The 72,089-nt window shown below is 47.5% G+C and overlaps 1 pseudogene; it reads right to left on the bottom strand.

Annotated features, from left to right (window-relative positions):
- Positions 1-15,008: 15,008 nt before the first annotated feature.
- Positions 15,009-49,241, bottom strand: LOC133075180 (lactoylglutathione lyase-like; annotated as a pseudogene).
- Between the last annotated feature and the right edge of the window lie 22,848 nt (positions 49,242-72,089).

Genomic DNA, 72,089 nt, shown 5'->3' with positions numbered 1-72,089 from the left:
TGTGCCTGTCACTGATGGCACCTTCCTCCCCCTCCTCCTGCCTTGTAGGGGCTAAACCAGTGCATTCTGGTTACCCCACTTACAGGCTGTGTGACCTTGGGCAAGTCACTTAGCCTCTCTGGGCTTCAACTGCCTCATCTGGAAAGTGGAGATAAAAACATGTACTTGTCCCGCAGGTTGTCAAGAGGATTCCAGGGTACATAGGCTTGTAAATTCCTACCACCAGCCAATGTCCAGCCCACAATCATGTGTAATCACATTGTATTCATACCATTATCATGATTAACTCTAGAATCATGCTATTCAAAGTATGGTCCACAGGCCGTGCCAGATTACAAACTATTTATCACCTCTGCACAGTGAGGTATATACAGAGAAAAAGAGTAAATATTAATATTAAGAAACTTTTGTAGTAATTTGACAGTAATTTTATATCTATTGAATCTAATGATAAAAAAGCAGGGGCTTGGATTTTGCAGCTATTTTAAAGTTTCATTTAATTTTTATAAAATTCATTTTTTACTGGATTTTACAAGTGTCATTCTGCAATGAACTGGAAATGTAAAAAGAATACTGGTCCTTCAGCACAGGTAGCTTGAGAAGCAGGGTTCTAGACAAACTCTCACATTACACAAATCCCCTACAGATCTTTTTAAAATACAGATTCTGATTCAGCAGACCTGGGTGGCACCTGAGAGTCTGCGTTTCTAACAAGGGCCCAGAGGATGCTGACGATGCCGGTCCGATGCAGGGACTGCACTGGGGAGGGGCGCGTATGGAGCACCCTGGCTGATGCCTTATCCCCTCCCTGACCCAACTTCATTCCCTCTAGTCCCCCCAACACCCAGAGATGCTGCCTCCTAGTCTTCTCACAGCTAAGTACTCACCAAGGCCTCCAGACACAGAGGCTACAGCTCAGACCCCACTGCTGAATCAGAGGCACTGGTCTGGACTCCCAACAGCAGCAGCAGCCAACAACTAATATGAGTTGAGCAGGTACTATGTGTCAGGCTCTGGGTGTGAGGCACTAGAATGCCCTTTCCCAGGTTCAGCTCTCTCTCTGCAAGTCCTTGAAACAATGCCTGTCAAACCCCGGCAGAATGCCAGACAGTCAGCACACAACCAATGGCAGCTATTATCGCTTTCCTGTTTGATTGCGCTTCCTCCTCATAGCAACTCCTTAAGATACAGGTGTATGTGTTAGCTACTGCTGTGTAACAAATCAACTCAAAATCTAGCAGTTAAAAATAATATCCATGTATCCACTGTTGCCCTTGAGTCTATGACTCAGCTAGCTCTTCTGCTTTCCTGGGTCTGCCTTGGCATATACTGGCTGGCTCACTTATGCATCTGTGGTCACCTGGGTCCCAGGTGTTTTAGAATGGCCTCAGCTGGGACAGCTCATGTCTGCTCCATGTGGCCTCTCATCCTCTAATAGGTTAGCCTGAGACTCTCCTTATGGGGGTCAGAGAACAGAGTGAACAAAGCCTCCTGGGACCTAGGCTCAGGACTGTCATACCATCACTTTCTCTATATCCTATTAGCCAAAATAAGTCACAGGGACAGCTCAAAATCAAAGGATGGGGGGACAAGACTCCACCTTGAGATGGGAGGAGATGTAAAGTCACATGGCAAGGAACATAAACACAAAGAGAGGGGGAGTTTCAGGGCCATTTTTGTAGGCTTATCATTATCCCTCTTTCTAGATGAGGATACTGAGGGTCAGAGAGGTTCAGAGACTTGCCTGAGGTCAGACAGCAGTGAGAAAGGGACAGAGCCGAGCTCTGCCTGACTCAAAACTGTGCTCTGAACCTCTTCCAGACTCTTCTCTGTGCAAAAAAGGGAAAAAAAAAAAATACATTTCGGTAACTCAATTCACCAAAGGGAGAGAATTTTCAAATATTTTGACATCTCCAGTGGAGGTTTTTGCCTGCTTGGGCTCCTGTGCCACCCCCTGCCCTCTAATCACAGGCCTGTTTTCCATCACCTGCTCTCCTCTTTCCTCCTGGGCCTTGCAGCTTCAGGCAATTTATCTTTCCCTCTTTTTTTAATGGTCTCTTTAACACAAGGGTTTTCTAACAAGACAAATTGAAGGGCTTGGGCGTCAAGCAGAGCTCGCATGTGCTCATGGGAGGGGGTGCGGTGAGGAGCCAAAGGGAGCCCAGAGAAGAGACAGGCACAGGCTGAGTGGTCCCCGAATCCCAGAACTGGAGAATTATGTATCTTCAGGCACCTTGTTTGCCCATCCTTGTCCCAAAAGTCTAGTGGCTCTTGTCCTGGCGTCCCCAGATTCCCACGGTCCTGAAAATGTCTACAGAAGCCCTTTGGAGTGGGTTGCAGCAGTACAGCTAGTATAGAAACTCAGGCAGTCTAGAAAACTTTACTTTTTTGCAATGGAGTATAATATCTATACAAGCCTGTGTTCTACCAAGTGGCAGAAATACAATTATAGTTCATTTGGGGTCCTCTGCCTCCTTTGTCCAGGGTTGTGTCTAAATTCTGGAGAGATGACAGTATGCCAACTTGAGTGCATCAGTTATCAATTGCTGCTGCCCCCAAATGTAGTGGCTTAAATGATAATAAGCTTTTATTATGTCATATGGTTTCTGTAGGTCAGAAATTCATGAGTATTTAGCCGGGTGGTCTGGCTGCAGGTCTCCTGTGAAACTGCAGTCAGATATCAGCTAGGGCTGTGGTCTCATCTGAAGTCTTGTTTGGAGATGGAGGCTCCATTTCCAAGGTGGTTCACTCACCTGGTTGTTGGCCAGGAGCCTCCTGTCATTCTATGTGGGCATCTCCAAAACATGTGTCCCCCCAGCATGGCTTCCCTCAGAGCAAGGAACCTAAGAGAATGAGGTGGAAGCTGAAAAGCACTTTATGACCCACCCTCTGAAGTCACACATCACCTCTGCCATACAATACTGATCACAAAGACAGTCCCAATTTAATGAAGGGAGAGACTGCATGAGGGTATGCGTTCCAGGAGGTGAGGCTCCCTGGAGAATGGCCATCCATAGGGTGTCAGGAATAGGAGTCATCTTGTTCTTGGCTTTTGCTAAGATGTCCTTGCTCAGGTGTGGTCCATGGTAATCTACAGACACCCTGATTCAACCTGGACCTCAAGCCCTCCCTGTCCTTTCTCAGGAGGCACCAGCATCTATGTTCCCTTCACTTCCCACTTAACTCTGTTCTGCAGCCCAGGGAATCTTCTCTAGTCTTAGAGACAGGACTGCTTCACTTTTACATCCTTCCAAATCTTTTGTCATATGCCCAGTCCTTGGCTGGCTTTTAAAATTCAAAAGCCAAAATTGGATTCCCTTCTTTATCTGAGTTCTGCTGTGTCATCCTTTCCCTGAGGCAAAGCATGCTGCATGGTCTGGCTGCTGCCTGAGTGAGGAGACTGGCCACAGGACATAAATAAATGCACAGATTTTTTTTTTTTTAAAAGAGGAACTCAGTTAATATTTCAAAATATTTTCCTGCCATGCTGTAAAACACTGAGTTCCTGTAAGTTGCCTTTTTCGTCTCTGTTGATTTTCTCTGTCACTCTACAAGAAATACATCATATGTCCACATTTTACAGATGAAGAAACAGGGTCAGAGAGGTTGGATGGCTTGCTAGACCCATATCCAAGGATGGTGGCATAAGTGGGACACAACCCCATGTTTTCTGACCCCAAGTCAACACTCTGGCCACAACTGCACTACTTCCCTATGTCCTCTGCCTTCTTTCCCCTCTGAAATCTGCTTTCTTCAAGATTTTTCCCCCAGCCACTGAAAAGGTACACTATTGGGACATGATTACCTTTCTTGGGCATCTTGACCAGACATAAGAATTCCCCTACGCTAAAGGGAAGGTTCTTGAATGGTGGGATTTTAGGCACAGGCATAAGTGGGAGAGGACCTGAAGGGTCAGTAGACCAATCAAATATTCCTGAAATTATACACCAAAGCAGTCTCTTGCTTCACCCACAAGTGAGTTTGACTTTCTGGGTGAGGAGGATCAGATATGGAAGGCAAGAGGAACAGATGGACTTACAGACAGAAGAGCAAGAGAAAACAACAACCAGAGTGATCCAACCCATCCTCTTGCAACAAGGATCCTCTCCAAGGAGTGTCAGCTTCTGAATTCAATACCAACTCTAGAAAGTTATTAAGTCTGAACTCCTAATGAAGAACAGATGGGAAATGAAAGAAAAGCAAAGATCAAAATATGCTTTCCATATTTCTTGCTTAAATGAAAAAATTGTCAGGAACCACTGATTGCCTTTTGCAAGGTGTCACATCCACCCAGTGGGATTCCCAAGTCAGCAAAGCGTGTTTTCCCCTCATGGATCCAGGCTTGGCTACCACAAGCAGACACTTGAGGGTGAAAGCAGTCACCCCACCAGCTCCCCTGGAGTCTGAAGGTCCACCACCACATGAGAGGTGAAGGGCACAGACTTCAGAGGCATGCAAACCTGGGTTCAAATTCCGAATCTGCCATTATTTGTGAATTTAGGCAAGTTATTCAACCTCTCTGGGCCTCAATTTCCTCATCCAAAAGGATCTTTAATGATTTAAATAAATTAATGTAGAGTCATGGTCTTATGGTAACTACTAAAATAAGACATGGTGGTTGCAGCAGAAATGGTACTATGTGTTCACCAAATGCTGTTTCATATTCATCTTTCCTGGACACACAGAAAACTACCCCTTCCCAGCCTCCTTCCAGGTTGTTGGGGTCATGTGACTGGTTCTATGAGTGGAGGTGACAAGCATCACTTCCAAACTAAGGAAATTCTCTTGTCCCCTGTTAATACAGGAGGCCTCATGTTGAAATATGGAAACACATATTTAAGGAGCCTGGATCCCTGAGTCACCACATGGAGCACAGCTGCCCAGGCCCACAGTGGACTTTACAGGGGCAAAAAATAAACTTTGCTTATAAGGCATTTTTGTTGCAGCAGCCCAGCTTACGCTGACTAAAATGGAGCCAATCATTTCTCTTCTGCAGAATGGCTGTAATGTGGTTGCTGGCACTTACTAGGTGGTCACATTCTCTCTTCTTGCTCTGTTGGGGGTGGGTGGGGGCTCAGACTTGCCCAAGGTTACATTGCTTTTTAATGGAGCACCTGGGTTTCGAACCCAGAGCCCCCAAGGCCCAGTCCCATGCTCTCTGACCGCAGAAGAATACACTGCCCGGCATTCTTGCCGGGTGTCTCTGGGAAATACTTCCACTGTAATTCCTTGGGTTTGAGGCAAATATTAAAGTTGCTGATGGCCTGCTTGCCGTAGGGCTGATGTGTAATACTGATGAATCAGGAGCCAGGCCCAGCACTGGCTGTTGATCCAAGTGCCCAGAATATTCAAGTACTCTGTTGCCATTCTCTGATGGTATCACTTCCCTTTACAGTGTGATTCTTCTATCGCAGGTCACTGGTTCCGGTGTGAATTTCCGCTGCCGTCCACACATCCCAGCCTGGGCAGACAACCCTCCTGGCTAGAACTAGATTCCAGGCCCCAATGAGGACAACTGGGCTGCCATCATTGCACAGGGACGTCATGGGACAAATAAAGAGCCTGAATGCCCACCAACATCTAGAAGGAGGCAGCCTTCACTCTCCACTCTCCTCCAGTCAGAGGCAAGCAGCTTCTCATTCAAGCCAATTGGAAGAAGCAACATTTTCCTAACCCCCACCCCAAAGACCTGACCCGGACATTTTGGGAACCAGGGACATTTTTCTCAATAAATATCTTCTCCCCACAGCGAGACAGCCTGCCCGTCCTTGTGCCCTTGGAAAAGCTTGCCTGCTAGATGTTCCAAACTGCCGTGTGCTTTTCTGGTTAAACATTTATACTGCAGCTTTTGTGGATAAATAGATCCATACATGTGTCTGCACGATTAGGATTAAATATTAAAAAGATGCACAGGCAGGGATCTGGTCGGCCTGAATGAGATGAAACTCAGGGGGTGGAGGGTACAAATGTGGGATCTGAGTGGGGCTGAAGGAACAGTGATTAAGAGCATCATGGTGGACCCACGGCCTGTCAGGTCCTGGGCTGCCCGGATGGAAAGCAGCCCTAACGCAGCTGAACCTTTTCTCTTCCCCTCTTCTTTTCATCTTTCCTCCTCCTCCCTCCTTCCTTTCTCCTCCCTCCAAGGCATAGAGGAGCTGCCTTCCCTTCCAGCATTCACTGCACCACTCCAAATCTGACTGCCTTTCACAATTTTATTTGATTAGGTTTTACGAGCTGACTTGCGTGCCATGGCACAAGTTGCCGGATATGTCAGAGGCCTGGCAGAGACTGGAATTGAAATGATTCTAATTACATGTGATAATTTTTGCATTCTAACATAAAACAATGTTACCCCCCCAAAAAATCCCATTACAATGGTTAAAAGACAAATCATTTAGCAAGTCTGTTTCTTTATTACTTTATTAGACAATTTACAAGGCAACATTTTGAACATTGGGATCAGGTGATGGCCCAAGGCTATCCAACTGTAAGTTGCACTAAGAAAAGGGAGTTCATCTCTTGTCATTAGTCAGAAAGTCAAATGCAATCATGGGAACTCCATTTGGCTTGTCAAATTAGCCGCTGTTTCAAGGCATTAGCATGGCGGAGCATTGCAGACACAGAGAGGAGGCCCCCAGCTCTGGAAAGAAGCGGTTAGTGGCCACCCAAGACGTTTATGATCACCTCCTCCAAGCAGCCTCCAAATAGCCCAAATCCCTGTCCTGGGGCACCTCTCCTGGAGGAAGGATTCTACCATCCTGCAACACTCCAAGCAGCCTTGGTCATGTGACTTGTTCTAGCCAATGAAATGACAGCAGAAGTGATCCATGTCATGTCCAAGCAGAATCTTTAACAGACAGTGCATGCTTCTCTGGGTGTCTTTTTTCTCTGCCTCCAGACCAGGAATGTGCTAGAGAGAGGCTGCTTCAGTGACCTGAGTCGCAGGTAAAAACCATTTGAAGCAGGGCAGCCGCCAACATGGAATGTGAGGTACATGATGGATGTGTAAATGACGGACATGGAACGCAAGTGAAAGATAAACCTTTATTTTTTTTACAGAGTGATGAACTGTCCTGGTTTCCCAAGAGCCAAGGGGGTTCCAGTTTTAAAACTGAGACAGTCCAAATGAATGGCCTTGATTTATCTGGGACTGAGGGATTTCCTGGGATGCAGGATTTTTAGTGCTAAAACCAAGACAATCCTGGGTGAATCAGGACAAGTCACTCCCCCTATCTTTGGAAGCCACAGAGATTTTTGGAGATGTTTGTACCTCTGCAGAGCCTGAACTAAGCTGACTGTCATGGACTGAACGTCCTCCAAAATTCATATGTTGGAGCCCTAACCCCCTGTGTGTTTGGAGATGAAGCCTCTAAGGAAGTAATTAAGGTTAAAAGAGGTCAAAGGGTGGGATTCTGATCTGATAGGATTAGTGTCCTTTTAAGAAAAGACACCAGGGACTTCCCTGGTGGTGCAGTGGTTAAGAATCCACCTGCCAATGCAGGGGACACGGGTTCAAGCCCTGGTCTGGGAAGATCCCACATGCCGCGGAGCAACTAAGCCTGTGCGCCACAACTACTGAGCCTGCACTCTAGAGCCCATGAGCCACAACTACTGAAGCCCGCAGGCCTAGAGCCCATGCTCCGCAACAAGAGAAGCCACCACAATGAGAAGCCCGCGCACCGCAATGAAGAGTAGCCCCCGCTCGCCACAACTAGAGAAAACCCATGCTCAGCAACAAAGACCCAACAGAGACAAAAACTAATTAATTAATTAATTAATTTTAAAAAAAGAAAAAAAAGAAAAGACACCAGAGGGGTGTGAGTGTGTGTGCGTGTGTGCCTTTCTCTCTCTCTCTCTTCCTCTCTTCACGTGCACACAAAAAAGAGGTCACGTAAGCATGCAGCAAGAAGACAGCTGTCTAAAATCCAAGAGAATAGCCTGCTGGCACCCTGCTGACACCTTGATCTTGGACTTCCAGACTCCACAACTATGAGAAAATGAATGTCTACTGTTTAAGCCCTCAGTCTATGGTATTTTGTTATGGCAGCCTGAGCAGACTAAGACACTGACTGATACACCCTCACTTTACAGACAAGGAAACCAAAGTTCAGAGTCAAAGATTCTTGACGGAGGTAGTGTGGTGACCACAAAATGGAGACCTTATTGACGCCAGATGGGTCAGCATTTGTTTTCTGACTGTGATGCTTAATTTTATGTGTCAACTTGACTAGGCTTAAGGGATGCCCAGACAGTTGGTCAAACATTATTTCTGGGTATATCTGTGAGGGTGTTTCCAGAAGAGATTGGCATTTAAATCAATAGATTGAGTAAAGATCGTCCTCACCAATGTAGGTGGGCATCACCCAATCCATCGAGGGCCCAAATAGAACAAAAAGGAAGAGGAAGGGCAAATTCCCTCTCTCTGCCTGAGCCAGGATGTCCACCTTCTCCTGCCCTTGGACATCAGCCCTCATGGTTCTTGGGCCTTCAGATTTGGACCTGGACTTACATCATTGGCTCCCCTGGTTCTCAGGCCTTTGGGTTTGGACTGGAACCATATCACCGGCTTTCCTGGGCCTCTACCTTACAGACAGCAGACTGGGGGACTTCTCGGCCTCCATAATCATGTGAGCCAATCCTTCATAATAAATCTCTATCTATCTATCTATGTATCTATGTATCTATCTGACCTATTGGTTCTGTTTCTCTGGAGGACCCTGACTAATACATGGGCTCTACTGATTACTGGTTGTATTCTTTTGGGCAAGTGTCATGGGTCTGTCCCCAGCAAGCAGAATTTACCATGCAGGATGTTCAGCAGAAAGTGCTCTTGGGATTAAAACTCAAGGAAGAGGAAGAAGCTGAGCTGTGATGATGGTCCAACAAAGGTCTCAGCGGACCCCACGGGGAGCTCTGGAGCTGGGATGGCCTTTCAGAGCTGTCCTGAGTTGGGACAAGGGGTCAGGCCTTTATCTTCCTGCACCTATCAGTCATTGATTGCTAGCTGCCCCCAGAAGGGAGTAACCTTTGCTGAGTCAGCCTCCAAAGAAGGCACCACTCCTGGAGTGAAGGAATAAATCCTTCCTTCCCTAAAGCGGATCTGGGCTGTGCATCCCAGCATCCAATACAGCAAGTTACTTAAACAGTCTGAACCTCAATCCTCAGCTGCAACATGGGGCAAGGAGTACATACAGATTACTACTACGATGGAGATAATTTGTTGATACTTACGATATGCCAGGCCCCAGGTTACCATGCACTTCAGCTCATAGGGATATTTGAGGATTGAATGAGGTAAAACATGTAAATGCTTAGAATAGTGCCTGGTACACTATTATTGTAATATACGTTGTAATAACTATTATTATATTAAATACCATGCACTTGCACAACTGCAGCCATATTTTCACTGGTCTCACAGTAGCCAGAAGGAGCTCTCAAAAAGGCCAATATTGCTAGGTTACTCCCCAGCTCTGAACCCTTCCATAGATCCCTATTACCTTCTAGATAAAGCCCAAGCTCCTCCCCATGACTTCAGAGGCTTTTGCTAATCTCTCCCCGTCTACTCCCCACACTTCCCCAGCCTCATAGCCAGGTGCATTTAATGACTTTCTATAAAACCTTATACCTCTGAGCCTTCTCACATGCCATTCCACCTGGCCATCCCTGATCCCCTCCCCCATGTGGTGAATTCCAACTCCTTTCTCAAGACTCAGCTCAGGCATCACCTCCTTCAGAAAGCCCTCCCTGTGCTTGAGGCTGGTCAGACGCTTTCCCCCAGATGCCACCACCCCTCTGGGCTTGCTTCAGTCGTGCTACCTGGATTCTGGTTATCCGTGTATGAGACTGTCTACCCCACTGGAGTTCCATGAGGCTGAGGCAGCAAGAGTATTTGTGGATTCCAAAAGAATTTTTCCAAAAAAACAAAAAACAAAAAAAACCTCTCAATTCCCAGTCCTCATCTGGGGAGGGGGAGGGGAAGGTTGGCACACAGTAGGTGGTCAGGAAACACTCACTTGATGAAGGAATCTTCAACCCAGCCCTTTCTAGGATAAGCGTGGGAACTTTTCTCCATGTCTCAATGGAATCTACCTAGAAATCCAATTTGAAACCCCTGAAAATTGGCTGCAAATTTACTAACCCCTAGAGATGCAGATGAGCGAAACCAGGCAAATGGCTTCTATTGTCATCGGTAACGGCTGTTGTGTTTTGAATAAGCATTTTTATAACTTGCAAACTGGGCCACGGGCTCTTAAGACTTGGAAGCAAGAAGGTCTGCCATCCAATGTCACTCCTGGCCCTTGCGGGCTGGGTGACCCTGGGAGAGTCACTTCCCCACTCAGAACCTCAGATTCTTCCCCCGTTAAATGAGAGCTGGAGATGAGCTGCGCTTTAAACACAGACGTCCTGCCCCAAATAAACAAACAAAACAAGCCAACATGGTTTCTACAGCTCTGTAGCTCATCAAGCCTGAGACTCCTGCTTACTCCTGAGAATGTCTTAGTGGTTCAATTCCTAAGTCCTGCACCTGGCACTCAACGCTGGCACCATCGGCCCCACCTTCCTCTCTTGGCCCATCTCCCAGTGTGCCCCCTGCAGGCCCAGAGACATATGCCACCTCCCACTGCCCTCCATCCACACCCCTTCCATGGTCCCCACTTCTAGATATTGTTCCTCCTCCCCACCCCATCCCCATGCTCTGGGCACCATGTGCCAGGTATACAGTTGGTGCTCAAAAAACACTGCACAATGTTTATTTCATTACAGGCCAATTACGGGTTGAACTGTGTCCCCCCCAAAATATGTTGAAATCCTAATCCTTGGTACCTATGAATGGGACCTTATTTGGAAATTGGGTCTTCACAGATGATCAAATGAAGATGAGATCATTAGGGTGGGCCCTAAGCCAATAGGACTGTGTCCTTATAAAAGGGGGAATGTGGACTGACGAGCATATCAGGAAGATGATGTGAAGACACAGGGAGAAGTCTATCTACAAGCCAAGGAATGCCCAAGGCCACCAGAAGCTGGGGGAGAATGATAGGCCATGCCTCACTCTGTAGATGACATCAACCCACCCAGCCATGGGGGAGGAGAGGAAGGAACACTGGATCCAGGTTCTGGGCCTGGCTCTGCATGGACTGAGTGTCCTTGGGTAAGCCACTTCCCCCTCTGGGCCTCAGTGTCCCTACTATAGACTGAATGTATGTTCGTGTCCCCCCAAATTCATAAGTTGAAGCCCTAACCCCTCCCCAATGGGATGGTGTCTGGAGGTGGGCCTTTGGGAGGTGATTACGTCATGAGGGTGGAGCCACCATGAATGGGATTAGTGTCCTTAGAAGACAAGACTTGAGAGAGATGATGACTCTCTCCACCATGTGAGGACACAGCAACAAGGCAGCTGTCTACAAGCCGGGAAGTGGGCCCTCATCAAACACCAAATCTACCAGCACTTTGATCTAGGACTTCCCGGCCTCCAGAACTATGGGAAATACGTGTCTGTTGCTTAAGCTACCCTGTCCATGGTATTAGTTATAACAGCCCAAACTGACTAAGACAGTCACCATCTATAACATGGGCCAGGAGCACTATAGAATTTCAAAAGGCCCTTCCTGCTCTAAGACTGGGCATTTCTACTGCATGAGCACCTACTGTATACAAGACACTTGGCTAGGTTCTGGAGAGAGGAGAAAGGAGAATCAAACACTCATCTACCCATTCAATGTTCCCCCAAGTACCCACTTTGTACCAGGCACCGCACCAGGCGGGGGGAGACGATGATGACCAAGACAGATGCAGCCCCTGTCCTGGTGGCACTCAGTCTAGGGTTTCACAGACATGCAGCCTGTCTCTGCATCACCAAATGCCGGAGGGGCAGGCAGGGATGAGTTCACGGCAAGGTTCTCTGTGAGCCAGATTGCATCAGTGGGACCTCCATGCACAAGTGGGCTATGAGCCCCCCGGGGGCTAAGCACTTGCTTGTGAGGCTGGCTCTGTGATGGTCAAAATGGAAACACGTCCGGCTCCCCCAGCGGAGCAGACATGGGCCTGTCCGCCTGCCTATCAGTCTGTCTGTCTGGAGGGGCGGGTGAGGCCGAGCCCCCACCCCGGGTGCCCCAGCACAGCAGCCCCTGGCTTTAGCACAGGAGGCCCGGCCAGCCAGCCAGCCAGACCGATCCACCGTCTCGTGGGTCAGCTGAGCCGTGACCCGAGGGCTTCTCATCTCCAGCGGCTCTGCAGTCGGTAATTGCCCTGCCACCTGCAGCCTCTGGGCCAGAATCAATTTTATCCACTCCATCCGCCAGCAGACAGTGCCCTCCGCTTCCCACCGCCCTGAAAATACTGCCTCTGGGGGTTCTGGGGACGAGGGAATGGTCTGGTCACCACCTCCCAGTCAGGCCAGTGTGAATCCCCAGTCTGTATCTGTTACAAAACTCTTGTCTGGGTTATTGATAGTCATAGTAAACAGTCGTAATTACCAAGCACTCACAGAGGGCTAGGTCCACACTCAGCTCATACAAGGCTCAGCCTTCATTCCATCCTCACAGCAACCCTAGAGGCAGGAACAAATATCCCCACTGAACAGATGAAGAGAGTGAGGTTCAGAGAGTAAATGGTGTCACTGGATTCCAGCCCAGTTCTGTGTGGCTCCAAAGCCTCTTGTCCTAATGGGGAGCCAGGGAGGTACGCTGCAGGCAGGGGGGCATTCCAAGGTCCTGACTCCACAAGAAGTGGGGCACGTGCCAGGGTGATGCCTGAAGATTCTCGGGCCTGGAGGCAAGAAGCCCTTCTTTGTATTGCTTTTCAAGATGGGGCTGTGTGACCTCCATCAAATGGCTTCACCTCTCTGAGCCTTAGTCGCCTTATCGGTAACAGAGGCTGAAAGGCTATGGGAGCTGGGGCAGGCCTGGGGGAGCAATTTCTAAACTGGAACCTCCACCTCCCTCTGCCTGACAGTTTAATGGTTCCTTCTGGTTCCCTCTGCTGCCCTCACAGATTTCAGCAGGACAAAGGGCAACTATGCTTTGTGTTCAGGCGCCAGAGAAAAGTTCACTGGGACAGAGGCTCAGGGACTCCCAGCCGTGTGCCCTGGTGCCTGGCATCTGAGGGCAAGAGAGGTGCTGTGTGTCTCCGGGTCCAGAGCCCTGCACAGTACTGGGGTGTGGGGAGTTGGGGGGGCTCTTCGTGGTGAACTCAGAGGCCACTGTCAACCCAGCTATGTCTAGGAAGCATCTTCCATGTGCTTGCTCCACCCCCATTTAATCTCACAGCAACCTCGAGGGCAAGTGTGATTATCCCATTGTACAGATGAGCAAACTGAGGTTCAAAGGCATTGAATGACCTGCCCAAGTCACCAAAGAAAGCAATAGCCTGGCTAGGATTAGAACTCAAATCCGTTTGATTCCAGGGTCATTATTCTCCACAGCTCTGCACCCTCACTCAAGCCTAAGACGACTGACTACCAAATCCTGACCACCAATTTCCACATCCCCCATGGAAGGTTGAAGGCAAAAAGAGCACCAACTTCAGAGTCACACAGAGCTGGTTCTTAATTATCAACACTAAAAGCATAAGCAACAAAAGGAAAAATAGAGACTTGGACTTCCGCCAAAATTTTAAACTGCTGCAAACAATACCATAAAGAAAGTGAAAAGACAACTCGCAAAATGGAAGGAAATATCTGCAAATCATATATCAGATAAGGTATTTGTATCCAGAATATATAAAGAACTACAACAACTCAATAATAGACAATCTGATTTTTTTTAAATGGGCAAAGGATCGGAATAGACATTTCTCCAAAGAAGATATACAAATAGCCAATAAGCACATGAAAAAATGCTTGACATCATTAGCCATGAGGGAAATGCAAATCAAAAGCACAATGAGATACCACTTCACACCCACAAGGATGACTAGAATCAAAAAGTCAGATAGTAACAATGGTTGGCTAGAATACGGAAAAACAATCAAAACCCTCATCTACTGTGGGCAGGAATGTAAAATGGTGCAGCCACTTTGAAAACAGTCTAGCAGTTCCTCAAGTGATTAAACATCATGTTCCCATAGGACCCAGCAATTTCACTCTTAGGTATTTACCCAAAGGAACTGAAAACATATATCCACACCAATATTCCACAAATGTACATAGCAGCACTATTCACAAGAGTCAAAAAGTGGAAACGACCCAAACGTCCATCATCAGATGAATGGATACACAAAAAGTGATATATCCATACAATGGAATATTATTCAGCAACGAAAAGGAAGTACTTACACAGGCTACAACAGGGATGAACTTTGAAAACACCATGCTAAGTGAAATAATCCAGTTACAAAAGGTCACATGTTGTAGGATTCCACTTATATGAAATGTCCAGAATAGGCAAACCTATTGAGACAGAAAGTAGATTAGTGGTTACCAGGAGCTAGGGGGACAGAGGAATTGAGTGCTAACAGGTATGTGGTTTCTTGGTGGGAGAGGGAGGGGGTAGTTAAAATGTTCTAATATTGAATTGTGGTGATAATTGCACAACTGTGAAGAGACTAAAAACCACTGAAATGTACACTTTGAACGTGTGAATTTTATAGTAGGTGAGTTATATCTCAATAAAGCTGTAAGGAAAAAAATCCATCTTTAGCAAACCCCAGAGCTTGTGACCTCAGAAAAAAGACTTCCCAGCTCCAAGCCTCTGTTTCCTCCTCTGTGAAATGGGCAAATAATCCAAACACCACCTTACGTGGAAATCAAGAAGAGAGTGGCTGGGGACCAGCACACAGTAGGTGTTCACCCTGCAGGAGCTTCCTTCCCCAGAGTGGGAGGCCACAGGGTCGACCCGGCAGAGTGCACCGCACGAGGTCCAGCCTGGCCCTGGCGGCGGGGCTCCGGACAGAGGAGGATGCTCATTGCTCATGACATAATTTAGATGGATGGCTCAGGCCATCCGTCAGGCTGGGAGCGGGCGGCCCGCGAAGAGGCCGTGGGGGAGCCCATTACCGTACACGTGTTAACAGCGCATCCTTTGTACCGACAGCCCCGCGGGCGCGGGCAAGGGCCGCTCCCCACATTGCGCGCCGCGGCCCCGCCGTGATGATGAATGGGCCGCGCGCTCCCGGCCGCCCCCGCCCGGGTACCGCGGGCCGAGGGTGACACTGCGTGGCCACGCTGGGAACTGCGGGGCCACCTGGCCCGGAGCAGAGGGCACGGAGAGCAGCGCGACTGGCCCCTTCCTTCAGTGCTCAAGAGACACTGTATGCTCAAGAGGCACTTAGGACAGAGCCTGGCACATAATAGGCCCTCAAGAAACCTAGATGATAACTATCATTACCTTTATTTTCAGACACAACCAAGTTCAAAAACTGGATAGATTTGCCAGGTAAAATACAGGATACTCCGTTAAATTTGAATTTCAGAGAAATGGGAAATACTTTTTCAATATAAGTTATTTCCCAAATATTTCACGAGATATACTTAGACTTCAAAAAAATCATTCATTGTTTATCTGAAATTCAAATTTACCTGGGAGCCCAGCTTTGTTTACTTTTGTTTTTGTAAATCCGGCAACCCTATAACTGTGTGACTTTAGACACATTTCACCTCTCTGTGCTTTTGTAAAATAAAGTGATCATCTATTCCTGGACTTATATAATGATACCAACAGGATTGTTGTTCGGATTAAATGAGATGATATTTAAAAGAATGTAAAGAGAATCAAGGTCAAAGCTAGCGGGGTTAAAGTTCTCATGTTCACACACAATTCGTTGAGTTTAGGGAAGAAATGGCCAAACGTTAATGTAGGAGTCTAACAACCACTAAGGTTTAAACGTGAATAAGCAAGACAACTCTTGTGCCTTTGCATGTGCAGTGCAGGCACTTAGGTCACCCTCCGGACCTAACTCCTGTTGGCCCTCCAGGACTCAGCCTACTGAAGGCTCTCTCTGACTCTCTCCTTCCCTGTTCGTAATCCCATTCACAGACTTCCTTGGAGAGGCATAAGACGCTGGAGTAGAGGAGGTACTCAATATTTGTTGAATGGGCGAATATATACATAGTAGCTCAAGGCTCAGAGACTATTATCTTATACCTTGTGACACGGCAATAACCAAAATGTAAGTGCTGAAGGGTGGAGTGGGGTCTGCTCTGCTCCCTTGCTGTAGCCCCAGCAACCAAATCAACAAGATTTGTTGAATTAATCTGGATTGCACTGTACATATGGCCCTCTGCCAAACACTTCAGCTAAACACATTCTCAACAATTAACTTCTCACAAGCCAGTGAAGTAGATGCTTTTATTATGCCCATTCTACAGATGAAGACGCTGAGGCACAGAGAAGTCAAGTAAAGCCCTTTGTCCAAGATGGCACGTGGAGAAACCACACCTAAACCAGGGCACTGCACTGGCTCTAGTACCCACAGTCCACTGTGGCTCCAGTCAGGGGCTTCAGAGTGGGGCAGTCCACTCTGGGCATGAACACCGGTTCTAAACTTCTCCAGAGAGTGACCTCAGCAAATCTCTTCTCTTCTCTGAGTTCCAATTCCTTCCATTCGTAAAGTGGAGTGAATGAATTTACCAACCAAACAGAAACCATTCATGGGAAATGCACACAGCTGGTGCTCAATAATTGATGGTCTCCCCAGTGGTCGCAAAAGCCATGGTAAGGGGATGAGAGAGCAGCCTCTTAGCACTGCCTATTCCCTCCACTTCTGGGACAAAAGAAGATTTTGTGGTTGCTAATTCCTCCTAGAGACAGAAAAATAGCTGGAGAGACTTCCATTAAGATTTTCTCCAGAAATGGGTGTCCTTGGCAGGCAAGAGGGCAGGGGAGTGACTCTAAGAGCCCCAGTGGAGGCTGGGATAGGAGACAGGAGTGAGGCAGGGAATTCTTCAGGACCCAAGGAAGCCTCCTCCCCACACAAAGGTCAAAGGGAGAGGGATGGAATGGGGGGCGCTTTGGGCACTTTGAGGTATAGTGGGGTGACATCCTGTCTGAATCAGGATTCTCTCTGCACCAGATCCTGCCCACCACCAGCCAATTTCTGCCAGTTTGCTTGTCCACCAAAAGTTTCACTGGTTCCCTACCTCATTCATTTATTAAATAAATTCCTAATGGGTATCTGCTATGTGTTGGCATCATTCGCTCTTGGTACTGAGAATTCAGTGATGAACAAATAGACGTGGTTCTTGCCCTCAAGGAGTGCTCACAGACTAAGACAGGGAAAGGAGGACAGATAATCAGAGGAGAGTGATGGGGAAATCCAAGGCGGCTGTGAGCACTCAGAGGAGGCACCAGACCCACCTGGGGGATCAAGGAAGGCTTCCCAGAGGAGATGCCATTTAAGCTGGGACAGGAAGAACGAGTAGAATGAGCCATGCAGTGAAGAGAGGCAGAATTCTCCAGAAAGAAGGAATCATGAGACAAAGGTCCCAGGTGGAGACTGAACGTCTGCAGAGGAGGAGGTGTGCTTGTGTTAGCACAGGGAGATGAGGCTGCTGAGGGGAGCAGGGCCAGGTCATGCATGACGTTGAAGGCTGTGGTGAGAACGTATAGCTTTTGCAAGGGTACTAGAGAGCCATAGAGGGTTTTATGCAAGCAGAGTGGCATGGTCAGATTTTCCCACAGCATTAAATACAAACCCCTCTGCCTTCCCCCTCCCCCCAGGCTAGTATGACCCCACTAGTCCCTGCCACTTCCCTTATCCAGAATCTTCCTGGACCCTCACTCTACACTCTCTCCCTGCCTACAGCTTCCACCTAGACACACTTATCTTGGCCAGTAGTAGAGCAAAATGTCCCAGATCTGGATCAGACAGACTCAGCTTAAAACCTGGCCTCTGCAACCTCTGGACAGGCTAAAACAGGCCCCTGACCTCTCCAAGCCCCAGTTTGCTCATCTGTAAAATGGGGATCATCATAGTGTCCAATTCACCAAGTTACTGTAAGGATTAAATGAGGAGTGTCTTGAAAGTGCCTGGCCCTGACACCTATTGTTTTCTTTCCTCCTTCAGAGAAGCATGCTGCCTCCTCCAGGTAGCCCTCCCTCACATCTCCAGCCCTCTGAACACCAGAAGCATTTCCTGTTTGTGATGCCTCCCAGGTAACACCCATAGTAAGTAGTTAGACACGGAGAAGTGTGTCTCCTCACAGCAGTCGGAAACCACCTGGGATCAGAGACAGAGAGTCTTTCCCAGCAGAGCCTAGGGAGTCTGCCCAGGGACAGGACAGCTCCTCAAGATGGGGAGACATGGACGGACAGACAGACAAAAGGGCTTTGGGGAGCTAAGCGAGGGTCTCGACGAAGGTCAGGACTCCGGGTACCTGTTTTCTGGGAAAACCGCCCTCATTAGAGCCAGGCTGATAAACAGGCTGCCAGTGTGCAGTGTACACGCGGAAGTAGACTCCTTCGCCATAACCACATCTCCCCAAGGCCCCGGCAAATGGACAGGAACGGCACAGCCTCCTTGGTAGGCGAGGCACTGTGCCCGAGGCCACCCCACCCCGGAATATGGCGTTCTAAGTTTCCACCATCCCTGCCCTCAGGAAGCCGGGGTTCCCACCCCACCCCAATATGCCTCCACTCTGACCTCTGCCTACCTTCCGCCGTCTCAGCGGCCCAGAAAGGGAGGCTGGCTCCTGGGCATGCGCAATGCGAGGTGGGTGGGGAAGGACGGAATTTTGCCCGGGGGCGGCGAGAGGGCTGGACCATGAACACACAACGCAGAGAGCTGGGCAACGTTGCTGCCCTGTTGCTGGTCCCCTCGCCCAAGTGTCTCCCTCAAGGGCACCTCAGGCTCACGCCCCTGTCTGGGCCTCAGTCTCTCCATCTACATAATAATGATCCATAAGGCCCAACAGTGATGACTCTCCCACATACCCCCCTCCCAATGTCAAGAATCTGGCAGAAACATCCATAATCATCAATAATCACTAGTTACCGGGAGCTCCCACTTTGCTCACAGCATGTTACCTAGAAATGCCCCATCCTTATTTCAAGGTAGTCACTTGCCTAAATCCATGTAGCCAGTGAGAGGCAATCAAATAAATACCAGCCACCAGGTAGTTCACACTTCACAGGGGCCCAGCACTGTTCCACACTTTACATAAAACAATCTCCTAATCCTCACTGCCACGCTGTGCATTACTATCCTCATTTTATAAGAGAGGAAATTGAGGTTCAGAGAGGGAGAGTAACTTGCACAAGGTCACACGGCAAGTTAGAAGAAGGGCCAGAACTCCGACCCAGTTCTCTCCATGTTCTTAGGCCAGCTGGAAGGATTTCAAGAGAGGCCTGAAGACGAGAAGCAGGGCATCCCACCCAGACCAGCCTCCATCCTGCAGCATGGAGACCCCTTCCTTCAGTTTGTTCAGAAGTCAGAAGCCAAGTCATTCACCTCTTTTAAAGGGGAACTTCCCCTACGGCACCTCCCTCTCCCCCAGCAGCTGCCCCCTTCCCTCAGTTTCCTCCCTCCCCCATCTCTCTCCCACTCTCCAGCACAAAGAGTTGCCAAGGTAACTGCATCACCAATGACTTTCCTCTTTGTCTGGGGCCCTCCAAGGAAATTCATAAGCCAAGTTGCTGCTCACTGACCCCTGATGACCAGCGTAGGGCAGCGCAGCCCTGGACCACCCCTTCAAGGCCCCCTCACCTCACCCCATCCATTTCAGCAAATATACCCTGGTGGCAACATTCGGTCACAAACTCCAGGTCCCAAGATGCAAGAGGCTGGGGGCTGGGAGGAGGTGTTTTGAGGGGTAACCTTCGAAAAATACACTGCTAGAAACACTGCAGGAAGAGACACAAGGAAAGAACACACTATCTGCTTGGCACTGGGCTGGACATTTTAACAGTTCAACTAATAACACCTACTATGTGCCTGACACTGCAAAGCACCTTGCGCGGCCCTGAGAATACCACCTACTAAGTGCTTAGGTCTTTGCTAGACACTGAAGGGGCACAGACTACAGCCCCTACTAGGTGCTTCCCTCTGTGCTAAGATGATGGAAAGGTGTTGGGCAATGAGGTGGGTCTGAGAACTCATCATGGAGGGGCAGGCCTTTGAGCCAAGCTCTGGAAATCCAACTTGGACATACAACATATAAGGGTTGGAGAAATTGGACAAGGGGAAAATTGATACTCTCTGAGCGATAACTATGTACCAAGCAGGTCACTTGCTTTAAGCAGCAAAGTCGGGACTTGAAGTCAGATGCATCTGATTCCACATCCCCTTCCCCCCTGCATGGTATCTGATGATGTCCATGATGGTAGTCGCCACCAGCCTGCATCTCTGAATGAGGGAGATAGGAGCAGAGCCCCCACCAGCCTGAGGAAGACATGGAGCATGAACAAGAAATCAACTTGTGCCACTGTTTTGCTGTTTTGTGCCACTAAGATTTGCACAACCCTAATTAAGATTTAGGGGCTGTGTGTTACTGTAGCATATCCCAACCCTTTCTGACTGTTACACCAACAGTCCGCCAAAATCCTGAGTCTGTCTTTCATTGGCTAGATTGGGTCATGGGTCCCATCCCTGAACCAATCACTGAAGGCAGAGGACAGCAGTGCTCTGATTGGCTCAGGCCTGGTTCACATGCTCGCCTCCAGATGTGGGGGAGGGGCAGTCAACCCCACTAAAACTGGTGGAGTGGGGATGGGAGAGGACTCCTTAAGAAAGTAGGGTGCTGTTGGGAATTCCCTGGCAGTCCAGTGGTTAGGACTCCACGCTTCCACTACAGGGGGCATGGGTCTGATCCCTGGTCAGGGAACTAAGATCCTGCATGCCACACAGTGTGGCCAAAAAAAAAAAAAGTAGGATGCTGTTACCAGAAAAAGGAACAGATGTTAAAGAGACAAAACTGACAAGTGTCCACTTCAGGGGCCTAGGCGCTAGAACACTGTGCAGGTGTCTATGCCGAATGTGAGGCTAGTCCCCACGCTCCTTCTTAGGTGAACACCTTACAAGGCTCTGGAATTTGCCTGGAAAAAGATTCTATTGAGTTCCACTGGGTGATGTGGCTTCTCCCCTAGGTCTCAGGATGTCCTTCAGTTTCTGAGGGGCCTGCAGGGCAGGTGGCCAGTTTTCCCCAAGGAAGGTATAGGGTACTAGGCTGGGGTAGGAGGGTCAGGGGGAGAAGGAATGGTCAGCCAGCTCTCAGCTGCCCAGGAGGATGGAGAGAGCTGGGCCTGCTCAGAGCAGTAGGTGGGGGTAGTGCGGGCACCTATGTCCCTAAAGCCCAGGTCCTTCCCCATCAGGTCTCTCCTTAAGAACCTGGTTTAAAATCAGTGCAAACCAGGCACTGTCCCAGGTGTTCCACAGACATCACTGGGCTTAATCTCCCTGAGACCCTCATGAGCAGGCATGAGAGGGCTACCCCATTATCAAAACAAGCAGTGGATGCTCAGAAACACATGTCCTACCCAAGGTCACACAGCTCAACACAGAGCTCCCAGTCTTTATCCATCCATTCAACACATCTTAAAAAAAAAAAAAAAAAGCTAAAAAATAATTCTGACATTACAAAAACATAAGAAAGAGAAGAGGAAATTCCCCTTTACTTGCCATACCCATTCCAGTCTCCAAAGGAAGCACCGTTAACTCTTTGTTGACTAGCCATCCAGACGTCTTTCTGTGCTCATCTAGTATGTTTGAGTGTTTATCATATGCCAAGAATGTGCAAGGGCGTTAACAGGTAACTATCAGAAAGATGGGTTCTCAAGGGTGTACAAGTTGCCATGCAAATCCATCTGGTTTTTTATAATCTTAACTAGTCAGGATATGGGGATGAGGGACTGACAAGACATTGAAACCCATGTTAGATTAGGTCTCTCCCCAGCTCCAAATTCCCCAACAATCCCCACCGACCCAGAGGAAAGCCAAAGTCCGTACTGCCCAGACGCCCTGCCTGTTCTGGTCCTTGGTCACCTCTCCAACATCAACCCCACCATCTGTCACTATCCCCTCGCTCCCCTCCAGCCACACCCCGTCATTTCTCAAACACCCCTGACACACTGTGCCTCAGGACTTTTGCACCTGCTGCCTGGAACACCTTTCTCCACTTTCTGATAGGCTCACATCCTCACCTGCTTTAAGTCTTTCCTCAGATGTCCCTTTACCTTAAACTTGACTCTTCCCACTCAAAACACCCTACATCCCTTTTAGTTTCTTTGTTTTTCCTTATAACATCTACTACCCTCTGACATACTATGAAAGTCTTAATTATCTTATCTCCCCTGCATCACTAACTAGACTGTAGCTTCAGTGAAGTCAGGAATCTGTGTCTATTTTGTCCATGGCTGAATCCCCAGGGCCTTCGAACAATGCCTGGCACACAGTGGGTGCTTCATGAAAAGTTGTTGAATAGATGCATTTATGAAAGGAGACCACAGGTCAGTCGGCAACGTGGCTCAGACATGCCTGAATATTTTTTAGAACATTTGAGCCTCATACTTTTTGGAGCCAGTGCTCTGCACTGTAAAATCTTATAGGATGGCATGTATGGAAGGATGAAGGGCTGAAGGGGCGGAAGGGGGGGCTTTTCCCCCAAAAGCCATTTTCTGCAGATACCCCTTCCCAACTCTGCCAAGGGTTGTGGGGTGAGGCGGCAAATCAGAAGGACCTCAAATCAGAAATCCCCAGCCCTGCCTCTAGTGGCCTCTCATCCCCTGGATCCACCAGGAACCGGGGTCCAAGAAACTTGGACACCAAAAACAGGGGCCCTGGGGAGCCAGCTTCCTGGGGCAGCTAATTCTCATGCTGTTACTGCTGCCACTGCAGGTTCACTTCCCCAGGTATGATTTATGCTTCTGGCTGAACATTTTTTCTCTGCTTTTTGGATTCTGCTCTGGAATTTTTTTCTCCTTGGCCTTTTCCTGGGTCAATGCAGTCCTGATATTTGATTCACTGTTAACAGTATTGACTGCATAGGATTGAGCCAAGAAATGGAAGAAATTGCTTTTTCTTTCTTTCTATCTCCTGGTTGACAACTCAGTCTCAGCGCTGGGTTGGCCAAGCTTGGCGAATGCGCTACACGGCAAAGGGAGTGGGGTTTGTGCCTCCGTGGCTGGATGGTGACTCAGGGAAGGAAATGAGCAAGGGGTTGCCAGCTAAAGGGGGTCCTGCGCTTGCATTCCATCCAGGTTTTCCCTCCCAGATAGGAGAAAGGTTTGGACAGGAGGTGCTTCAGAGTCAACCAGTCTTGGATTGAAGCTGTGTGACATTGGGGAAGTCACTTAACCTCTCTGAGCCTCTGTTTCCACTTTCATAAGATGGAGGTAATCTGTAAAGTATTCATGTATGAGAAACCCTTTGAATCAAGCCTGTCATCATAAGAGCACAATTTATTGTACCTGCCATGGTCATCCCCATCATCATCATCATCATGACTCTATTCTTGAGTAATCTCTGTTCTGACCAAAAACAGAAACAAGCACTCACTCTATCTCATGAAAATGATGTGGGAAGCCTGGAGTTTTCTGATATTTATTTATTGTGGTTGTAACATTGTTACAAACTGTGTTAAGTGTTATGAAGGGAAAAAAGAGGGGGCTGTGAAAGAAAAGGGGAGGGCATTGCTTGTTCTGAACCAGAAGGATGCTCTTAGAAGGAACCTCCAGGATAAGCTCATTCCCAGTAAAAGAAGAAGAAAGCCCATCAGAACGATGGCAGGTAGTTTCAATTAACATCCAATTATCAGAGAGTACACGGTTACAGTGACTTGTGGCTGTATGCTGTCCCAGCTCATACCATCCCATGACAGCCAACGGCTAAATTTTCAGGAATTTTGTGAGCCGGTTGTAAAATGTGGTCATGATTAAAAATTAAATTATATAAACTTACAGTTAAATAAATGACATTAAAACTACTCAGAACTCATCACTTCCTAATTATTTGACCACATTTTATTATTATCTATACTCTTGAAGTTATTTACGTCCATTACACTTATCTGGTAGAAATACATATCATGGTATCTGTGCGCCTCCCCAACTTCACTTTAATGACATCATGTTGGTAGCTTGAAATCAGCCCCAATAGGAATATTTACAAACCCTAGTAAATGTTCCAAGCCAGGGTTCAATTTATTATTGTTTTGTTAATTCCTTAGAAAGTGACATAAAAAATGTTAATAAAGTAGATTAAACTTAAAGATATGATGTGTCTGTAGCCATTCTATTGTGAAAGCACAATCGAGGAAATATTCTTCCAGTATTTGAAAACCATGATTCAATTCAGAAAGAAGTTGCCCACGTCACTGATGAACAAGTGAAGTCCCAACATATGTCTTTGTTGTTTTGTTTTTGTCTCACTCATTAATGTAAACAAAAATATTAACCAAGATTAATGTCAGAACCACACATGCTAAATGCTAAACATGTACCAGCACACCACTTAGTCATTATAGTGCCTTCCAAACCAAAAATCGAGAGCTATGGCTATAATGGATTTTTCAAATTATTTCTGGACATGGAAAAGCATTTAAGGAAAGGTGGTTTGTCACTTCAAATTAGTGGGCCATTCAGGTGGTCTGTGAGGATACTGGGACGGAGTATCTGAAATTGGGGCTGATCCAGAAAATCCTCAGAATCACCATTCTTGGAATAATAGCTTGACAATATCAGTTGGTTGATAGAAGGAGGGATGGATTAATTGATTCCAGCTCTGCCACTAAATACGCATGAGCTCAGGCAATGTTCTGAGCCCCAGGTTTCTCCTCTATAAAATTAGGATAAGATGCCTTCCTTGACTACATCCTAGAGAGGTATGGGAATCAGGCACGGCATGAGTGAGCTGACTCATTTGGATGTAAGTGATAGACATCCAATGTAAGCTAGCTTAGCCGAGGAAGGGGAGATTAATTTGTTCTCAATATTTGGATATTGGGGTAGTTCAAACATTCGAAGAAAAAGCTCTCGTTTCTCCCTTTTTCCTCATCTCGTGATGGTGGCTTCACTCTCCTTCTCCACACACACCTTCCACTTCCACCTTCTCCACGTGGCTGGTACCTGCCCTACAAACTTAAGTGGAGGAGAAGCTTCCTCCTACCAGGTCCACGTACCAATCCCATGGAAGGGCTCTGATTGGCCCTGCTTGGGTCATGTGCTTGTCTCTTGCACCAATCACTATCACCAGAGGGCTAGGATGCTGTGATTGGTCAGGCCTGGGTCTTGGGACCGCTTCTGCAGCCAGCAGAATCTGTTTCCAGAAGAAGGGTACCGGGAAAGCTTTCTAGGCAGATAAAATTCATAGGTCCTCTCCAGAGGTGAATGTGTGCTGGAAATATTAAAGCAACAAGCATGAAGGATGAGAATAATTATTCTCGAAATAAAGGGACAAGGCTGTCTATAGCTTACACATGGACTTAATTCATTCAACAAACCATCTTTTCACAGTGTAAAATTAATCCCGTAGCTCCAGTCTGGAAACCCTGCAAGGACCTCATGATTCAAGTCCTGCCCACATCTCTGGGCTCATTTTGGACCCCACCTCATCTCTCACAGTGCCCCAGCCCCACCGGGCTTCTGTTTCACACTGTGTCTCTCCCCTTCCTTTCTCAAGATCTTTCACATGTGTTTCCTCTGCCTAGAATGTTCTTCCCCTAACTCCTTACCCCAATCCATCTTTCTAATCTATTTCCCCCATAAGCACGGTAGACAATAGAGACTTATGTCTCGCTCACAGGACACCCAAACGGCTGAGCACAGCACAAGGGACAAAGTAGACAGTCAACAAATACTTCTGAGATTAATAAATAAATGAGCATGTATTATTCCAAGGGTAAAGGAGTCACAAATTCCCTGCCTTTATACACAGATTCATTCATTCTTTAATTCCGGCACTAGTGCACCCTGGGATGGAAGAATTAACAGTAAACGAGAAACTCTTCTTGACTTCAAGGAGATCCTGGTTTGATGGGGGAAGATGGCAGAGAGTCACACACAGAACTGGCACAAAGTGAGTATGGGGAGGGGCTGCCGAGGGAGCAGAGGACACGATTTGGGAAGGCAGCAAACACTTCCTGGAGAAGGTGAAGCCCAAGATAAGTGATAGATTAATAGAAATTTGGTGAGTGAAGGAGGCAAAGTTAAGGGGGTGGTACGGGGCGGGAAGAGGGTAATTACAGGCAGAGGGAAGAGTAATGCAGAGATCTGGAGGCACTGTTGTAGTCAGAAAGGGAGAGAGAGCGTGCACGCTGGGGGAGGAACATCTGTGAGGATTCAGGAGGCTGACTCTGGAGAGACTGAGGCACTAGGCAATCCAGAATGGCCTTGAAGCCGTCCTAAGGAGACTGGACTTGACCCAAATGGTGCCATGAGACCCCACTGAAGTATCTTAAGCAGCAGCATGGACGCCGCCGTGTAGTATATTACAAAGAAATCTTCAGCTGGCCCATCACCTAGGGGACACAAGCTAAGATTAATATCAGTTTAAGGGTTTCAATTTAGACAAATTCATGACTCCGTGGGAGGGGCAGCTGAGCAGTTCTGACAATGTCCCCCCTTTTAAGGTCGATATTATAATCCCTGACTTTTAGAGTCCTCACACTCCAGGACCATAGACTCAGAAATAAGAGAACCCCTGCCTCTTAGACCCAGGGAAAGGGATGCATGGCACCTCAGTCTTGCAGAGAACAGAAGGATATAAGGTGGACCCCTATAATCACAGCATTGCAGAGACCTGTAATCACGGAATTATAAACCAATAACATCACTCTTCGCCAGCACAGGGGGACTCGGTGGGGTTAGGTAGCCCAAGCCCTATGAAATGACACAGGAATCCTTTCGGGAAGGTGGCTTTGGTCTCCCTAAACGTCCTTCATCCAGGGTCCCACTGGGGCATCTGGTCACCCTCCCATGGCTGCCTCCTAGGAGGCCCCCACCCTATACCTGGTCTGCTGTATCCTTGCAGCTGCTCCCTGCACCCTTCTGACCTCGGACCCACTCCTTCCAACCCAGAGCCTGAATATTTTCTTAGCTAGCATCAGTCCTTAAAGATAAATGTTGCTTCATTTCTCCCCCTTCCCCTCCACTCCCATCCCTGCCTCCCAGGGTGCCAGAGTTCAACTCAATTTTCTCAGATTAAATAAAATTTCAAAGTGTCAGTCTCTGGCAAACGACAAGTTAGAAGGTGGTTGATTTTCCTAACCCGATCGCCAGTCCAATTACAATTTTTAATCTATATGTAGATAGTGGTGAACAAAACCCCACAGAAATGTCAAGAGTGAGGAGGTTATTAGCTTAGTTTTAATTACTGTCCATCATTCTTAGCAACTGGAGGGACCCGGCAAATTAGGGGAAGGCAGCATTCCTCTGGAAGGATCAGCCAGGCCCCCCGGGCTACTGGTCCCCAAAACCATCCCCAAGCAGACAGTTCAGGGCACAGACAGTGCACATCCCCCCACCGGGCCCCGCCACGAGTTCCTGCCCAGAGAGGCCTGCGGACCTGAACTTGGGCAGAATCAGTCACACCAGCTGATGTGATGTGACCGCAGACCTCTCTCCTCCAGCATCCCTCAAGGCTGCGCGCCTCCACCGCCCCCGCCACTCTCCCACCCGCTTTGTCTCTAAAACATACCTAGAGGTTATTCTTTTGTCTTGATGATAAAAGTAACTCATGCTCACCGAAGGAGGTTGTTTGGAAAACTGGGAACGATGAAATGGAGGGAAAAAAAAAACTTATCCTAATCTTACCACCTAAAACAACTGTTAATATTTGAGGTTATTCCCAGTCTTGTGAATGTGTGTGTATACATATATACGCATATATATATGTACATACATATACATATAAATAAAATAAAACGTAAAATACAAATACCTATATATAATACATAATAAAATGAATATATTTAATATTAAATTTATGTAAAATGTTTAAATACAATATGTTATTATTTTATAGTATTTATAGATATTTATAATATTTATTAATAATATTTACATTATTATAAATATAACATAATTACAATTAAATTATAATATATGATGTTAGAATTCTATACATACACACACAAACTGGATTATACGGCATGTGGCTTTTTACGTCTTTATCACAAGCAGTTTTTCATATCATGAATATTATTTGCAAACATCATTTTAGTAGCTGCAGAAAATTCTATAGCCTGATATACATTTCACTAATCCACCCTTTATTTTGGCATGTACAAAGCCAATGCATATTTTAATACAGATGTGACAATACTTTATGTTTACTATTGCAGCCTGGTTTCTTCACTTACTAAAAAATGGTTTTTTGTGTTATTATAGATTCTGTGACTATCATTTTAATAAATCATTCAACCTCTAACAAGTATTTTTGAGGGTCTAATCTGTACCAAGCACTGTGCTAAGTGGTAGAGATGTAAAAATTAGAATCCAATAAACATTAGAATCTTATAGGGTTCCTAATCTTTTAAATCACACCTTTCATTAAACTGAATATATATATAAATATATATATTAATTATATATTAAATCAGTCATTCTGTTATTGGAGATTTAGGTGGATTAATGTTTCTCATAGTTGTACAGAACACTGCATTGGACATTTTTGTATATAAACTATTATCTCTCTTCTGAAGTATTTCCTTCTTATAAATGCCCCAGAATGCAATGAATGGGTCTAAGGGTATTAATATTTTTTTAATTCTTAATGAGAAATCTGGTTTCTACTTAAATGAAGTTTTAGGAGTGAAACTGATTTGTGACCTAAAGCAAATACCAAAAAAAAAAAAAGAAAGAAAGAAACTCACACAAAATTAGACCCCCAGGGGGCTCTCTTTTAATTAATTAGAAACAGTGCTATTTTTAATACCTCAAAGGTTGTCAGAAGGATGTAATGAAAGAATAACAATATCTTATTCATGGAGAGAGATGGAGAGTTTTAAAACTGCTCACCCTCATCCTTTTATTTGTGAAACATTTTTGGTAACTATAAAATAGTATTTTCCAAAGAGTAGTATAAGCACAAGTTGTTGGCAAAGTGATTTTAGGTAGTAGAGACATGAACCTATTTTTTCTTTTTCATCATTATATGTTTATGTTTTCATGTGTTCTGAAAAAAATACCAGCAGAATATCAAACCCACACTCTCATGAGATTAGTTTAGAACAGACTAAGGAAAGAATGAGAGAAGTGGGTTAAAATGCAATTTGAAGAAAGATTTTAAGCACAGAATCGTATAGAATATGGCAACCATCGGGTGCATGAAAGGGTCACAGGAGATGCTGTATGTATCAGTGTGACATGGGACGGTGGTGACGGGAGACTGTCATCAAGGCTAATCTGACGGTACCAGAAAGTCTGAGATCTCAGGAAACTTGCTATTCATTAAGCATCTCCATGCGCCAAAGCTGTGATGGCCAAATCTGGGACTTTCCCTCACTCAAGAGATTAAAAATAACATTCCAGCCTTCCTTGGCAGCCCATTAAACTCACCTGGGGGGCTTTTTAAAGCACCAACAGCTGGACCCCTCCCTTAGAGGTTCAGCTTCCAAAGCTCTAGGTGGGGCCTGGGCATCGGTATTTATAAGGCTTCCCCTGTGGATCTGACATGCATCCAGCGATGAAGATTCCTGGCCAGACTGCCTTCCTTCTGGGTGTACACAAATGGGGGGCTGGACACACCCCTCCCCTTGATCTGTCCCCTCTTTGGCATTCTAGAATTTCCCCAGCCCTCTGCTCACAGGATAATGAGGCTAATGGCCAATCAAGTCTTAAGGAGGATTGATTCGTTTATTAAGCTGCCATTACGTGCCAGGTGCTTCCCACTCCCAAGCCCAGGAGACTCAAGGGCAAGCAGGATATGGCCTGGGAAAGGCTGCAGATGTGGGGACAGAGAGAAGACAGAGCATCTTCAGGGCTTGAGGGTGGACTTGGGGTCCAAGCACCAGGGGAATCTCAGTGGCAGATGAAATAAATACCCAGCCTTGAATGAGTCTGGGTAAACTCAAGTGTGGATCACCTGCATGGGTGGGAGTCCCATCGGAGCATGGACAATGAGGTCCTGGTGGAAGATGTGCTGGAAGGTGGGTGGGGCACATGGCTGGCGTTTTGGTCAATAACCAGTAAATGCCACGGCAGGCAGGAGTCAGTCATTCTTGGTCATTTAAGCTCTGAACACAGGCCTCTGGAGACAGCCCCCAACTGCTAGGAGTGTCATAATCAACAGCCTCAGCCCCACCACCAGATATGTACTTGATCCTCCAGTAGCCTAAAGCCAAGCCTAATTCAGCTCCAGGTCACCCACTGTGGAGAGAAGCTGTACTACTCACCGTGACATGCAAAGCCTTGTGGGACTTGCCTCATGCCTGCCTCTCTGACCTCATCCATTTATTCATTCATTCATGCAACACTATGTATAGATGCCAAGTACCGTGCTGGTGCGAATTCAACCATGAGCAAGACAGATACAACTACTGCCTTTACAAGCTCACAGTTTAGAGGGGAAAACAGACATGGCATTGAGAATGCCATAAATAACTTTATAATTACAACTAGTCTCCACGTCAAACTCAGTGCCCCTGCTGGATTGGACTTCCTGCAGTTCCCTGAGTGAGCACGCGCTCACCTCAGGACCTTCGCACATGCTGTTCTCTCTCCCTGGAAGTCTCCCTCCACTCCATTGCCTCCTCCCCTAGCTAGTTCCGCCTGATCCTACAGGTGTCAACTTCGAGGTCACTTCCTTCCAGTGGCCAGCCCCAATGCCCCCAGTGTGGGCTAGGTACTCCCCTACTATTCTCCTATCCACACTGGAGAGTGATTGCCTTTTGCACTTCTAGCTGCTGCACTAGGCTGGGAATTTCACTGTGGCATCAGTTTTATTGAATGGATGAGTCAAATCCTTATCCTCTGTTCAGTCTCATTCATTGCTTGGCAGACCCTGGGGTCCGCTAACCCTCCATAAAAATAAGCGTTTCTCTACTTTTTCCTTATTGTGCTGCCTTTCCTCCTTGATGGAGGCATTGAAAACTGGCCTCCATCAAGAAACTCAAATCAGCTTTCCAGTTGCATTTGCAAAGCTCAGGGTCCCTCTGACCCAGCTCCCACGCAGGCACGGGAGCACAGAGATGACTTGATAACAGAAAGCCAGGAGGGGCACAGGAGTCCTGAGTTCCATCTTCTGCTCTCGTCTCCATCCCAGGCTGCCAACTCGGGACAGCTCCAGTGCATTTTGCTGTGAAAGGCTCACAGTAGCTAGGATTATGGCTTAAATGAGGTCATTTCCACTTCCTTTGTGGTAAACAGAAAAATGGCCCCTCCAAAGACATCCACGTCCTGATCCCAGAACCTGTGAATTATTACCTTACATGGCAAAAAGGACTTTGCAGGTATGATGAAATCAGTGATCTTGGGATGGGGAGCTTATCCTGGATTAGCCAACTGGGTCCAAAGTCACCATAAGAAGGAGGAGGGACAAAGTCAGAGAAAGAGGGAATTCCCTGGAGGTCCAATGGTTAGGACTCCATGCTGTCACCGCCAAGGGCCCAGGTTCAATCCCTGGTCGGGGAACTAAGATCTCACAAGCTGGGCGGTGAGGGCAAAAAAAAAAAAGTCAGAGAAAGAGATGTGAGGATGGAAGCAGAGATCAGAGAGAAGTTTGAAGATGGTACATTGCTAGCTTTGAAAATGGAGGAAGGGGCCGCAAGCCAAAGAATGCAGGTGACTGACCTCTAGAAGCTGGAAAAGGCAAGGAAACTGATTCACTCCTAGAATCTCCAGAAGGAATGTAGCTCTTCTAACACGCTGATTATATCTTTGTAAGACCCATTTTGGACTTCTGACCTCCAGGACTATGAGATAATAAATTTGTATGCTGTTAAGCCAATAAGTTTGTGGTAATTGATTGCAGCAGTAATAGGAAACAGATACACCCTCCCACCACTGAACCTATATCTCCTGAATGCTGTGACTCAGATGAGGTAGCTTTCATGGTGGTTCTAGAACCCTCTAGAGGCAATGATTTTTCGCTTAGAACTGTTATGGAAGGATCTCAGGCATCTGACGGCTTCAACTTCTCTCCAGGTTCTCATAGGCACTTGATTGATTCTCCCTTTTCTAGATAATCTATCTCATAACAAATAGAGACTCTCTGGGATGATACCACCTTTCCTCTTCCACTCATCCTTCCCATGCCCCAACTGCTGTCCTCCATCATTAGTGGAAAAGGAAAGAAGATTTGAGAGTGACCATCATCATAAAAGTGACCATCTAGCTTGGGGGGAACAGATGTTGAATGACAGTGCCCCATAACTGGCTGCAGTGACGTATCTCCCTCCTTTTCCCAAGATGATTTTCCAGACCCAATCCTCAAAATGACATGAGTCACGCACACCATCATGGGATGAGTGATCCTCGTTCTTTCCTGCTCCCCCGCCCCTAGCACTGTCCTCACTGGACAAATGGATGGATTTTGTGGATGGATCACCTTATTAATTCAATCATAGGTCACATGAGATCACCTCCCGCTGCCATCTGTGAGCTACCTCAGACATTCCAAAATTCTATAACTCCAGCATTGTGCCCCAGAGGGAAAAAAAAACCAACAACAACCTCCTGGGCCCTGAACCATCAGCCACTTTTCAAAGAAAGTCAAGACTCAGTCACATTTTTTTCTTCCCTCCCAAAATTAAAATGTGCCTCCAGTATAACTTGTTATCAAAAATAGAAACATTTTATCTATCTTTATTGCAGAACAGAGATTACATGGAGACATTCAATTTGGAGTCAATTTAAATTTCAATTGTCTGTGAAATCTAAATCAATAGGGTATAGTTCAATGACGCTTTAATAAAACAGGACATAACAGAGAAATCATTAGGAATTACATATGATAAGAGATTGGAGCTGAGCCTCTGTAATGGCGGAAGGGACATTAGAAAATTACCCCCAAGCATTCGCAAGTAAACCAACTGCTTCCTTCCCCCATGAGACGCCTGAGAAAGCTTAATTGTGCCATGAGCCCTGGGAATCCATCTCTGTCAGCCCAGTGATTGGGGGACAATTTACAGTAAGTGACAAGGCAGGGGGTTGTCTTGCCTGGAGTGTGCCCATCGTGTTTCTCCATCCGGATGCCTTGAACATATGTTATGCCCTCTCCAGTTCTCGATTTTCCTCTCCTCTCTCCTCTCTCCTCACCGCTGGCCTCCTTTCCCCTGAGATTTGTCCCCCAAGGGACCCTCAGGAGGGTCCACCTCGGGATTTGATGCTCAGAGGCAGGGAGGAGGGGAGACAGCTGGACACAGTAGATAAAAACTCAGGCTTCGGAGAAAGACAATTGAGGAAGGAATCCCAGCCCCTCTCCTGGGTCTTGAGCAAGTGGCTTCACCTCCCTGAGCCTCCCTTTCCTCATTTTATTAATTTATTAATTTATTTATTTATTTGGCTGTGTTGGGTCTTCGTTGCTGCCCGCAGGCTTTCTCTAGTTGCAGCAAGCGGGGGCTACTCTTCGTTGCCATGCACGGGCTTCTCATCGCGGTGGCTTCTCCTGTTGCAGAGCACGGGCTCTAGGCACGCGGGCTTCAGTAGTTGTGGCACACGGGCTCAGTAGTTGTGGTTCACGGGCTCTAGAGCGCAAGCTCAGTAGTTGTGGCGCAAGGGCTTAGTTGCTCTGCGGCATGTGGGATCTTCCCGGACCAGGGCTCAAACCCGTGTCCCTTGCATTGGCAGGCGGATTCTTAACCACTGCACCACCAGGGAAGTCCCCCTTTCCTCATTTCAAAAACGGACATATGACTATCTGCTTCACAGGTGGGTGTGTCATTCATTCAATAAATATTTGTTGGGGGCCTGCTGTGCAGGGAGCAACAAGGCCAGAATGAGGGTGAGGCAAGCGAGGCATTCTCTCTGAGTGTAAAATTTAAGCGGGCACCAAAACACTCAGTCCTCAAGATAAATAACTTCTTAATAATTTTTTTTTTTTGATCGAGCCACGTGGCTTGTGGGATCATAGTTCCCCGACCAGGGATCAAACCCAGGCCCACAGCAGTGAAAGCCCATGTCCTAACCACTGGACAGCCAGGGAATTCCCCAAGATACATAACTTTTTGATGCAATATTTTTTAAGTCAAAATGAATGCCCCAAATCCATAATGAACAAAATATCAAAATTGTATACAAAGACAAGATCCATAAACAGAGCCAAGCCATAGTAGAGCTGGACACCAAGGAAAAGATCAGCAATAGTACTGACCCTGTATTTGTTTAAAATTTTAATACTTTGTTTCTTGTGAATTTTTGTATTAATTTTGATTTCTTAAATTATTGCATTAAAACATTATTCATCTTGATGGCTGAGATTGTATGTGTCCCCCACTCTTAAATGTTGCACCCCAGAGAGTGTCTTGCTTGCTCCACCCCAGTCCTGGTCCTGCAGGGCAGCGTGTAAAGTATGTCAAGTATTAAGGAAAACAGCAAAAACCAGACAGAGCCACACATTACCCCACGGAACTCTTGGTTTAGCAAAACAGGCAGACAGAAGCAAGTAAACCAATAAATAGAATAATTCTAAACTACCGTAAGTCTAATGGTAGGAACATGGCACTGAGAAAGGTAATAACCTGCTCAGGTAATGATCACTGACACCATATCCAAATTTCCAAGTTTGAAAAGCCCTTATTGTTCTCACCTGTAGAATCCTATTGTGCGTTAAAGGGTTAACTCAGCAGGTTTCGCATGTTCAACCCTGAATAATCCAAAGAAGGGACTTGACTGGCTCTTGGGAGATTACCTCTAAGCCCTTGAGATAGTCTCACTAATAGGAGTGTCTTTGTATACCTGGGACACTGGGCCACACCTAGCCAGATAGTCTATGTTAACAATGTGATTTATGGAGGGCCCTTGAACCCTGCTGTATCATCTGACCTCTGCAGGGGCAGGAGACTGAGTTATTAAGGTCAGTTTGTAGGTGCTCCATGCCTATGTGACTGACGCCCAATAAAAATGCTGGAAACCAAGGCTCAGGGGAGCCTCCCTGGTTGGCAATACTCTGTATGTGCTGTCACACACCATTGCTGGGAGAAAGAAGCACCGTCCTCACGACTCCACTGGGAGAGGACAACGGCAAGCTCACGCCAGATCTCTCCTGGACTCTGCCTTATGTGCCTTTTTCCTTTGCTGATTTTAATCTGCATCCTTTCACGTAATAAACCGTAACCATGCGTCCTTTCTAGTAAAGCACTTGCAGGGACTCTATGCAACTCATTCATTGAACTTGAGGGCTGTCTTGGGGATGTTGGACACACTTGTTCTGATCTCTCCCAGAACCCACCACAGTTCATGATTCTGTATTTGTTTGTATGGTCATGTGACCATAGACTAGACCCTGGTCCAGGGAGCCGTGGGTGGGTGAGCAGGGATGAGTAACTATTTCCACAGGTCTGGGCCCCTGGCCCTGCAGGCTCCACATCCATGTTCACACTGCCCTCTACACTACATCCCTTACTTTATATTTGCTTTGAATAATATATATAATCTCCCCACCTTGGCAAGGCTGCAAATTATCACCATCAGGCTCCAAGCAAGATGAAATGTCGCCAACAGTCGGTTTCTCACATAGCTTAGGGGATCCTGTGCCGAGGGGAGATGGATGGAGTCGGATGGGAGCTCTTTGGGAGAGGACTGAGCAGTCGAGCTCTGGAACCCGGCTGCCTACAGTGGGTGCCACCTGTGCCCCCCTCACCTGTGTGACCTCGGGCGGGGGGCCTCACTTCTCTGAGCCTCAAGCTCCTCATCCGCTCCATGAGGTAGTAACAGACCCCGACTTAGAGGGATGCTGTGAGGACCAGGTGAGAGAATTAGCGTGGAGCCTGAACAGTATGAGAGCTTTATACCTGTTAGCATTATAGGAATGCAGGTGGGAGAGGTCATCACTCAGAAACCAGGCACCTAGGCCTAAGCCCCGTGCACACCTGCTCCCAAAGCCCTACGTATCCCTCCAAGGTCACGCACTGGGGAGAGCAGAGGGACAGTTCTAAGTGGTACTCCGGCGGTGCAAGGGTCTCTGGACCGAGATGTTTGGGCTCACCTGGGTCATCCCCTCCCTCTCCTCCTCCCTCCCCATCCCACCACCTTTGAGTCTCTCCAGGTAGGTCCCACTGGTACCCACCTTTGGGGTGTGCTATGGAGCCCTGAGCCCTGCAGGGATAGCCCTCAGTGGAATGGAGTGAATGGTGGTCAGAACCGTCCACTTCCCAACTTTACTGGTGCCTGCCACTGCCTTCGTTAGCAATTCTGATTTTCCTTCACAAACGGTCTTAAAACCTTGCTGGGACTTCCCTGGTGACACAGTAGTTAAGAATCCACCTGCCAATGCAGGGGACATGGGTTTGACCCCGGTCTGGGAAGATCCCACACATCGCGGAGCAACTAAGCCCCCGCGCCACAACTACTGAGCCTGTGCTCTACAGCCCGCGAGCCACAACTACTGAGCCCACGTGCTGCAACTACTGAAGCCCGCGTGCCTAGAGCCCGTGCTCTGAAACAAGAGAAGCCACCGCAATGAGAAGCCCGCACACCACAATGAAGAGTAGCTCCCGCTCGCCGCAACTAGAGAAAGCCTGTGCGCAGCAACGAGGACCCAATGCAGCCAAAAATTAATTAATTAATTAATTTTTTTTAATTAAAAAAAAAAACCTTGCTATCAGGTCTCCTCCGAGCATCTGCAGAGACCACCCCTCCCCCAAATGGAAACGACCCCAAAGGAAAAGGTCCCCCCAAGAGCCTATATTTTCTTCCTCACTCAGTGCTAAACTTCTCTAGATTTCTGAAATTTCCCAGGCATGAGAGACCCTGCAGTTCATCTTCCCTTGACGCACCCACGACCCAGGTGATGAAACCAGCCCGGGCGGGCCATTCATAGCTGAGAACATTTACCGAGCAGTCTCACCCTGTGCCGTGCGCTGAGCTGGCCACTTAAGAGCATCATCTCATCCGAGCCTCATGTTACCTGTGAGGCAGGGCTGCTGCTGACCCCGTGGTCCTGGACAAAATTCAGGCGCAGAGTGGTGGAGCCACTCCCACCTGTGGGGAAGCCCAGAGTTCCATGGCTGCCAGTGGAAGAGCCGGGATCAAGACCAGGCCTGACTGGCTTCAAAACAGGTAGTGAGCTCCCCGTTGCTGGAGGTATCCAAGAGTCTTCATAATCACATAGCAAGAAGGTAGTAGAGGGAACTGAGGAAAAGGGAGACTCCAAGACCAAAGCCACATGAAGAGGCTCCCTCTACAAAAGGGCTTCTCCACTCCAGGACCACTGACATTTTGGACTGGATAATTCTTTGGGCGGGGCGGGGGGGCTGTCTTGTGCATTGAAGGATGTTGAGCAGCATCCCTGGCCTCTACTCCCCAGATGCCAGTAGCAAACCCCTAGTTGTGGCAACCAAAAACGTCTCTAGATAGTGCCATGTGTCCCTCAGGAGAAGGGGATGGGCACAGAATCTCCCTTGTTTGAGAGACTCTGCCCTGCAAGAATTTCTGGAAAAGTCAGTAGACAGCCATGAAGACCAATGCTGACAAAGAAGTGCAGTTTTACACCCAGCAGCGCCTTCGTGGGAGACAGCTGTGCACTGCAGCAGCCCTTATATCATGGCAGAAATGCTGTATATCTGCTCCCACTATCAGCATCCCAGAGCGGCAGGAGGAATATCTGTTCATGTGTGGAAAATACAGAGAGAGAGAGAGAGATGGAAGGAAAAGAGAGGGAGGGAGAAGGAAAGTGGGGAGGGAGGAAGGGAGGAAGGAAGGAAGGAAGGAAGGAAGGAAGGAAGGAAGGAAGGAAGGAGGAAAGGAAGGAAGGAAGGAGGAAGGAAAGAGGAAAAATCCCATGACCCAAAAACCTGACATCTGAATATAGGCATTATTTGACCTAATGTAACAAAATTGTGCCGTTAGTACCAGACCAGCCCCCTCCAACTCTGAGCTGCTACAATAGGACCTTGGTAAGGCTGGACATATTGAAGAGTCTGTGCATGACAGACCTGGAAGGACCCTTAGAAAGTGGCGATCTGGGAGCTAATCCTGGGTTGTGTTTTGCAGGGTCGGGGGTGTTGGCCGTGGGCATCTTCCTTTTTCACCACCCCCATCCCCTCGCTACCCTTCTCCCCCAACTATCTGCCCCAGAGGCTGACGCGTGTGGACTGCAATGCACTGTCTTGCCTTCTGCCTTCTGGTTGGGCTCTGCCAATGGGAGGTCCAGAAGGAAATGAGAAGTGGGTGGTGGAGGGGGGGAATGGAGGTCAGGATACTTATCCCCTCTGCTCCTACCTGCCAGGGTCTCTGAGAGGTGGCTGCATCCCTTCACTGAGAGTCTCAGGCCCTGCCTGGAGACCACATAACCCTTATCCCTCCCTGGTCACATCTTCTGGTCTAGGAATGATGCTGGTACCCTCTGTAACTAGACCCCAGAGATTGTGCTATCCTGTGTGGTTTCCCTATACCCTGCCCACACCTTTGTAAGCAATTCCTTTATTAAACTCTCCTTGAATTATCCCGATTTGTGTGTGCTGTGTGTTTCCTGCTGGGGACTAACTGATGAACCATGTGATTCTTTGTTCAAACAAAATCATATGCAAAAACCCAGTAGATAAAACAGACTAAGGCAGGGCTCCTCCATCCATGCAACATGCATTTGTCTGGTGTCCGTCCTCTGCCAGACGCCGCGTGCTGGGGGCTGAAGAAGCACTGGGGAGGGAGAGAAACAGGGCTCCTGCCAGCTGGAGGGTAGAGTCTTACAGGCGGCAGAGGTGGGGCCAGTGTTCTGAGCTCCTTGGACCCATGTAAACACCTGCCATCTGGTTCCAACTGTCCCACCCCTATTTTTCAGATGCGGAACTTGAGGCCCAGAGAGGGAAAGGGACTTGCCCAATATTTAAGACAGTCCAACCTTCTGGAAGTCAATTCTACAATTGGAATCCTGCCTTCTTTGTTTCTAGGCATGGCTAATATTTAGTGAGCTGTTACTGGGTGCTGGACCCTTGGCTGCATACATCCATCACTGAATCCCCTACCAGTTGTGAGGTGGGAACAATTGTTACCCCTACTTGATAAATAAGGCTTGGAGAGACGGAACATCCTGCCCAAAATCACACAGCAAGAGCCAGGGCTGGGACTGGTACCCGGGATGTGCAGCACTGAATCCAGCACCTCTCCTCCTCTCCCCTTCTCCCCCTCTCCCCCTGCTTCAGAGAAGAGGGGGCCATGAAAACTGTCACCCTTCAGAGAAGTGTCTTAGTGCATGGTTCCTCATCATCCTGTGACCATAAGGAAGATCCTCTGTGGCCAGCTCGTCCACCTGAGACAGAACAAGGAGAGAAGTGCAGGGGGTGGGCACAAGCCTCTTGGATCTGCCAGGTTTGGGCCCCAATTTCAAAACATTTTTGGCTGGAATGAAAACAATGCAGAAGCCAAGGTCAGTCTAGTTCCTGAGAAGGGCTCAGAATTGACAGGAGAGTCTCTCAAAGTGGCCCCCCCACACACCCCCAGCCTGAAACCCCACCATTAGAATTGTTTTTGTACAAAGCATAACACGCGCTCCTCAATGGAACACAGAGAATGGGTGTAAATTACCTGGATGTAGGGACATGTCAAGGGTAAGGAATAAAGGACCAACATTTCTTGAGCATCTACTACAGGCCTTCAATTAGGAGGACTCAGTAAATATTAGTTTAATATCACATAAATCATATCACTTATTCCTCACAACAGGGCCGTGAGGTGGGCATCACTAACTTTATATTTACAAATAAGGGAACCAAGGCTCAGAGAGGGTAAATGACTTGCTCAAGGTCACACAGCCGATGGGTCGCAGGGCCAGGTTGGATCTCTGCCCTAATGCCTAAGCTGTCTTACTTTCCATCACACCTACTAACACCTGAGGTTGGGGAACCTACTTTAAGCCTAGGGGGAAATGTCCAAAGAGGTAGGGACAGAAAGTGGAGATGTTGGAAGGACAGCCCCAATTTTGAGAGGCTCTATGACATGAATTAGCTGTGTGATCTTCCCCGAGCTGGTCCTCAGTTTCTTTTCAAGAAGAAAGTGCTGAACTTGACCACCATCCCCCTTAGTTTCCTCCTAGCTCTGACATTCTGCACACCGCCAATTCACTGATTGAATTCAAGACTAGTCTATCCAAACCCACTTTGGTCGATCGGCAGGTTTCAACCTAACTGAATATTGTTGACAAGGAGCACTTTAAGAAGGAAAGAAAGGTATACGTAATGGGCAGAAAGAGGAGGCACCCTCTGCCCATCTCACCAGTCCTCCATCTGTGCCCCAGAGCAAGGCACTGGGGTTGGGGGGCGGTCTTTTCCCTCAGGATGAAGACATGGGAAAACGGGCAAGACAAATACCCCTCGCAGACTATGATTTGGACCAGCTGTTGCTGGGCTCCGTTTCCAGTTACTTGTTCCATGGAGGGTAGAAGGGGGGACGAGCATCATGAGGGCTAAGCTGGGTCCCAGAGAAGGGGCTTGAAGTCCTCCTGTGGCGACCAGCCCCTACGCAAGTTGAGATCTCAGAACTCCCAGCCTGCCCCCGCTCCTTGCACACGTGGCCAGCTCGCCCTGAGGCTGTTAGAAGCAGAGGCTTACCTCTCTGAACAGATCAATTCTCGATAAGACCCCACTGATGGTCTAATTATCCTGGGCTCACTGTTCTATGTTATGTAAGGAGACCGATTGGTATTTCTGAAGAATTAACACATTCCTCCAGCCAGGTCTCAATGGTGAGTACAACGTTATCCCTCCTTCTACACTTGTAACCAAATCATCCTCACTATCCAAGCCCAAACATGGTCAGTGTAACTTGGAGGTCTCCTATTCTGAGAGTGTCATCAAACAGTGGTTTGTGGGAAATTCCCCACCTGCAGGCTGTTTGTGAGAGAATCACAAAAGGACATTTAAAAAAATTAACCTCCAGTATGGTATGAGTCTACAACATCCAGGAAAGGATAATCAGTGGTACAAAGCTATACAAAGAAAAAAGAAATTTGATCTGACCTTTAAACTGTAGGTAGGATTTGGTAGATAAGTGAAAGAAGGGAGGACATGCCCAGAGGGGAAACAGAGAGCAAAGGTGTGAAGTTAGGAGTGAGTTGGTGATGTGGCAGAATAGTAAGGAAGAGGAACCAGGCCCAGGGAGAAAGGAGATGGCCCCAGGAGTAAAGGGAAACACGTTTTAATAGATGGAATGGGGCTAGATTATTAAAACCCTTGAAAGGCAGGCAGGTGAGGTTTCTATGTATTTGACATAGTAGATGGTAAGGAGCCTCAGAAGATGTTTAAGCAGGGGAGTAATACAAAATACCATCAGTCTTTATTACTCATGGGTTCTGTATTTGCAAATTCGCCTACTTGCTAAAATGTACTTGTAACCCCCAAATCAATTTCCACAGTCCTTTGTGGTCATGTGCAGAGCAGCAAAAATGTTAAGTCACCCGTTGTGAACATTCCGAGCTTGGGCTGAGCGAGGTGGCACTCTGCCTTCCTGTTTCAGCTCTCATACTGTGAACAGGTGTCCTTTTGTGGTCTAAATGGTGCCACATTTTTTGCATTTGTATGCTTTTCGTTGGTGATTTTGCTGCTTTTGTTTGTTTCTTTGTTCATTTCATTTTGCTGTTTAGCTATCTAGTGTTCCTAAGTGCAAGAAGGCTGAGATGTACCTTATGGAGAAAATACATGTGTCAGAGAACCTTTATTCAGGCAGGAACTATAGTGCTATTGGCTGTGAGTTCAATGTTAATGAATCAACAATATATGTTAACTCAGGTGTCTTTAAACAGAAACACACATAAAACAAGTTTATGTATTGATCAGTTGATAAAAATGTTGTGACCAGAGGCTTTCAGGAACCTAACCCTGTATGTCACCTAGGAGCAATGGTTCAATATTCACCAGTTCAGTGTTTGAGACTACTTTATAAAACTTAACTAGCTTGAATAACAAGAATCAACTGTAGCAGTGTTTGGGAACTGGATGGAGGCCACAAGACCATCAAGAGGAAACACCTCTTGAGAGCACGTGCACTAGAGCCAGTTTCTGGGTTTGCATCCCTGCTCTGCCACTTGTTAGCTGTGTGGCCTTGGGCAAGTCGCTTAGCCTCTCTGTGCCATGGTTTCTCATCTGTAAAACTTTGTTATGGGGTTGGTAGGAGAATCTCAAGGTGTCAATATTTGTAAAATATTTAGAACACTACCTGGGACATCATGAACACTCTTTGCATGTTTCGTGTTTGCTAAATAAATGAAGAAAGGAACAAAAGAAAGAGAAACCAACTTATTTCACAGGTGAGGAAACTGAGTCGGGGATAGGAAGAACTTGCCACACCTGGATTATTAGCAGAGCTGCTGGGGTCTTTCCAACGATGGCGTGGGATGAAGCTGGCCCCGGAGAACCCGTTCCCAGACTGTTGTGATGACACTCCGATGCAGAGACGCAAGGGGGAGGTGGCCGCAGCAGGCACAGGAGCAAACCCACAGTGTGACCCAGGGACCCACCAAGTCCCCATCATGGGAGCCACTCCCCATCATCCCTCTGCCCACAAACCCCCACGTGCCACTTCAAGCCACAGGCCAGATGGATTCTAGAGCGCTCTGAAGGTACGCCTCTCTATCTCGCCCTTTAAGAATTACTAGGGATCTCCAGGCTGTGCCGCGGAGGAACAAGAAATACTACCAAGCTCGGCCAGAAACCTAATGAGAAACCGAACATGGCCAGACAGAAGCTTAACAAAAAATACTGGCCCGGGCTCCTGAGAAGAACAGCGGGCACGGCGGCCGAGCAGGTGGCCTGCCATCTCCCCCTACCCCGCGAATCGATCGTGCGCAAGGCTACCTAGTGCGGGGAAGTAGATAAAGGCAAGATATACGACAGGAGGGGCCCAGGGCTGATGAAAGGGGAAGAGAAGGCAGCTTAAATCAAGGGGCAAGTGCTGCGAGAGAGGGGAGATAACAGGATTTGTGTTTATTGTTAACAAGGAGAATCGGCTGAGGTGCTGGGGCCGTGAGATGGGTGCGCACTCGGAGAGGAGGGCGGGGAGGGGCCAGAGGGAGAGAGCCTGGTGCTCCCAGTGAATCACGGAAGCTCTGGGGGGCAGGCAGGGAACCCGAGCCAGAAACAAGCGCCTGAAAGGGCAAAATCCCTCCTGGTCCATTTGGTTATGTCCATAACTGCCTTTCACCTTCTGCCCTTTGTTTCCACACTTTGCTGGGCATCACAGAGCACTCTAAAAGATATCCACAACTGCCACCTCCACCCACCATGGGCTCCATCAGGATAGAATTCAAAGCCCACATTGGAACCATACACACAACAGCAAATGCTTACTGGGAACTTCCTCTGTGCCTGTGGCTGAGCGAAGAGCCTCCTGTGTCTTATTCCATCCAACATTCACTCCAGGACTGAGGCCCTGGGGTTGTTCCCATTGTACAGAGGAGGAAACTGAGGCTCACAGAGGCTAAGGAACTGACCCAACGCCATAGAGTGGCACTGGAATTCCAGCCCAGGCAGTCTGGCTCCAGAGGCCACCTGGATTCTAGACTGACTCAGTTGCCATCCTTATTATCCACATCTAAAGGGAGATTGTGGGCTGCATCACATTCTCTCGGTGTCTCTGTGGCAGACGGTTCCATACACACTGGCCGTGTCCCATCTCAAGGACAAGCCAGGGAATCGCTCCACTGTTTTGCCAATGGGTCTTCCCCAAACTGCAGAAACAGCTCAGTTCTCCAGCAGGTGCAGCCAGGAAGTAGGGGGAGTTCCCCCTCCACCTGGGGGTGGGGTGGACAGGAGTTGGGGGGTGAATGCTGCCCCAGTCCCTCAGAGGGACATTTCTGAAGCATTCTCAGCACACCTCCTCAGAGGGTGTCTCACAGGGTGGAGCCCTGTTGCCCAGAGAGACACCAGCCCCCTACAGCCCGCCATGCTGGCTCCTCCTCCTTCCCACTTCCCCGCCCCCTCGCTCCTGCTTCCTGCACGTCCTTCCAACTAGACCTCAGCATCCAAACCCTCATCTTGGGCTCTGCTTTGTGAGGGGAACCCAGACTGAGACAGGATTCCATCTACCTTAAATACATGACAATACAACAGCAGGACTGGCTAAGCCAAGACATAGGTTGAGGAGGTATATAAGGAAGGGTATTCCCCTTATTCTCTTATTCTTCCACAGCCCAGAAAATAAGAACTTTGGCCAATACCTTTTCCCCACCCAGAGAAGTGCTGGGGGAAATACTTCTATCTTGCTTTTCACTCTTGACTTTTTGCCCAACCTGCTGGTGACAGCTTGGCTTCCGAGAGCCACGATGTCTAATGGGTGGCACTGCCCAACCTCCAAAGCAAGAAACCACCCCCATGGTCAACGGGTCACTCTTGTTCACTTGGGCAGCCTGGGCCGCAGCTCCGGGGGCTCACCCTGACTTCCTGGTGTCCATGTAGTAAGCCCCCTAAGGGGCATATTCATGGGCAGAGGCCTGGCATCCCCAGCTTCTCAGCTGGGACACAGTGATAAATCCCGTGTAGGGGTGAGTGGTGGGAATGAACCCTCTGAAGTGTAAAGAAAGAACTTTGAAACAGGAAAGAGGGTTTTCCTAGCCTGGGAACTCCTGCGGAGTTTCCATCAAGGCCCCAGACGGCTACATCATAGATCTTGTGACTCGTGGTGACAACGGTCAGCTCTCATGGGTGGGACAATAGACAGGGGTCTGAGCTGAGGCTGAATCCCCCTCCCCAGAGCCCTTCTGCCCCTTGGCCTCCCTCCGCCCACTGTCAATGCCTCCCTACTCCCCCATTCTGCCCAGGAAGGTGACATCAGTCTGCACTTGGCCACTGTGGTGTCTGCACCAAGCGGGGAAGTACACGGAAGGGCAGGTTCTTGGTCCAGTGGGGACAGTTGCCCACACACAGCTGCAGGCCCCCTGTGCCCTTGGGCCTCCAACCAATGTATCAAACACTTCAGCTTAGCTTTCACCACTGTGCATCCATCAGTTATTGCACGCACATGCATGTTCCTACTAAGTCCTCCCAGAAGGAGACGAAAGAAAAGGCTCTTCTCCCCTGCAATGCCCAAGGCACAGATCTCTTCCTGCATTAGAAAACAAAGTTCAGAGAGCCAGATTTGAGAAGATGTGAAATTGAGAACCATCTTAGGAACACACGATCTCGTTATTCAGTGCCATGTGGAGGCTCGTACAAGTTGTTAACATTTATAACTATTAACAACTTGTCTTGAAAGTACACAGAGAGCAAAAGGGTCTTGAAAAATTCTTGAGACTTTAGAAATGGTTGCCACATCCTGTAAAAATAACTTCCCAAGAAAATCATGGCATTTGGATTGATGATCTTACCTGATGGTGGACTGCCCTTGGAATGATGTCGCAATGCACATCTCTGTGTTTCCGACAGAAAAACAAACCAGAGGTGGGTCATTGGTGCTTTTCTCTTCTCCCTCAGATTGATGGAGGGGAAGGTCTGTGACTCCCATAGATTCTTTATCTCCAACAAAAAGACGAGGAGTCTAGTTCTGTAAAGAAATGATTTTGATTTGGTGATTAGGGAAAGTAATCTCTTGAGAAGGTGGCAAAAATGCTGAAGAACTGAGACCGAAGGTTAAGAAGTCCAGCCGTTAAGGGCAGGAAGCAGAGCATTCTAGGCAGAGGAGATATCACATGCAAAGGCCCTGGGCAGGAGTGAGTTTGGTGTATTTGAGACACTCAAGGGAGTCAGTAGAACTGGAACAGAGAGGAAGTAGGTGGAGAGTCCTCTCCACCCAAGGGTTTCTGGAGTCTGTATTTTAGTCTTCTGGTGATGGGAGCCAATAAAACTTTTCAAGCAGGGGAACGAGCTTTCAAAAAGCTGGAAGATCAGTATTTAAGATCTGTCGCTGTTGGTGCTAACATCTCCTTCTGCTACTCAGTGGATGCGTAACTGCAAAGCTTTGACCCCATCACCAGGTTGTAGCTTAGCACAAATGAATTTGCTTTTAAACCTCTCATAAAATCGCCTGTACTCTGTAAATAATCCGATTCCCTTGGTCCAACAGAATCAGAAAGAAAAAAATGTTTAAAGCCAAAAAAAAGATTTTTGTTTTACTTGCTCACACCCGAGAGACAGAGTTCAGAACTAGACTTCCTGGTCTGAGCCTGAGAGGCATGCTGTCTGCTGCCAGCACAGAGTGGGAAAAAGAGAAAAGGTGTTCAGAGTTGGCTGTCTACAGGGGGACTTCACTGTTTGCTGAAACTGTCAAAGAAATCACCCATATTTGGCAACTGTAATGCTGTTCGGGTAATGCCTGACACTCTGGGGGCCTGTGTTCCCCCACCCTCCAAAGCCCAGTTTGCCCTTACATGCCCAGCTAAGTGGATAACATGAAAAAGCCCAATGACATCAAGTGTTGGCAGGGATGTGGAGGAACTGGAGTGCTCATTTATTATGGGTGGGAATACAAAATGCTATAGTCACTTTGGAAACCATTTAGCAATTTCTTAAAAAGTTAAATATATACTTGTCATGTGACCAATTAATCCCACTCCAAGAAATTTATCTAAAAGAAATGAAAACATAGATTCTCAAAAAAGTCTTGTGCAAGAACGTTCATAGCAGCTTGTATTCATGATAGGCAAAACCCGGAAATACCTCAGGTACCTGTCCATCCACAAGAGAATAAATAAACACACTATGATATATTCATATTCTACTGCAATAGAAAAGAAATGAGCTATTGACACATGCTACAGCATGCATACATCTCAGAAGCATTCTGCTAAGTGAGGGAAGCCAAATGCAAAAGGGCACTTACTGTATGACTCCATTTACAAGTGCTAGAATAGAAAAAACTAACCTATAGTGATAGAAATCAGATAAGGGGTTGCTTCTGGGGATGGAGGGATTGCCTGAGAAAGGCACAAGGGAATTTTCTGGGGTGGTGGACATGCTCTCTCTCGATGGGTATGTGGGTTACACAAGTGTATACCTCTATCAAATTGATCTAACTATATGCTTAAAGATCAAGATTTCACTAAATGTAAAATACATCTCATTTTTAAAGACGTAAAGATAAATAAAATTCACTTACTTTTGGCAGTCTTCTCTACCTCCTCCAGACTAGATTAGGGGCTCTTCTTGGCCTGGAAGCTCCCAGAAGCAGACCCAGAGATGAATATTTGCACGCAGGTGATTTGTTTGGTAGGAGAGAAGAGAAGTGAGACAGGGAAGGGCTATGTTATCAAGCAGGTTACCACCGCGGGCAACAGGGCTCAATCCTGTCACTCAAATGACACAGGGTGTCACCCAGAGGGGAGGGAGCTAGGGTATCTATACACCAGCTTCTATTAGTCATTGGTTGGGGCGTAATTCACCAGCTCTTTTAGCTGACCAGAGCATGGGTAGCGCAAGTCCAATGGCCAGAGAGAGCCTCTCCCCACCCCAGGGAAAGAAATGCAGGGCAAGGGACTGTGGGCAGGGCTCCAACAGCGTCTGCTATGCCTCGTCTTGTTTGCTCCCATAGCCTCCTGCATGCATATTTATCCCACAGTAGTAGAAAGAATGATTAAAAGCTCAGGTGATGGAATGAGGCAGACTTGACCTCAAATTCCAGCTCTGTCACTTTCTACATGACAACTTGAGCAGATGGTTGTTCTTCTATAAAACAGGGGTCTTGCATTGTTGAGGGGATTCAATGAGTTCTCCCCTGTTCCGTGCTCACCACAGCACCAGGCGCATCATAGGAACTCCAATAAACACTAACAGCAATGAGCAGTATTGTTGCTATCGCATTCATTCTGTTTGCCCCCAAAAGTCCGAATTAATGTTTTTCCAATTTCTCTCTTCAATTATTTTTAAGATTTAATTGTTGAAAGAGAATACATGTACATAGTTCAAAATCCAAAAGATATTAAAGAATCAACTGTGAAAAGTCTCCCTCCTTTTACAGTAGCCACCCAGGGGCCCTCCTCACAAGTAACCAAGATGATCAGCATGTTTGGGTATATTTCCCAAAGATATTTTCATACAGCATTCTAACATATATTTTGGGCTTGCTTCTGTTTTTCTATGGCTGAATCCAGTACAGGATGGAGTTTGATTTGGCATAACTAATATATGCATTGTTAGCTTTCTATTTTGAAATAATTTTATTTGTTTGTTTATTTATTTATTTATTTATTTTTATTTTATTTTATTTTATTTATTTATTTATTTATTTATTTATTTATTTATTTATTTATTTTTGGAAATATACATGAAGCGTCATTTTTGTTCGGGGTTCTTTACTTCCCATTCTGAAAAGTTACTTCTGAGGAACTGAAACCCCAGAAGGTAACCACAACAAAAACATATTAAGTGGTTTCTGGTTTTTTTTTTTGAAAATGATGATTCAAAGGCAGACTTGTAGACTTGTATCTCTTCAGGAGATAGAAGGCAAATGCAGCACCTGAAGGGAATTGTTCTAATTATTGCCTAAAAAAGTAAAGTTATACAACTACATTCAAGGACATAAGACAAAGCACTACTTTAAAATTAGAATGGCTGAACAGTTAGGTGAAAAACATAGCTGAAATAGGAAAGGGAAATGGACTTAAGAATAATTTGAACCGAGAAAATAATCCATCATTCCTAGATGCTTCTGTTAACTGAATATCTTGAATCACATTGTTTCCTTTTTTACCTCCCACAGCGTCTTCACTGGAATCTCAAAGCAGCATTCTCACAGAACTAAATAAAATTATCATTTTGTTAGGATTCAAAATTTCAGTCCAGTAGCCATCAGGATCTTGATAAATGCCAAGCCTTTCATTTTACCATCATCAGGTTTCTTCACAAATTTGACTCCCAGTTCTTCACATCTTATACAAGCACCGTGAACATCGGGAACAGCAATTCCAATGTGACCAAATCCCCGAGGGTCTGAATTGCCACTGTGGTAACTCTGCATCTCATCATCTTCAGTGCCCCAATTGTGTGTCAGTTCAAGCATAGCTTTTCTGGAGAATGCCCATGCTACTCTTTCCTCTTTATCTTTTGGGATGTCATTTTTATCCTCATAAGTCAAGAAATAGAGTGAAAATTTCATAGTGGGAAAATCTAATTTTTGGAGTAGTGTCATTCCAAGAATTCTAGGATAAAAATCCAGTGACTACTTAGGGTCCTTAATTCGCAGCATGGTCTGCTGCAAGAGAAAATCCTTGGTGCTGGGGTCCGGGTCGGAGCAGCAGGCAAGGGCGGTCTCGTCGGTGAGTCTGCTGGATGCGGGCTGCAGCTCTGCCATGGCTGCACTGCTGTATCGCAGACGATGGTCCCCGGGAACGCAGCAGCCACCCACACTCTGCAGGCCGCGAAGCTCCCTAAAATGATTTCAGATTTGTAGAAGAGCTGCAAAGATAAAACAGAGCGTTCTGGTATATCCTTCACCCAGCACCCCCCAGTGTTAATATCGTACATGACCATGGTACACTGATCAAAACTAAGAACCTGACAATGGTGCCGTACTATTAATTATACTACAGATTTTATTTGGATTTCACCCTTTTTTTCACTAAAGCGGATCCACCCCAAGAAAGCATTTTGCATTTAGTTGTCATGTCTCCTAACTCTCCTCCAGTTTGTGACAGTTTCTCACCTTCCCTTGTTTTCGTGATCTTAACACTTTTGAAGGATCCTATGCAGTTATTTTAAATTTAATGAATCTAGGGAGTTCCCTCGTGGCCTAGTGATTAGGATTCAGCGCTGTCACTGCCGTAGCCCAGGTTCGACCCCTGGTCGGTGAACTGAGATCCTACAAGCCGCGTGGCGTAGCCAAAAACACAAAATTTAGTGAATCTACATGTCTTGGTGTCCCTGAAGGTCACCAGGACACCTTGATGCTCCACATTTAGAACTGCTAGTGCAGAGAGAGGGCACTGAGCACTTCATTGCTGTCACGGACATGGGAAGGCTAGAAATTCAGATCTCTACCATCGCTGTGTGACGCTGGACAAGTAGCACTCCCTCTCTGGGCTTCAGACTCCCCTTCATTACAATAAAGCAGTGAAACCATATTGGCATGTCTGAAATTGTGTAGTCAAAGCTGTCTACAGACTCTAAGACCTCTTAGAGATCCCAATGTATGTTAGCATACTAGAGGCACTGAAAAGTACTGCAGTAAAGACACCTGCTTTAACGTAGTTTGACCCAGAATTGGTGAAACTATGTATTTGACTGGAGGAGTAAAATTGTTCCTATTCCACCTACCTGCAGAGAAGACCCTTTGGGACATATGGACTTGGTGATACAAAAGACCTGTGAATGGAGCTTCAGTTTGATGGGGATACAGGAGCAAGCACACTGCCCAGAAAAGGCTGACCATGAAGCCGGAGCTGGGGGGAAAGTTTGGAAGGAGGGACACAAAGGGTAAGGCTGAGCAAAGAAGAGGAGGCAGACTTCCCCTTGGCTTCCCATCCCTTCACAGCCAGCCCAGACCCTGGGCATTTAAGGATCCACATAGAGATGTATATGGCGCCTCCTAGGAACAAAACTTGGAAATATCCATCAAAATTGGCAATGCCCTTGGCACTGAACTCAGTGATGACACGTCCCAATCCATCCACACCTGAGAACAGAGGTGTTTGTGCAGGCTAATCTCTGCCTCATTGGTTGAGGCTGAAAAAGAAGGGGAAAATGTAAGTGTGTATGTATGCATGTGTGTGTGTACACCACGTATTACACAGCCCAACTGAAGAAGGATAGTGTGACCCTGGGAATGGTGCTTGTTTCCAGATGGAGGAACTGAGTAATCTGGAGACAGAAGTGGGAGAAACTGACTTTTCACTGGCTACCCCTCTGCACCTTGAGTTTTATACCTACGCTGTATCACTTATTTAGTGAATTAAAATAATAGTTTCTAAAAGAATGAACACATTTTGATTTATCCATACCGTGGAATGCTGTGCTATATGCAGTTGTTTAAAAAAAAAAAAAGAAAGAAAGGAAAGAATGAGGAAACTGTTTATGTACTAAAATGGAAATATCTCCAAAATACACATATATAGTGTATCACTCTTGAGTAAAAAAGAGGGGTAAAGTAAGAATATAAATATATTCTGGATATATATATATGGAAAGATATAAAAAACTAAGAATCATAGTTATTCATGGGGGAGGGATTGCATAGACAAGGGAGGGAGATTTTTCACTGTCTTCCTTCAAATATATTTATATATTTTACACACAAATACATTTAATATATTTTATTATATATTTTAACAATGGATATATTACTTCCTCAAAATTAAATAAATAAATGTGAACACAGGACGTCTATATGGACTGAGGTATAACAATTTTCCAGATACACTGTTAAATGAAAAAGAAGTGGGAACTCTGCTCAATATTATGTAACAACCTAAATGAGAAAAGAATTTGAAAAAGAATAGATACATGTATATGTATAACTGAATCATTTTGCTGTACACCTGAAACTATCACATTATTAATCAACCATACTCCAATATAAAATAAAAAGTAAAAAAAAAAAAAAAAAAAAGAATCACTTGGCAGGCGGCTTGTTAGAAAGGCAGATTTTGAGCCCACCCCCTGAGATGCTGATTCAGAGTGGCCTGTATTTTTAATGAGCCCACCTGGCCTCAGAGATTGAGAGGCAGTGGGGGAACCTCATTTTGAGACATGATGGCCTGATTGGAAAAAAGATCCACACGAGGAAACAAAAGTCAGAGCACTGGGTGCCGGGCTGCAAGCTGGTCCAGGGTCCAGCGGGACACGAGGAAAGCAAGGTAAGCTGAACCTGGGAGTCTTCACGGAGCAGGTGACACTGGCACTGAGTAGGAATTTCCAAGGTGAGCCTGAAGAGCAGTTGGCCCCCATAAAGCGTTCCGTTTTCTCCACACCCCCTCCAGCGTTTCACATACAAGTTTTAAGAGTGTCATAGAGACAGGGGCTGGTGGTACCCACACCACACTCTGCACTGGTCACCCTAGAATGTGGGATTCGAGTGGGGCAAAAAGAGCCTTCACTTTCTATTATTTGAAACCTCTTTTAAACAACAAGCATGCATTCTGTTATAATTAAGAGATAAGAAACAATAAAAATAGATAAGTTAGTTGGGGGACGAGGGTGGGGGAAGCTCCATATGGACTACAGTGGAGGAGAAAGGAGCTGCATGCACGGGACCGTGCTTCAGAATTCGCGCCCATAAAGCAAGAAAACAGGACCCTAAGCAGCGGCAGCACATCCCACTGCTAAATCTGTCCACCTTCCTCCCTCCTGCAAGACACAGGTGACCAGACTCAGGAATTACATCCAGGATGTTCAAATTTGTGACCACAAACCCCAATCACTCAGGGTACCAGGAAATTCGGCCAGTGCCACTGTTTATCAAGCATCTCAGACGGAGGAGGGTCAGGAAAGGGAGGAGACATGAGGACTGCAGCCCTGGCCTCCAGGGGCCCACCCAGAAGTGGGTTCACCCAGCAGGGTCTGAACCACTGATCTCCATGGAAGGATGTTGGGGGAAGCGGTATTTCTCCAAGTACATTTGCAAAGGACTTTGGTTAACAGAGGGCTTTGAAACCATCCTCCATGAGATCCTCTCTGCAGCCCCGAATGAAGACCCTCAGTGAACAGACCAAGAAATGGGTTCTTGGAAAAGAAGGAAAAGACTTGCCAAGGTCACAGCTGGAAAGTAGAAGAGGCTGCATTCAAATTCCGGTCTGTCCACCCCAAAGCCGTGCCATTGACACCACATAGAAGCAGAGATGGGATCCACCAGACCACGGAGAACCCATTCATTTATTCAGCACAAACGGAACCAGTTATTTTGCACCTGCGATGTGCCAGGCCCTGACTCCAAGAGCACAAATATTCCTTCGCTATTTAGCATAATCTACTTAATGCCCGGTCTGCTCCAGGAACTGGGCAAGGCGCTGGGGCTACAAAGGAAGACAAACAGGCATGGTCCCTGCTCTCAGGACCTCTGCAAGGGGAGACAGTTGCTTATCCAATCATGAAAGCAATGACTAGTCTATGAAGGGGGGATCCTCAGAGCTGATAATGAGAATTTGACCTAATCCCTGGAGAAGTGAAGCTTGTGCTGAAATCTGAAGGATAAGTGGGCATGATTAAGGGAGGAGGGAAAGGAAGGGCAACCAGTCAAAGAGAATGGCTGTGTCAAGGCCCTGTGGTAGGAAGCATAAAGGACCCGAAGGTGGCTGGAACAGAGGGAAAGGGTCGTGCGAGGTCACACAGAAGAGGGGGACCATGCAAACCCATGCAGGGATCTGAGGTCAGAGTAAGGATTTGGTCTTCAAAGAGTTGGGAAGCGATGGGAAGTCTTCAAAGAGTTCTGAGCAGGAACTGACGTGATCAGTTTGTACCCTCAAGGTGGTGGGACATGCCAATGAGAGTAAGAGACATGTAACAGGCAATCACAACCAAATAGAGATATGGATGGCAGGGTAATCCAGGTAGCTGGGCAGTCGCCTGATGTAATCTGAGGGGTCAGAGGCTACTGGAGGAGGTGATGCCCTGAATGGGACATTTCTTAAATCTATCACAGAATCCCAGTTTTGAAAGTTTCAAACCAACTCCTTCTAACAGGGATACAGGCCCGTTTCAGAGATGAGGCCCAAGTACTCCAGGTGACTTGGGCAAAGCCGCTGAGCTCCATGGTGGCAGACCAGAGACCAAAAGCCCAAGGGGGCTCCCAGTCTCTCCTGGTTGGATTAACTTCCTAATTTGTCCGTAAGCCTCGGCAAAAGCCATGATGTCACTGAGACCTGATGCAGGCAGAATTCTGGGCTGACCCCAGGGTCTGAGTCTCTAACCCACAAGGTGGGAGGTGAGACAGGAGCTGGACACCCACACTCCTCCCCAGAGAACCCCTTCCTTTTAGCTGGAGAGTTCCCCACAAAGCTGGCTGAGCAGCGCCCCAGGGAGGCATTTAGGTGAGAGGACCCCAAGGAACCTTCACAGTAAATTTCAACGAAGGCCGAGGCTGATGGGAGAAGGGATTATTGGCTCTGCTCTCTGGAGGGAAGTTGATGGAGATTAGTGAGCGAGTGGGCAGCTCAAGGAAAGGGACATTTCTAGCCCCTTTCCTATTAAGCAGAGGACACTCCTGATGCCTGTGGATCCAGGCAGAGCCCTACTGGGAGCAGTGATAATAGCTCCATAAAAATAAATCTATATAGGGCTTCCCTGGTGGTGCAGTGGTTGAGAATCCGCTTGCCAATGCAGGGGACATGGGTTCGAGCCCTGGTCCGGGAAGATCCCACATGCCGCAGAGCAACTAAGCCCGTGTGCCACAACTACTGAGCCTGTGCTCTAGAGCCCTCGAGCCACAACTACTAAGCCCGCATGCCACAACTACTGAAGCCTGTGCACCCTAGAGCCCTTGCTCCACAATGAGAAGCCACCGCAATGAGAAGCCCGCGCACTGCAACAAAGAGTAGCCCCCGCTCGCCACAACTAGAGAAAGCCTGCATGCAGCAACGAAGACCCAACGCAGCCACAAAAAAAAAAAACCTATATAAAGAACTCTTACCATTCAACCACTAAAAGACAAACAACCCAATTTTTAAAAAATGAGCAAAGGAGCTGAACAGAGATTTCTCCAAAGAAGACATGCAAATGACCAAAAGCACATGAAAAAATGCTCAGCATCAGTAGTCATCAGGGTAACGCAAATCAAAGGCACAGTAAGATCCCACTTTGCACCCACATGGATGGCTAGAATCAAAAATATGGATAATAATAAGTGTTGACAAGGATGTGGAGAAATTGGAACACTCATACACTGCTGGTAGAGATGTAAAATGGTGTAGCCACTGTGGAAAGCAGTCTGGCACAAGTTAAACATACAGTAACCATATGACCCAACAATTTAACTGCTATTTGTATAGACAAATACCCAAAAGAACTGAAATCAGGTGTTCAGAAAGACACTTGTAAACCAATGTTCATAACAGCATTATTCATTATGCACAATGGCCAAAAGGTAGAAACAACCCAAATATCCATCAATGGATGAAGGGATAAGCAAAATGTGGTATGTCCATGCAGTGGAATATTATTCAGCCGTAAGAAAGGAATGAAGTCATGATGCATGCTGCAATGTGGATGAACATTATGCTGAATGAAAAAATCCAGATACATATTACATGATTCCATTTATATGAGATACCCAGAATAGGTAAATTCACAGAGACAGAAAGCTGATTAGTTGGTTGCCTATGGCTGGGAGGAGGAGAGAATGGGGAGTGTTTGCTAATGGGTAACGGGTAGTGGGTACAGGATTTCTTTTGGGGATTATGAAAATGTTCTGGAACTAGATAATGGTGATGGTTTCACAACACTGAGAATGTACTAAATGCCACTGAATTGCACCCTTTAAAATGGTAAGTTTTACGTAATGTGTATTCTACTGCATTTTTTTTTTAAGTATTTGTTTATTTATTTATTTATGGCTGTGTTGGGTCTTCGTTTCTGTGCGAGGGCTTTCTCCAGTTGTGGCAAGCGGGGGCCACTCTTCATCGCGGTGCGCGGGCCTCCCACCGTCGCGGCCTCTCTTGTTGCGGAGCACAGGCTCCAGACGCGCAGGCTCAGTAATTGTGGCTCACGGGCCCAGCCGCTCCGCGGCATATGGGATCCTCCCAGACCAGGGCCCGAACCCGTGTCCCCTGCATCGGCAGGCAGACTCCCAACCACTGCGCCACCAGGGAAGCCCTACTGCATTTTTTTAATTTAGGAAAAAATTAAGTTAATAAATCAGATCTTAGTATTCCCCTGACCAAAACTCTCCAGTGACTCCTTGTCACATTCAGAATAAAATCCAAAAGCCTTGCTCTGAACTGCAAGACCCACGTGATTTGACCCCCTCCCCACTACCCTTTCAACCTCTTTTCTCACTCTCCTTTCTTGCTCTTCTTTAAACCCACCAAGCAGGGTCCTGCCTCAGGGCCTTTGCTCTTGCTATTTCCCTCTGGCAGACCAGATCTCCACTTGGCTGTCTCCATCCACTTCATATAAGCTGTGGCAGACAGATGCTAAGGTGACCCCTAATTATCCCCACCTCCCAGTGCTTACCCCCCCCATATAATCTCCTCCCCTTGCATGTGGTCAGGACTTGTGACTTCCTTCTAACCAATAGAATACAGTAAAGAGGATGGGAAATGTCCCCATCATGTTCATAATGACATTATATAAGACTGTAATGCCCATCTTTATAGCAGAGTCTCCTTGCTGGCTTCCATGAAGCAAGCAGCCATGCTGGAGAGGCCCATGGGACAAGGAATTGATGGTGGCCAACAGCCAACAACCATCTAAGGCACTGGGGGCACCTTCCATCTGACAACCAGCAAGAAACTGAAGCCCTCTGTCCTACAGCCCACAAGGCACTGTATTCTGCCAACAACCATGTGTGCTTGGAAGTGGATCCTTCCCCAACTGAGCCTCAAATGAGACCACAGCCCCAGCGAACACCTTGATGGTAGCTTTCAGATGAGATCCTGAAGCAGAGCACCCAGCAAAGCTGTGCCTGGACCCCTGACCAACAGAAACTGTGCAATAATAAATGTATGTTATTTTAAGTTTGTAGTGATTTGTTACACAGCTTTGATAACTAATACTCAGGCTTCTGTTTAAATGTCACCTCCTCAGAGAGGCCATCCTTGACTGTCCCTTCTGTGATGGTTAATTTATGTGTCAACTTGAGTGGGCCATGGGGTTGCTCACTTATTTGGTTAAACATTATTTATTTCTGTGTGTGTGTGTGTGCGTGTGCGTGTGTGTGTGTGTGTGAAGGTGTTTCCAGGTGAAATTAGCATTTGAATCAGTAGACTGAGTAATGAAGAGCACCCTCCCCAATGCAGGTAGGTATCATCTAATTCATTGAGGGCCTGCATAGAACAAAAAAGGCAGAGGAAGGGAGAATTTTCTCCCACTGTACGACTGTTGAACTGGGACCCCAGTCTTCTCCTGCCCCCAGAAGACTTATACCATCTCCTGTAAGTCCTGGACTTACATCATCAGTGCCCCTGGTTCTCAGATCTTCAAGCTCAGACTGGAATTTATACCATGGGCTCTCCAGTTCTCAGGCCTTTGGACTTGGACTAGAACTTATAACACCAGTTCTGGTTCTCAAGCTGGAACTACACCATCAGCTTTCCTGGGTCTCCGACTTGCAGATGGCACATCATGGGACTTCCCAGCCTCCATCATCATGTGAGCCAATTCCTTATAATAAATGTATAGATCCTATTGGTTCTATTTCTCCAGAGAACCCTGACCAATGCACTTTCTAAAATAGAAACTGCCCCACCATTAATTTCCAGTCTGTTACCCTGATTATTTTTCTTCTATGGTTTTATGTTTTTGTTTTTTGGCCACGCTGCATGGCTTACAGGATCTTAGCTCCCCTATCAGGGACCAAACCTGGGCCCCGGCAGTGAAAGCGCTGAGTCCTAACCACTGGACCACCAGTAAATTCCCTGATTTATTTTTTCTTTGTAGCCCTTACCACAACCTGACTCATTATTTGTTTATGAAAATACAATATACTCCACGGGAGCAAGGATCTAGTCTGTCCTGGTCACCTCTGCATCCCCAGTGCCTCTCACGGAAATTGGCACATAGCAGACATCCAATAAATAAGGAATGAGTGATTATCCATCTTTTTACAGTGTTTACTAAGTGCATTTGCCTTGGTTGCCCTCACAATGACTCAGCAAGCTGGTATCATTCCCATTTTGCAGATGAGGAAACTGAGGCTCAATCGTAAAGAATGACATTCCAAGATCACAGAATTGGTAAGTGGCAGAAATAAGACTTAAATTCAGGCAGCCCGACCCCAAAGCCATGTACTTAAGCACCATGCAGGCAGCCTAAGGGGGTCAGTAGCAACCTTCCTCCCATTTTCTTCCTTCTGGAAAAGGGGATGCTCTTATCCATCCTAGAGCACTAAGATGAGGGACTCTCCTAGTCCCTTCCCCTGACCCTGCTGTTTATGCGCAGGAGCAGGTACAGATCTTCAGAAGCCCTAAGCTCAGAAAAGATTATGGATCCCCATGTGATTCCCTATGTAAATCAAAATTAAAACAATGTAAACCATAAAACACAAAATGTGTGCACATGCGGAGGTTAAATGAACTCCTTTCTAGATTTCCTGGTTCCGTTGGTTGAAGTTTTTTTTAATCCCTTTTGTGTCCTGACCTTTCTGACACCCTAAGCCCATGCTTAGGTCTCCATGGACCAGCTGTGTCCCTCAACTAGAGGTCCAGCTTCTGCTAGGTAGCCCTCCCCAACAGCCGTCCCTGTTTCCCAGCTCCATAACCACCCCCTTTTCTCATCTATTCATGACTAGGGATGGTCAGCAAGTCCCTCCATGACTATCCCCAGGGAACCCACAATGCCTGGTAGTTTCTGATCTCCTGCCTCTTGGTGGCAGAATACAAAGATGCCCCCCATGATTCCTGCTTCCTGGTGAACAAACCCTATATAATCCCCTCCCCTTGAGTGGGGGCTGGACTTGTGCATAGGATGAGATTTCACACTGTGACTCAGTTACTAGTCCATTGACTTTGAGTTCATCAAAAGAAAGATTATCCCAGGTGGGCCTAGCCTAATCAGGTGATCCTTTAAAAAAATCAGAGAGATTGGAAATGTGAGAGAGTGTCTCCTGCTGGCCTCAAAGGAGCAAACATCCATGCCATGAGCTGCCTATGGAGAGGGACACATGACAAGGGTCTGAGAGTGGTCTCTAGGAGCCAAGAGCAGTCCCTTGGCAAGCAGCTAGCAAGAAAATAGGGACTTCAGTCCTACAACCACAAGGAACTGAACTCTGCTGACACCCTGAATGAACTTGAAAGAGAACCCTGAGCCTCACATGAGACCACAGCCCCAGCGACACCTTGATTTCAACTTTGGGAGACCCTGAGCAGAAAATCTAACTACACAATGTCTGAACTAGTGACTTACAGAACTGTGAGCTAACAGACGGATGCTGTTTAAAGCCACGAAGTTTGGGACTATTTTTTAATGCAGCGATAGAAAACGAATACACTACCCTGACCTCTGTAAATTGTACCTTTATTAAACTAGGCTAATTTGAATGTACCATCTGTTTCCTGTGGTGCTTTGAAGGGTGCATTATTTAACTTCTCTGTGCCTCGGTTTCCTCACCTGTAATAGGAGATAACAGTAACAAAGCTACGGCAAAGATGCAATGAAGCGGTGCATGTATGGCTGTTCTCTTGCCCTCTGTATGTCCCCTGCTCGACCAGCCCCTGCTTCACCTGCACCTGCTCACGTGACCGTACCTGCCGCCCAGGCCCCAGCTAGCGATTGTCCTAATCCTTAGCCCAGAGCGGCTCCACCTGCTAGTTTATCAAAGGGAAACACCTGCCCTTGTGGTGCTCCTTAACCTGAGGAGCTGTGAGGGACATGCCCAAGTTGCTGGTTTCCCTGGTAACTGATGAGCCCCCGTGAAGTCAGTTCCCCGTATAAATGGCAGCCTCCCTCCCCACCCGGCAGTGGCGGGGAGTGCCGCCATGTTCTGCTCGCTGGCTGCTGCACATGGCGGGGTGTCTCCCCAGGACCCTTTGCTTCGGACGTGTAAGGTCCCCTGTCCAGTGACCGTTGATGTATCAGGCTCAAGGCTGGGCAATTACAAGGCTCACAGGCCGGCGGGTGCAGCCCAACAGTTGGCCGGCCAACCAGGAGGCCGAGGAAACTCCCGTGAGCGCCGAGCTGTCGGGAAGTAAGGACGGGGAACGGAAGGCTGCGGGGGGTGATCCCGAGGTGGCCGTCCACTAGCACGCGGGGCCCTGTGGCGGCTGGCCACCACCAGAGCTGCCTTTCTCTTCCTTACATTGAGGATGCCCTGTTCAACTCAGAGTCTCTTTCCAGTTTAGAAGTAGCAGCTCCACCCTCGGGGTTCATCTGACTGCTCGGGGATGGCTGGTGAATACGGAGGAAACACAAGGACCTGGATTATCCATCAGATACTTGGGTGTTATCTGGACGGGTAAGACAAGCCTACCCCCGAAACAGCACTCCTACGCAATTACAGACACAGGCTTTAGGGATATTAACTCAGGGACAGCCTTGTGAATTGGACGTGGCCAGTTACCCAGAGGGGTTTGGTTAGGGTCTGTGGCAATGGCAAAATAATAAGAGAACCCTTGGGTTTCTGGTCCCAGCAATGGGAGTGGGCAGAGCAACGATATAGGGGGATGGGACCACAGCTACGTGCCGTCTACAACGCGTCACCACAGGTGGGAGCTGACCCAAGTCATCGAGCACACACCACTATTCAGGGTCTAGAACAGCTGTGCGTGACCTACAGGACCCCCGTGGACATGGATAGCCACCAAGGACCATGATGTCCAGGGATGGGCTGATAAAAATGCCATACACTCGATTTTCCACCTGCCTTGCTACCCCACCACTGCTGGGCTATGAAGGGACCACTTAAACGATTGAGAGGGGAGCTTGCTCTCAACACGTGGACCAGGAGGCTGACTTGAGCCCTGCGAAATATCACCGAGCATCCCAGGAGCATCGTCCCAGCGCCTACCCCGTGTTAACCTAGAGGCAACTAGTCAACACCACCCGAGCTCAACTGTTGACACCGAGGGACCAAAGGACCGTTGCCAACCACCTGTCAGGACAACAACTCACTTTTGGCCTTGACACAGGATCTACCCCCGGGGAACACGTTATAAAGTGGTCTGGGACTGGCAGGTAAGTCCCGGTGGTTTGTGTTTGCCGCTTCGTGGAGAACAGGATTAGAAAGGGGCTTACAGATTTCCCCTGTCTTCTCTCCGGCCCCACCTAAGGCCGCTAAGGTAATTAACCTGGGCCCCTACTGGAGAAAGGCACCATTATATTAACCCTGTGGCCTGTTGTTTAACCACCTCTTCAATATTCCGCGCCGGCTGTGGGGCCCGAGGGTGGACAGCTGGTGTGGTCCTGCAGGCGGGGCAGAAACCACAGGCGGGGTGGGGTTGTCTCAGTGCTCTTACTCTTTGTATTTCGCTTGATGGTCATGATATTCCCTGTCTTGTGCCTGTTGAACACCTTAAGTTTCTTGCCTAGTCTGAGGGGAGGGAATCTGTTCTCAGACTGGGCGACAGTGGGGGCCTCCCTGCGAGATGAGTCTGATTGCTGATTGCCGTGGTGGTCCTCCGCTGGACTTACATGAAAAATTGACCCGATAAGCACCTGGCTTACTTGTGATGCTCCTTAGCTGCTGGTGTCTAGATTGCATTTGTGGTGTTTGGTTGCGGTGCACCCCGGCCTGACCCCAGGGATATCGGGGAAGAGAGGTGGGCCAGGATGGCAAGGGTCATGTGGGGTCTGTAGGGGTGGCATGTATGGTCAGGCCCCTCAAGATGGCTGTTCTCTTGCTCTGTGTCCATCCCCTGCTCGGCCAGTCCCTGCTTCACTCACATGACCACCCGGTCGTCTTCATTATAGGGCTTCCTTAGCCCCTGGTAACTGACCTGACGTCAATTCCCCCCTATAAATGGCAGCCTCCTTCTCCCCCAAGTAGCTGGAGAAGATGCCATGTCCTGCCTGCCGTTGGCTGCACGTGGTGAGGTGTCGCTCCAGGACCTTTTGTGTAAGATCCCCCGTCCAACAAGTCATTTGACGTCTCTCTCGCTGTCTTGGCTCTTTCTTCGGTCTCGAGGCTGGGTAACTACAAGCCTCACAGGCCTGCAGGTGCAACCCAATGGTGCATTTAAAGTGCCTTGCGCATGCTAACCATTCCCTACTCGGAGGGAGAGATGGATGGGCTGAGTGGACCTGACGCTGACCAGGCCCCCTTTCCGCAACACCCAGCAGAATCCTCTGGCTCTCCGGTGTCCTGCCCTGTCATTGCACCCCTCAAAAGGCAAAGCTCCAAATGTGGGTGGTTCAGTCTCTCCCTAACTTCCAGATGCCCAAGTGCCTTTGGGATGAATATGCCACCCTTCATGGTCTAATTATTTTGATTGAAGATTAGTGGAATTTTAGTGCTCCTGGGGTGTAAAGTGCCACTGTGAATGGTTTATGCATGCTGAATTTTACCTGATTTCCAACACAGGAGCTCCCTCCACAGAGAAGCCCATTTCAATAGCCTTGGCACCGCTCTCTTCAATCCCCTGGTGGCTTGAAAACACAGGAAATGGAGCAACGGGAAACTTCTTGTCTTGACCACTTCTCTCAGGAGGGCTCATACCTGGGAACCAGTTTGTTCAGAGGCAAATACCAGAGCAGTGGGAGAACACACCTTGGAGAATGAGGTGGGTGGCCAGCACCCAACACCCACAGCTGCCAGCCAACCAAAAGCAGGTTTATAGGCGTCCCAACTATGACCACCTGTAGGATGAAAAACAGATTCACATCTGGGAAGATCAAGTGGAAATCACCATCCCTAAGCTCTAAATCTCTCCCCCAAAGATCAGTGTTGCCATTGGTAGGAAGAGAGGAAGAGGAGAAGGGGGTCATGTCTCCTGTTCAGAGCTGATTTTAAGAGACATTCACTTGCTCAGGCTCTGTTTGGGGGGGATATTTTTACCAGCCAGAGCTGGAACCCAACTCAGGTTCACCTGCTCGTTGCTCAAAAGTCAATGTTTAAGAGACAAGGATTGGTGGAAGAAGATGCATTATTCAGGAAGCCGGTGACCTGGGGAGATGGCAGACTAGCATCCCCCAAAACCAGCTCCCCATTGTCAATCAGGGGGCAAGAGCTTTTAAAGGAAAGCTTCAAGGGTGTGCGGGCAGGGCTTACGTGCAGGACGGCACACTTGGCTCCGTCGATCATCTTGAAGTTGGTCACGTGGTGGTCTGGTCAGCGCCATCTTGATTGTCTTAAGAGCAGTTAATCTTCAGCTCTAGGGTTGGTTTGTTCCCATTTCCTTGAGACCAGTTCTTGGAATTGTGCAAGATGGAGCAGCTTATGTCATGGCTACAGTCTTGTCATCATGCAGTTAGCTTTTTCCCTCTGGAGGTGGTTTTAGTATCTGTAAAACAACTCAGGAATGGGCTTCAGACACTGTTATCTGTGTCCTTCAGGGAAGAACTAAAGATTCTGTGACTCTATTTCCCTAATTATTAACTGCTTGAGCTTGCTCTTTTGGGACTCAGGCGAGGTCTGGGAGACTACAGCTTTTCTACAAATAAGAGAGGGGACTCAGAAGGGCTTTTGTACCTGAGAGGGCCCTGCAGGGTCCTTCTTGGTTTCATTGTAAGGCAGATACTATCCTTACCCTTAGGGAGAGAACAGCCCAGTGGATTCAGTAAAAGGGTGGGAAAGACATGAAAGAATCACTGGAGTTATGATATGCATATAGAATTATTAAGGAAAAATGTTGGTAGACTCTGAACAGTGGACCTTGTACAAACAGGTGTTATGTATCCCTTTATATATTTTATTTATTTCACGTTAAGTAACTTTAGTAAACCGGGTGCAGTGAAATTAACAGGTGTCTCTATTGAAGGACTTATCAGTGCCTTTAATGTAAGGATATGCCCTGGGCTTCTCTAAATCTGGCTGATTGTCAGAGTCGTCTGGGAAGCATCTCAGAAGGACAAATGCACCACAGACCTATGGAATCAGAATCCCCCAGAAGTGAGGCTAAGGAAACCGCAGTGTTACAAGGCCTCCAGTTTGGTTGGTTGGTTGGTTTTTTTAATGGTCAGCCAAAGTGATTTGGAGATTAGAATTTGGGACTGTTAGGGACTGGAATGTCTGTGGTCCCTCCCCCCACGCCCACCAATTCATGTGTTGAAATCTAGTCCCCACTGGGATGGTCCTGGGATATGAGGGTTTGGGAAGGTAATTAAGTCATGATAGTGGAGCCCTCATGAATGGGGTTAATGCCTTTATAAGGGGGGTAAAAAAAAAAGCTAGCTCACTTTCCTCATGTGAAGATATGAGAAGTTGGCAATCTGCAACCCAGAACTTACCAGGATCCCACTATGCTAGCACCCTGATCTCTGACTTCTAGCCTCCAGAACTATGAGAAATTTCCATTTATATACCATCCAGTCTATGGTACCTTGTTATAGCAGCCCAAGTTCAGACAGGGACTACAGGAATTTCCCAATCTTCTTGGACTCCTGAATATATGTGCTGAAACACTTCAGTATACATTAGTCTGGACACCTGGTCCTGGCTGTGTTTATTTCCCTATTGCCATCCATTCCCCATTAGGAAATCTGCTGTGGGAATCCCAGTCCAATCCAGATGTGCATATTAAAGAGAGCCTGGTACACACACAACCATAGCCCAGTGTCGGGAGACAAAAATCACTGAGAGCATCAGAGCAGATCGTGCACCTTGGTCCTCCGGATTTCCCCTTTGCAAAGCCTCTTTGGGAAGATCTGGTTTTACTTTTCCTAACACACAGGTGCAGATGCTGGCATGATCTCAATGGCCACATTGAGACAACAGTGGCCGATGAGACATCCAGAGGCTGGAGATGCGGCTGCCTGGGTGGCTCCTGAGGGGGTCCTGAAGCCATCACAGCAATGAGTGGGTTCTAGGAGATGGTCTTTAAAGATAGGGCGTCTTGGTCATGTCTGAACTCGTGGCCCTGTCTCTCCTCTGCAAGATTTCAAGGGGCTGACCTTGACTTTTGGCTGATTTCCTCCCGAGTTCCCATGGGCAAACTATCTCCCAACAAGCCTCACCCCGGTATTTACAGCGAGACAGCACACCTCTTTCAAAGAGGCAGCATAGGGTGCTGGACAGTCACAGAACTAGTCAAAATCATCAAATCCCCAGTTCTTCTCTGGACAAGTTGTTCACTTCCAAGCCTCAGATTCCTCACCTGCAAACAGATAGAATAAAATCTACCTCCCAGGATGGGAGCGATTAAGCAGATGTGTACAGAGTAGATCTTCAATAAATGGGAGTTATTCCTTACTCCCTTCTTCCCCCAAAGAGCTTTTCATTAGAGAGTCAGGAGAAAGAAGATGGTTCTACCACCAGCCTGTGTATGACATTGGACATCTCTTGGGCTCTGAATTTTGGGGAATACGTTTGTTGGAAAGGAACTGACATTCAAATTAACTCAAGCAGGGGAGGTAGGGAGAAAGAATCATTATTATTAAATGCAGGGGTGACTCATAGAACCTGAGCTGGAATGCAGCTAGGTCTCAGAAAAGGGCTAGAAATAGGGATCAGGATATGCTAGGAAACCTATATCCCTTCTCTGTGCCTTCTCTCATCCTTTCTCCTGTCTCGGCATTGCTTTTGTTTATAACTACTTCCCAGCCCACAGGACAGATAATGGCAGTCAGCACTCCCCTGAATACCCATGCTGGGCCAAGGGACCACTTCCCTTAAACCTACTTCCAAATTCCCAAAGGCTTTCATTGGCCCACCTTGGGCTGGGCCTTACCCCTGATCCAATCAACAGCATCCAGGGGTGGGGCCATGTTGCACAAACATGGCGATTCCTATCGTAACAAGGTGGGTGTAAAGAGGAAGGGACCATCTCCAGAGCAGGAGAACTGGATATGCCAAACAATAAGTGACTTGCTGGGATGAACGAGGCATGATACCTGGCCTCAGGGAGCTCAGTTTCAAGAGGGAGGCAGACCCAGGGACAAACTCCATTCCTACTTAGAAAAGACCACCCAATGATAGGATTCAGAGGACCACATAACCAGCCTGTGATGGGAAAAGTTCTCAGAAGCTGCACCGACCGCCGCCCCAAAGCCATCCTAGGACGTGATGAGCTAATTAATCACAATTATTATTTATGGCAGTGCCAATCCACCTGCTCGTGTCTCAAGACATTAGTTATTGCCAGGAATGATGGATCCCGGGATGTAGAACATGCTAAAAATATTAATCTACAAGTGAAAGTGATTTTAATTGGATTTCGCCCTTGGGGTCATGTCAGGGTCCCGCTTTCAATCAGACTTGTCCAGTCAGCAAAGCGGACCCCAGCCTTTCAAATTGAAACTGTGATTGGCTGGCAGAGGTTAATAGAAATGTTGGGAAATAAATAGGTTATTGATTGATCATAGCAATCAGCTGGCTCCCGGCTTACCTTGCTGACCTCGCCCACCCAACTTTACGGGCAAACTCGGTTAGCATCTGATTATAGATCACTTTTACAATACTGTGTATTAATGAGCAGATTATACAGTGGGGGAGGTAGGGGAATTCTTACTGGAGAAGTTTCCCCCTGGCAGAAAAATATGATGAGACTGCCTGCTTACTTGGGGACTATGCGTGAGAGAAGGGAGGGTCCTAAGAGGGTTAGTTGCTCTCCCCACATGCCTGCTAGAACCTTATTCCTTCACTCAACACACATGTAGTGGGATGAGCTTTGTGCAGGGAGCCTGGGGACCGTATTCGATACAGCCCCTCTGCCCAGGACCTCATTCTGGGGTGCGTTGCTTCTACACTGCTGTATTTAAAACGGATAACCAACAAGGACCTGCTGTACAGCACAGGGAACTCTGCTCAATGTTATGTAACAACCTAAATGGGAAAAGAATTTGGAAAAGAATAGCTACATCTATATGTATAACTGAATCACTTTGCTGTACACCTGAAACTAACACAACATTGTTAATCAACTATACTCCAATATAAAATAAAAAGTTAAAAAAAAAAGAATTAACTTGGCAGGCGGGTTGTTAGAAAGGCAGATTCTTGCACCCACTCCGAGGGGTCTGCATTTTTAACAAGCCCACCCAGCCTCAGAAATTCAGAGGCAGTGGGGGAACCTCGTTTGAAGACACAATGGCCTGATTGGAAAAAAGATCCACACGAGGAAACAAAAGTCAGAGCACTGGGTGCCGGGCTGGAAGCTGGTCCAGGGTCCAGCGGGACACGAGGAAAGCAAGGTCAGCTGAACCTGGGAGTCTTCACGGAGCAGGTGACACTGGCATTGAGTAGGAATTTCCAAGGTGAGCCTGAAGAGCAGTTGGCCCCCATAAAGTGTCACTTTTAACAGGCACCACCAGTGGTATGGCCGGCTGTCCCCACCAGGGAGACAATCAGCGTCTCTTTGCCCTCCAAGGGGCTAGTAACCTGGTTGGGAAAACAAGTGTATGAAATATCTTTGAATCAACCTCCTCTATTCCACATGATTCCCTGCTTGCCCCCCACCCCACCCTCACGACCTGAGCCCCAGCCTCTTGCACCCCAGCCTTGTCTCTTTCCCTCCAACACAGCAACTCGTCCCCACCTCAGGGCCTTTGCCCCTGCTGTTCCCCCTGCCTGACACTCCCTTCCTCCTGATGTCACATGGCTGACTCCTTTCCAGCAGCTCAGTGCCACGTCCTCCCACCACCTGACCTTGTCCACCCCCCGGACACACTGCCCCATCGCTCTCCTCGACTTCTTCCATAGCAGTGAATGGCCGGAAGTACCTCACATGTTAGTTTCCATGTCTGTTTCCCCCGCTGACCTCTGAGGGTGCTGTGCGCAGACAGGACAAGGTGGCCGGAGGGGCCTCCTCCTGGGCTTTGGGGAACAAAGAAGACAGGCCAGGAAAAGACAGATGAAGGTTGTAAGCTGAGACCCAGCACTCCGGGCAGATGAAGTTGTAAGCCTGTGATTTACCCACTCTGCCCATCATTTATATATCAGATTCCTGTTCTGTGTAAGAAAATGGGAGTCAGGAAAGGAAGCTGCCCCGGCTGCCCAAGACGGAAGTGCTGGAGGTGTGGGTGAGGGGAATGGCAGAGGGATGGAGGAAAATGGACAGAATCAAGACCTATCCGTGACTTCTCCCAGATTTCGTCTTTGGGCAACCAGAGATGAGATGTGGGGCTCTTCACTGAGATGGGAGATGCTGGCAGAGGACCAGGATGAGGGAGGAAACATCCTGAGTTCAGGCAAGAGAGAAGCAAAGACATTTCTTAAAAGGAACTGTATCTATTGTCTGTTTCTGCATAAGGATCCACTCCAAGACCTAGTGGCTTAAAACTAGAATCATTTCTTTTGCTCCTGAACCTGCAACTTTGGAAAGGCTCAGTGGGGACCGTTTGTCTCTGCTCCATGCAGCATCAGTTGGGGCAGCCCAGCTAGAGCTAAAGGATCCACCTTTGAGATGGCCCAGTTGATGGGTCTGGGGGCTCAGCCAGGGCTGTGGATGGGGAAAGGGGTTGGGGGCTTAGGTCCTCAACACGCCTCTTCACAGCTGCTTGGGCTTCCTCACAGCATGGTGGCTAGGCTCCAAGTGAGCAGGACTCGGCCTTGGAAATCACATACCATCACTTCTGCCATGGTCACAAACCCACTGAGCTTCAAGAGAATGGAAGGGGATGGGAGACGTTGTTGCAGCCATTTTTGGAAAATACAACCAACCACAGTGACAATAATAATGAACGTTTGCTGCACGCTTACTCTGTACCAGGACCTGCCCATGCATGGGGTCCTTTCACCCTCATGATAATCCCAAGAAGGAGGTCCCATTATCAGCCCCATCTTACACATGGGGACACACAGGCCTGGACAGGTGAAGTGACTTGTCCCACATGACACAGTATCTGAGTTCAGATTTGAAACTGGATCTTTCCCACCCGCAGCTGGCTCAGAGCAGAGCTCGGTCTGATTTTTCTGTACCCCTCAGTGCCCAGCACAGGACCCGGCCCCAGACCCCAGGGGGCTGGCACTGGATGAGGGGCTGAAGTCAAGACAGTGCAAGACCAGCAGGAGCTCCGTCACTGCCAGACTGAGAACCTGGGAAAGCTTCGAGGCATTTGAGGCCTGACCCCAATGCCAAAAGGTGATGTCTGGTATGAGCTCCCCGGTGGCCCAGCGGCCCTGAGATAATCCCTGGGAAAGTGCCCCCACGGCCCTGTGCTTCCAAGGCGCTCCTGTCCTGGGGCCCAGGCTGGAGGCTCCAGAACATTCCTTACATTCCAGGGCTTTTCTCTGGGAGGAGGCCTCCTTCCCACAGGAGAAGACTGGGAAGCTCGTTGTGTTTTAGGCTAAACAGCACCAGCTCTCCACGGCGGCCTCTGTCTCCCCACCGACCCCAGCTGTGTGGCTTTGACCCTGTTGTGACCACTTGGCATTGGAGATTCTGTTTATCTGCCATGGAACCTGGTGAGAAATGCCCACAGGGAGTTGACCACCAGGACCGCAGCTCCTGGGGTACCTGCATTTTGGTGGGCTCAGGAGCTGGGAGGACAAGGCGGCCTGAGCCCCAGCTGGGCTGCCTGTCAGTTTGCTCAGTGACTTGGCCCAGTTGCTCCCCCGTCAGATTCTCAGGCTGTTCTACCTTCTGCCTGGGTTCTGTTGGCAAACCTTACCTACCCGGCACCAGTAGAAACCACAGGTGTGGGAAAAAGGGATTGGGGACCCTTCACGTTCTGATACTTTGCATCTCCTCTTATCAAATCCTCACAACTTCTTAGAGGGACATGGTGTTATCCCCATTTTACAGATGAAGAAACTAAGGCTTTAAAAGGGGAGATCACTAGCTGGAGGTCATGCAGCCAGCGAGGGGTTGACCTGGCTGCTCCTGAGTCAGCTTGGGGCACCGCCCACTTTCAAGTTTCCACTGGCTCCCCATTTCATTCATTCAACAAAATCTTCTGGACCCCCAACTCTGTGCCAAGCATGATGCTGGGTGCAGCACAGGGTATAGCCATGAAGCAGGCAGGCATCATCCCTATCCTTATGGAATTCACAGACCAGAGGAGGCAGCACATGAGCAAAACAAATATGAAATCACAAACTATGTTCAGTTCTCCAAGGACAGGGAACACCTCGCAGGGAGGAGTAACAGGAGAGAGAAGCCGGTGTAGAGACAGTGACTGGGCTCAGTCTTACTGGGAAGATGGACTCGGCCTCTGGGGATGATGTACCCCTGTCGCCATGGTAACCATCTTGGACCTAGGATTCCCCATCCTCCAGCTGTGCATCTCTGGGCAAGTCTCTTCACCTCTCTGAGCCTCAGTGCCCCCCTCCCATAAAAATGGGGGTAGGGAAGCCCACCTCTCAAATATTGTGAGTGCTCCAGGAGCCAACACGTAGGAACCATTTAGCACAGAGCGTGGCACGCAGTAAGCACATGGAAAATGGCAACGGCCATCTTATGTCAACCCGGGTGGGCTGAAGCATGGGGTTTGGAGATGGGATGAGGAGAAATGGTCTTGCCTGCAGGTAGAGCCCACAGCATCAGCTTGGTTCTCGGAATACTCTAGGGGGAGAATATCAGGGGACCCTGAATTGTCAGAAACACCAGTGTCGTCAAAATAAAGTGACCCCTGCCAAGAGAACCATGGTGAAATGGAAGCCAAAATCATAGTTTGCCCATTTTGCAGAGAAGAAAACTGAGGCTTCAAGAGGAGAAGTCACTTGGCTTGGCTTCTGTTAAGAACAGAAGCCCTCAGCAGAAATGAGCAAAGCTTTTCCAAAGCTTCTGTCCAAAACTGCATTCTCTCCTGTCTTTTCCCTTCCCCCACCCATCCCAGGCCCATCCAGTGCCCTGAAACTCTGGAATCCAAAGAGTATCCCCACAGAGCCTCCCCCAAAAGCCCCAGAGAGGAACCAGGTTGCCGGTAGAGAATGCGGTGGTCTTGGTGCAATGCCGTCACCTGCTGGCCATGCCTGAGAACTGCAGCTCTGGTTCAGCCACTTTGAGCACCTCCAATGGGCTCTGGTACCCTGCCTTCTAGGAATGTACAATAAACAAGACCAGAGACAGACAGTAAACAAGGAATCAGAGGAGTAAGCAAGGTCATTTCAGATGGGCACAAGTTTTCTGCAAGAAATAAACAGGTTTCTGTGACAGAGCAGCAGTTCTCAAGGTGCAGTCCTGAGGTCTGGGGACCAGAGAGAAATTAATTTGTCCATTTCATCTCCTTCCCTCACAAGTGCACGGTGGAGTTTTGCAGGGGCTACATGGACGTGTGATATTGCAACAGATTGAATGCGGAAGCAGATATCAGAATCCAACAGACTCTGTCTTCTATTAAGCCAGACATTAAAGAGATTTACCGAAAAACAATGTCTTCTCACTAACTTTGTTTTGGAAACAGTTGTTTTTCATAAAGTGTTATTTATGTTAGCATGCGATGTTTATTTTTATTGTCTTTTTTTAGTGAATTAATAAACAATCTTCTAAAAGTCTCAGTTTTCATTTCTATTATGGTAATGAATGGATAAACCAGTCTTTCTAAAACATCTCAGTTCTAATTTATAATATGGTAGACTCTCTCTATGCCGATTTCTCTCTCTTTTTCTCCCTGTGAGGTGTTCCCTGTCCTTGAAGAGCTGAGTGCAGCTGCCTCCCCTGGGCTGTGAGTTCCACAAAGGCAGGGGTGATGCCTGTCTGCTTCTACCTGTGCCCTGGGCACCCAAGGTGGTGCTTCACACACAGTAGGGATAAGAAGATCTTTTTAAAATTTTTTATTGGAGTATAGTTGATTTACAATGTTGTGTTAGTTTCTGCTGTACAGCGAAGTGAATCTGTTATACATATGCATATATCCACACTCTTTTTTAGATTATTTTCCCATATAGGTCACTACAGAGTATTGAGTAGAGTTCCCTGTGCTATACAGTAGGTCCTTATTATCTATTCTATATATGGTAGTGTGTATATGTCAATCCCAACCTCCCAATTTATGCCTCCCCCTTCCCCCTTGGTAACCATAGTTTGTTTTCTACATCTGGAACTCCATTTCTGTTTTGTAAATAAGTTCATTTGTACCACTTTTTTAGATTCCTCATATAATATTCCTCATACGATATTTGTCTTTCTCTGTCTGACTTACTTCACTCAGTATGACAATCTCTAGGTCCATCCCTGCTGCTCAAATGGCATTATTTCATTTTTTTATGGCTGAGTATTATTCCATTGTATATACGTGCCACATCTTCTTTATCCATTCCTCTGTCAATAGACATTTAGGTTGCTTCCATGTCTTGGCTATTATAAATAGTGCCGCTATGAATATTGGGGTGTATCTTTCTGAATTAGAGTTTTCATTTTTTCCGGATATATGCCCAGGAGTGGGATTGCTGGGTCATATGGTAGCTCTATTTTTAGTTTTTTAAGGAGCCTCCATACTGGTCTCCATAGTGGCTGCACCAACTATTACATTCCCACCAACAGTGCAAGAGGGTTCCCTTTTCTCCACACCCTCTCCAGCATTTATT

Source organism: Eubalaena glacialis, chromosome 15 (assembly GCF_028564815.1).
Source record: "Eubalaena glacialis isolate mEubGla1 chromosome 15, mEubGla1.1.hap2.+ XY, whole genome shotgun sequence".
Classification (NCBI taxonomy): Eukaryota; Metazoa; Chordata; class Mammalia; order Artiodactyla; family Balaenidae; genus Eubalaena; species Eubalaena glacialis.
Note: the sequence above shows the minus strand (reverse complement) of the source record. Positions and strands in the feature narration are given on the sequence as shown.